Here is a 68,403-nt window from a genome sequence, read left to right on the forward strand (position 1 = left end):
AGAGCAATCCCCCTCCCATCCTGAATCAGGATGCCCATGTTCTTCCTTAGCCAAAATTATAGTTTCCATAAAACAGAGTGGCCCCATGGGGTCTGGCTTTCCGCCACCAGTAAACATAGGGAGTCTCAACAAAATTGGTTCAAAGAGGGAATAACATAAACACCGAATTGGGTATAGAATTCTGTCTTACTCTACAGGAAAGTAGGAGGAGAAGGAGATTCTTCCTGTCTGTGATCACTAAAGACAGGATACTTGGGACCAGACACTGTCTGGAAGAGTGGTATCCTATGGACATATCCTATATCTTGGTATCCTATGGACATAAGTTATATAGGGGAAACACAGATATCCTGGGACTATAATTCCAATGGACACTTTGTTACTTCTCTTGTCTTATTGTATTTACAACCTCTTCAACTAAGAAACTGCCTTTGTCATGCTATATGTTAAAAACATACAAAGGCTGTATATTTTTTTGAGTGACACAGACATCCTGAGTCAGGATTGCTCTAAGAACATAAATTGTCTATTTCAAAATGCTTAAGTCAGTTAGAGTTAAAGCTCTGGCTCCGTGTACATGTTGCTAACTTAAGAGAACAAACAATATGAATTTACTCATCATCACCAGCTTCTTGCCTCTGTAACCAACTTTCAGGTTGAGAGTAGGAAACAAGGAAACAAACAATTTTTAATTTTGTTCCAGGAACAATCACTTTACAAATATTGTCTCATCAGATCCCAACAACCCTGTTGTGTAGGCCACATTACCTCAATTTTACAGTAAAGAAAACAGAGGCAAACTAGCTAGTATCAGAGTCCAGATTTGAGTTCAGGTCTTCCTGTGAAGTATGACCACTATATCTCTTAGTAAGTGTGTGTGTGTGTGTGTGTGTGTGTATAGCTGTTTGCAAATTCTCTCCTTTCTTCTTCAATTCTTGGAATGCCAAGAGTCTACTAGTTACTTAGACCAAACCAGGTGCTTAACAAATGTTTGTTGACTTACTTGATGAAATGCTTTCAAATGTGAGCTACCTGAGGGCAGGGACTGTTTCACCTTGTTTTGCACCCCAGAACTTAGCACATAATCAATGCATGTTGAATTAAAACGAATGAGTCCCCAGATCATGGAGATTGGAGCCATTCTCTTACTTTCTGCATTCCAAGATCTGGTAATATCAACTCTACTCAACGAAGGGGTACCATTTTGAATCAAAGCTGTGGAGCCTGAGTTGGGTCAAAGGTATAACTGCTATACATATTACTCTAGGTGGAATTTCATTAGTTTCATAGAATTGATTTGTACCTGTTGGTAACTCCGACTAATCTAAGGTCATATAAGTGTTCTTCAGCCCCATGATTCAGCTTTGGTTTACAAAGGATAGCTAAATGATCATCATGTTATTAAATATTCACTAGCTGTAATTAATGAAACTATTACCAAGAAATTATGTCTCTCATACTTTTCATTGATCAGATTTGTTTGGTAAGGAGATTGTGTACGTAAAATTTTTATCACATTCCAAACACTCATAACTTTTCTCTCCAGTATGGATTCTCTGAAGTACAATAACTTTGGAGTTCAATCTGAAAGCTTTTCCACATTGAATATGTTTATACCGTTTCTCTCCAGTGTGGATTCTGTAATATGCAGCAAGATTGGAGCTCTGTGTGAAAGCCTTTCCACACTAATTACATTAATAAAGTTTCTCACCAATGTGGATTCTCTGATGTAGAGCAAGTAGGGAGCTCAGTCTGAAAGTCTTTCTACATTGATCACATTCAAAAGGTTTCTCTCCAGTGTGCATTCTCTGGTGTACAGCAAGATGGGAACTCTGTGTGAAAGCCTTTCCACATTGATGACATGTATAAGGTTTTTCTCCAGTGTGGGTTCTCTGGTGTACAACAAGACTGGAAGACTGTGTGAAAGCCTTTCCACATTGATTACATCCATAAGGCTTCTCTCCTGTGTGGATTCTCTGATGTTTAGCAAAACTGGAGCTCTCTTTGAAAGCCTTTCCACATTGATCACAGTGATAAAGTTTCGTGTGGATTTTCTGATGTATGGCAAGTAAGGAGTTCAGTCTGAAAGTCTTTCTACATTGATTACATTCAAAAGGTTTCTCTCCAGTGTGGATTCTTTGATGTAAAACAAGATAGGAGCTCCGTGTGAAAGCCTTTGCACATTGATTACATTTATAAGGTTTCTCCCCTGTGTGGATTTTCTGATGAGCAGAAAGATTGGAACTCTGTGTGAAAGCCTTTCCACATTGATCACATTCATAAGGCTTCTCCCCACTGTGGATTTTCTGATGTGTAGCAAGACTGGAACTCTGGGTGAAAGCCTTTCCACATCGATTACATTTATAAGGTTTCTCTCCAGTGTGGATTGCCTGATGTCGAGCAAGATGAAAGCTTCTTCTAAAAGTCTTTCCACAATGATCACATTCATAAGGTTTCCTACCAGTGTGAATTCTCTGATGTATAATGAAGGATGAATGTTCACTAAAAGCTTCACCACATTCTTGACACTCATTTGCTTTCTCTCTAGTATTCATTTGTTGATGGTAAATAAGGGATGACTGTTCACTAGGCTCTTTCCTACCATGATGACAATTGTAACATTTGTCTCCTGTGTGAATTCTGTTAAGTACAGCACATATTTGTCTCCCAATGAAATCACAGGAACCATCACTCATGAAGTTTTCCTGGTGAGTTTCTTTCACAGAAATGCTCAGCTTTGCAGTAGTCTCTTTCATTTCAGGTCTAATCTCTCTTTCTGCAAGAAACAAACAATAAGGCATATATAGAGACACATGTACACACACATATAATTATAATCCCTTCCCTCCATTGCCAAAAAGTAAATGATCAGATCTACATTCTACTTCACCAGGCTAAGGAAAATCTTCATAGTTCAATGGACAGAACCAATCATTTGAAAACACCTCACCTCACCCCTGAGGGATGCCGGATTTACAAAGAGCTTCACACCCAATCAGACTGGAGCCTCACAAGCACCCGTCATGCAGGTGCACCAAGTATTCTCCTTGTACACACAACTCAGGCCATGAGCTGAGAATGGCTGAGTGACCTGCCCCACACCTGGGCAGCTGAGGCGAGAAGTCCGACCCTGCAAGAGGGCATGCTCTGTCCATGGTACTAGTCGGCCTTTCTCCAGTCCACTTTCTTTTCTTTTGTTTTCTTTTTGAAGAAAAAAAAATGTTATGATTGCAAGTTGACGTATTCTCCCCCTCCTTTGGATCTTCCCATTCGCTGAGACACAACAATATTGGAATTAGGCCCATTAATACTCACACAATGGGCCTTTAAATTCAAGGGAAAAGAAGAGTCAATCAGTGTAGCAAGCTTCACTGTAGCCTGATTTTTAAGAAATTGCCACGGCCACTGCCAACCTTGAGCAACCCCCACCCTGATCAGTCAGCAGCCATCAACCCTGGTCCACCAGGAGTAAGACGAAGACTCAGTGAAGGCTTAGCAGACAGTTACCTTTTTTAATCATGAAAATATTTTCAAATTTATGTACATTTTTAAGGATATGATTGTACGCATAACAGACAACAGCATATAGTAAACATAACTTTTATATGCACTGAGAAATGAAAAATTCAGGTGACTCACTTGACTGCAGTATTCACTTTCCTGTGCTGCTCTAGAACCAAACCCATGCTGTCTCTGAGGTGTGCCTGAAATTCTTCTCATTCTTGTTTTGACTTTGACTCTTTCCTCCCCAATTCTACTCTCCTCCTTAAACTGTTACTAGCCTCACCCCTTGAGTTCCCTCATATCCCATTGAACTACATGTCTCTCCATTCCCAAACACTCTCTTTTCCCTGGATCAGCTAAGAGCAAGGCCACTGATCTGTTGCTTCTTCTCAAGCATCTCCATGTTTGTAGGCCACGTTGGCAGCTCCTTGACTGCAGGGACTGGCTTTCCCCTTCCTAAAGCTTAGCCAGTTGCATAGAAAACTGGAGGTGCTTCATCCATGCTTACTGAATAATGACTGGGCCCAGGGCTGACACCAGGCCCCAGGCTCGACGTCAAGCCCTGTATTCTGGTCTCTGCTTTAGTTGTCAAATGCAGGTTCTGTCCTCAGCCCTGTTTCTAGCTCTTTCCTGCACTTTACCTCGTACATTGAGTGGCCTTTTTGTCTAGTTCTAACCATGTTAGAACCTGACCGGATCCACAGTGAAGGTCACAGAGACTTCTTTCTAGGCTCCTGAAGCATCTCATACTGTGGGACAGCTTGAAGTTTCTACGTCCTATTTCTCCAAAGTGAGAGTGGCTGTCAAATCAAAGAATCTGGCAAACGATCATCCAAGAATGGGCCAAAGATTGAGCCTCAGAGACCAGGGGAGGGACACAGGTGGATGATTTATGTAAAGCACAGCCTTGGATTAATTCTAAGGAAAGCCCTAACCTTTGCTACTACATAGATGCTGCTGAATGGAGAGAGAGAAAATCATAAAATCAGACTGCTGGGTCCACGTCACATTCAGCCTACATAATCTCAGTGTGACCCTCACTGTGGCAAGGCCATCCTAAGACATCTCCCTAACTGACTCCCTTGGGGCAGCTAGGTGGTACAGTGGATGGAGTACTGGTCAAGAAGACTTGAGTTCAAATCCAGCCTCAAGACACTTCCTATCTGTGTGACCCTGGGCAAGTCACTTGGGACTCTTGGCCTCAGTTTCCTCACTTGTAAAAGTGAAAAGGAAACAGCAAACCATTCCAGTATCTTTGGCAAGAAAACCCCAAATTGGATTGTGAAGAGTCAGAAACAACAGAAATGAGTGAAGAACCACCTGAGTGATTCCGTATCACATTCACCACAGCAGCTTTTCCAATCCTTTTCAGTCTTCCCCAACCCTCCCTTATTGTTTGCTCCCACTCTCCACCAACCACTCACCTTCTCACCAGAGAAATTTGCCTTATATTTAATTGAAAAAAAATGGGTACTTAACAGGAGCTGCCTTATCCTCCTCATCTCCCACAAATGAAGTGCCCTTTGTTTCCTTTTTGACCTCAGTATCAGATGAAATGGTCCTCTCTCTGCTTGCTAAAGCAAACTCCTTTCAATGTGTAAACCATCCCATTCCAGTATGCCATTTTCCTCAGTATACTGCCTCTCCAGCATTCCCATTATTTCTTTACTTTTCAGTCTCCCGCATTAATGTCTCCTTCCCTATTGCCACAAATAAAACCATTTCTTTCCAATCCTCAAAATACAGTCATTTGATCATGCAATCCAAGAGATATTTTCCAATTTCTTTCTTCCACGTCATGACTAAACAGCTGGATATGCTCATTTACAACTGGTGTCTCCAACTTCTTCCTTTTGCTTTCTCTGAAATCCTCTGCAGTCTAGCTCCCAGTTTCATTCTTCAATAGAAACTCCTCTCCAAAATTGCCAAAACTCTCAAAGTTGCTAAATTCACTGGCCATTTATTTATTCTCATCCTTCTTGACTTCTCTCTCTCTCTCTCTCTGATACTCCTATCCTTGTTCTCCAAACTGAACTTATTCTCTTTTCCCCAACCCTCCCATCTCCCTCCTTTCCTAATGGTCTCCAAGGCATCCTCCCAATAGCACTGACTCACAAATGAGGTGTCATGCACCCCTCACTGACTCTCACACATTCACACTTCTGACCCCCATCTTCAATCAGCCAAGTCCTGTGATTCCACCAAGCAAACATCTCTCCCATTCACCCCCCTTCTCTCCCAACATTGCCACTGTCTTGGTTCAGGTTCCAAACACCTCACACACCTGAGGTATTGCAAGAATCTGCTGCTTGGCCAAGTTGCCTCAAGTCTCCCCCCACCCAGTCATTCCTGCACCCACTTGTCAAAGTTCATCTTCCTAAAGTTTTGACTATGTCACCATGTTCTCAACAACCTGCTATGGCTCCCTAGGAAATAGATCAAATATAAAATCCCCTCTAGGGCTCTTAATCACCTGCTGCTTCTTTACCTACCCCTCTCCTACTCTTCTAATTTTCATTTACCTTATAGCCCCTCCCCAGCATGTTATAATGCAGTGCTATGGGCCTCCCTTCTCTTCTGTGAACAGGACACTCCGTCACCTGACTCCACAGGCTTTCCTCACCATCCCAAGCCTAGAATGCTCACCCTGGCTTCCCTGAAGCCCCAGCTGGAGCCCCCCTTCCACAATAAGCCTTTCTAGTCCTCCTTCACTATAGAGCCTTCCCTCTCAATGAGCTCCAATTTGTCCTGTCCTTAACAGTGTTCTACACTGATGTTGGCATGTTGTCTGTCCCACCAGTCTGTGAGCTGCAGGAGAGCAGGGGATGCTCCTTGTATCTCTTTAGGTCCCTGGTGCTTAGCAGAGGGTGTGGCAGATAGCAGACACTTTTTAAATGTTCATTGACTTGAAGAAGGTCTAAGAAAGAGCCCATATTGGAAAGCCCAACCCTTTTTGCACTTTCAGGGGAGGTCCTGCCTACAAATTCTAAACAATGCCTCTTTACAGGATCACAGATTTAGTACTGGAAGACAGCTTAAGGGTCATGGTGTCTAATTCCCTCATTCTACCCATGGGAAGACTGAGACTCAGAGATTCCTTAACTTGTCCAGGATCCCACTTGCTTCACCACCACACCTAGAAGCTTCTTGTCATCACAGCTCTCATTACCTGCTTTCACCTCACTCACCTGCACAGCAGCTCCTCAGGCCTTCTTGCTCCAGCAGCCATGGTGCTTCCCTTTCCTCAAAATAAGAGAACAAATCTTCTCTGGGAACTGGCAGCCCTGGGCAGGGAGAATCATGGATGAGGATTGAGAAAAACTTGTAATTTAGGTTCCTTTAGGGAAAAGAGTGTGCATACAAAGCCACTGCATTTGGAGGATCACTCCATCATGTTCACACGTATCTGGCTCCTTCTCCTATCAATGCTTGTAATGCCAGTAACCCAAAATAAGATGTGCCAGATTAGCCTTTAGCTCCAGCAAAAGGGACCTTGATGAACCAGCTTTGGCCCTGTCCCTTACCCTGCTCCTCACTCCCCAAAACCTATAAATACCTTGTTACTGTTCATTCATGGAGTCTTTGCCTTTTCTGATGAGACTGTCCTGCTGGGGAAGTCAATGAATCTTAGCCCAAATTCTGACTCTTGGCCAGTCTGTTATTCCGGCCATTGACAGCAGCTTGCAAGCAAGGAATGCAGGATGGTTCCCAGGACTCCTTAAGCAAGGTTTCCATAGCAGTTATTTTTGGGAGCTTTGAGGAGAGGTGGGGGGAAGAAGATCATGGAGCCAATTAGGAATCAGAGAATTTGGTCCTGGCACACCTTCTTCATAGAAGGATGGACTCATTGCAAAGTCCTCATTATCTAGAAATTGGAGGCAGCTGGCAGTGCAGCGCAGAGAGCCCTGGGCCTGGAGTCAGGGATGCCAGGGTTTAAATCCAGCCTCAGGCAGTTACTAGCTGTGCCTCTGGAAAAGTCACTTAACCTTTACTTGCTTCACTTTACTCAACTGTCAAATGGGGATAATAACGTCACCTAATGACAGACTATTGTAAAGGAATCACTTAGCACAACAGCTGGTGAACAGCAGGTGAATAGAAATGCTTATTCCCTTCCTGTCTTTCCCACCACCTGTGCTGGAATGGGGGCACTGTCAAGGAAGATTTAGGACAAACCTGCCATTGCAGGCACATGTAGGAGCTGTGAGCTATAAATTGAGGCTTCTTAAGAAGAATGTTCCATACAGTAGGGCTATCCCAAAGGGGAAGGGGTCACAAAGAAACACTGCCTGAGAAGTTTTCAGACTTGGCAGACAAAATTCATGTCCAGGAAGAGGCTGGAGTACATAATGTGGAATTACTTCCATATCTGAGAGGTTACAACACTGATCTGATCTTTGACCTCATGCTACCTAGAATTGGCAAGAGACAGCTTCAGGAACAACCAGGAAACCTCTAGGTTCTCTTCACACAGTGTACTGACCTTTTGTAGGAAAACTAGGCAGCAGGGGACCCTGTCTCTTGGACCAAGAGACCGGCACTTTTCCCTTTCAGTAATTGATAAATGCTTTAAACCCAGCCCACTCAGGAATGAAGATATTCCCTTGGATTGCAGACTCAGAGTGGCCAGGGGAAGCATCCTTACCCAGGGAGAGCATGTTCTGGGCATTCTCCAGCATGACCTCCTTGTACAACTCCTTCTGAGGATTGTTCAAGAGGCCCCACTCCTCCTGGGTGAAGTCCACAGCCACATCCTTGAATGTCACCAACTCCTAAACCATCAGAAGTCACAAGGTTTAGAGCTGAAAGAGACTCCAGAATTCCTGTAGTCTAACCCTCATCATGTGAGAGGAGGAAACTGAAGCACAGGCAGGGGGTTTACCCAAAGGTAATACCCTTGAGGAGTGTCAGAGTCAACACTTGAAAGCATAGTCATCGAGAGCCCAATGGGCTTAATACTGAGAAAAGCATTTGATATGATGAGTTGGAATGAAGTTGAGAAAAGTCTTACTATGGAGTATGTCTCCGTATGGAATGTGGGCAAAAGTTTGTATTCTACCTGTGAGGGAGGAGGTTCTATGGTAGAGACAGACAGAAGATGATCTGCAATTTCTATCTTCTCAGAAATGATAGATGTGATACGTTACAAAGAAAATTCTGTGGGAAGGGTCTAAGGAACTGGCAAGTACAGTGTATTTGGGGGGGTTCATGAATTTATGTGTGATTACTGAAGAGAGGAAAGAAAAAGAAAAGATCTAGTTTATTTCCTGAGAGGCTGAAAGAATGTCTTATGTAGATAAAACATGAAAAAAATTCTAGAGACATACTAATTACAATCTGGACTGAACTAAGGGCTATGAGACTTTCCAGCCAAGGGAAGAAGAGTTAGTTATCTGTCGTTACAAGGGGGCTTGAGGCTGCCCTGGGTATGATGTGTCATGGCCAAAACACCTTATGCCTTCACTTTATGATTGCTTTCATTTGTCAATAACATATTTCTTTATTATAATATTTAGTTACACACTTGGTCATTTATGTTGTTCATTCTGCTCCAAGTGAACCAAAATGACATCTCTATGTCAGGGTCAAGGTACAGTGTCTCTGACCATGGATGACCAGACTAATAAAGCCCAGAAGGCTGCACCAGAGATTGGGCACAAATACTCCATGTGAACATTTGGGGTAGAGATGGCTCTGAATTTGCACATCTCACCGTTCTTTTGAGCTACTTCCATTGTGCTTTGCTCACATGGCACAGCACATTCTTTCATGCGGGCACACCATGCTGAGTGGTCCTTTGCCATGTCTCCCATGACTCACAATTGATTACAAAGTTCTTCAGAGAGACCTTGGGAATGTCCTTGTATCACTTCTTCTGACCACCTTGTGAGTGCCTTCTTTGCATGAGTTCTCTGTAAAATAGTCTTTTAGGCAAACATTCTTTTGGCATTTGAACAGCGCAGCCAGCACATCAGAGATGTGCTCTCTGCAGTACAGTGTGAATGCTTGGAAGTCTAATTTGAGGGAAGGACCTCAGTGCTCAGTACTTTATCCTGCCAGGTGATCTTCAGAATCTTCCTAAGACAATTCACATTGAAGATATTCAGTTTCCTGGCATGGCACTAGTATACTGTCTAGGTTTCACAGGCATACAACAATGAGGTCAGCACAAGAAACTCTGTAGGCCTTCAGTGTGGTATGTACTTTAACACCTCTTGTCTCCCACACTTGTCTTGGCAGCCTCGTAAGCAATGAGCTACCTCTGGCAAAGCAGGTGGTCAACTCTTAAAATTAGTAATCTCCCATGGGAAATAATCTGAAGTACAAAATTTGCTAGTAAATAATGATCTAATTGTAACAGTTTACAGGTTACCTTTAAGTAAGGTCAACTAACTCCTCAGTAATTTTTGACAAAGGTGTAATTTACAGAGCTTATTTTTATTACAGAAGAGAAAGAAAAAACTACAACAACCTTAGAAACATGTTTTGAACAAAATTCAACTGGACAAGGCTGGTCATCTGACTATTTAACCCTCCTGGATTTTCTTGATCCAGTTTTCATCCCTTGTCTATCAACCTGTCCATCAAAGTAAGAAAACCTTGCTCTGCAGCTGATGAGTTTTCCAAAGAGAAGTATTACTTTAAAGAAGCATGTAGTCTGAAGAAAGACTGGAAAAGAGGAACTTGTGGTTTGTAGGTAGCAGTCACATCCCAACCACCAGCTGCCAGAAAGGGAAACCCAACCTTCGAACATCCCACTGCTCAAGGTAGACTTAGCCTCCAGCTGAAGAAAAAATTAGAAGGAGCTAATCCACCAAGACTGGAAAGAGGAACTTAGAGTATTGTTAACCTCTTTGCTGCAGCAGCCAGAAAGGGGAATTTAGCCTTTGACAAGTCTTACAGTCCCATGATTAATTTAGTCCTAAAACAATACGTGTCTTACTCCAAATTATCTATAACTAAATCATAAAGTCTTATCAATCCATGTATTCACTAAATCTACAGGTAACCAAGACTTAGGAGAATATTTATGTTAATCTGGCTTTGTGCTGTGAAGGCTAGCTTTTCCCAAAGAAAGGAACCTAATGCTACAATCAAACTAAAAATAAACCAATGTAATTAAACAGTAACTCATTTAAAGGTCGTTTCTTTTCATGACCTCATCACCTCTGTGTACATGCTAGAAAGTGTACTGTCAAAATAAGTGAACTTATTCAGAGGACTCAAAATTTCTACATTTGCTGTAATCAATAGATGGTGCCATACTGAATGATGAAGAACCTCTGCTTTTTTTTTCATCTTTAACAATATATTTTGTCCCAGGGACATGTTAAATTTTTTAAATGTTTCTTAAAGTTTTGAGTTCCAAATTCTATCCCTCTTTCCCTCCCATCTCCTTTAAGACAGTAAGCAATCAGATATAAGTTATACATGTGCAAGCATGTAGAATATTTCCATGTTAGTCATTTTGTAAAAGAAGCTCTGAAAAAAAAAAAGAAAAATAATGAATGAGAGAAAGTGAAAAATAGCATGCTTCAGTCTGCATGAAAACAACATCAGTTCTTTCTCTGAAGGTGGATAGCATGCTTCATCATTAGTCCTTTGGGATTTTCTTGGATCATTGTATTGCTGAGAATAACTAAATGATTCATAGTTCTTCACTGAATGTTATTGCTTTTACTGTATATGAAGTTTTCCTGGTTCTGTTCACTTCATTTTGTATCAGTTCACGTAAGTCTTTCCAGACTTTTCTGAAATCATCCTGCTTTTCGTTTCTGAAAGCACAGTAATATTTCATTACCATCACAGACCACAGCTTGTTAAGCCATTCCCAATTGATGGAAATCCCTTCAATTTCTGATTCTTAGCCACCACAAAAAGAGCTGCCGTAAATATATTTGTACAAATAGGCACTTTCCACTTTGTTTTGATGTCTTTGGGTTATAGACCTAGCAGGCATACTGCTGGATCAAAAATCACGTACAGTATTATAACTGTTTAGGTATAGCTCCAAATTGCTCTCCAGAATGGTTGGATCAGTTCATAACTCCACCAACAATGCAGTAATGCATTAATAAAGTTTTCCCACATCCCCTCCAACACCCATCATCTCCTTTTTTTGCCACATGATCCAATCTCATGGGTGTGAGGTAGTACCTCAGAGTTGTTTTAATTTGCATTTCTTCCATCAATTGTGATTGAGAGGTAAGAGGAAGGAAACAGGTAGAGATTTGGGAACTCAAAACTTAGGAACAAAAAATGTTTGTATATGTCATTGGGGAAAAAATGAAATATTATGTAAAAAAGACTAATAGCCAAGGGCAGTTAGGTGGCATAGTAGCTAGAGCACCAGGCCTGGAATCAGGAGGATCAGAGCTCACATTTACCCTCAGACACTAGCAATGTGCCCCTGGGCAAGTCACTTAAGCCTGTTTGCCTCAGATCCTCCTTTGTAAAATGATCTAGGGAAGGAAATGGAAAACCACTCTAGTACTTCTGCCAAGAAAACCCCAAAGTGTGGCAGGAAGAGTAAGACATGACTGAAAGAACTGAAAAAAAAAACAATAGCCATTCCCCAAAACATAAATGGTCAAAAAATATGAACAAAGAATTCTTAAAAGAACTGCCAAGTATTCCCAACCACATAAAAAAATGCTCCAAACCCCTAGTGAGAGAAATGTAAACCAAAACAACATTGAGGCTTCATCTCACACTCTGCAAAACTGACAAAAATGGCACCAGTCAATGTTGGAGGGGTTTGGGAAGATGGGCACACTAATACAACTTTGGGGGAGCTAGGAAATGGTTAAAGATCACAAAGATGTGAGTTCAAATCCAGCATTTGACACTTATTATCTATGTGACCCTGGTTGGTCTGTTTGCCTCAGTTTCCTGAACTGTGAAGTAAAGATAATAAGAACATCTACATATAGGTTGTTGTGAAGATGGTCAAAAGTGGATTTTGGAGAAAGTAAGTCACTCCATTGCATCTTTGCCTTTGAGCCTGATGCCTCTTTGACAAGAGCTATGTGTCTCCTTCAATACCCTCCCCTCCCCCATTGGAAAAGAAAACTCTGAATAATTCCCCAAACTCAGCCCTTTCCCTATATCCTCTCTAACAAAGGAAGTACTAGGCCCTTCACAAATGCTAATTAACAGCCAAAGAAGGTACTCTTTCCTTTGGCCTGCTCCAAACAGCTTTACTAAGGGCCTTTAAACATGTGAATGTGACCCAGAAGCCAACTTAACCTGTTTTCCGGAGTTGCCATATTTTCCAGAAACACTGGGCCAGAGTATGCAGGAGGCCAGAACACCCCCCAGCCCCAGCTCATAGTATTTGGTCCTTTCAACCCTCACTGCCCTCTCAGTGTGCCCTTGAGGGTCAAACCAGCTACAAGACAGGACCAGTCAGTGTGCACCAGAGGGATAAACTGTGCGGCTGGGACCCTGGAGGTTAGGCAGGGCATCCTGTCTTCAAGATCTGGAAGGGAGAACTTGGCCAAAGAAGCAAAGAGGAGGGGGGAGCAGTTCTATCAATGAGTGGGGGAGGGGTGCTAGGCATGCATAAAGGGAGCAAAGACAAGACCCCTGCAGAAGAGAGAGGAATGAGTGAAGTGGTCATCCTTGTGACTCAGGGATCAGGAGGGAAAACTTTAAAACTGAACAGGGGAGGGCAGCAACTGGGATGGGGGGAGGGTAGTAGTTAGTGCTTGTGATGCCAAAGTGCTGAGAATCAGTTCAAAACACAGAAGGGGAGAGCAGGCCAGTGTTGTTACTACTGTTTTCAATTCCCTGCCTATTTTTGTAAAGAAATAATCCATAGGTAGGGAATGGCCAGCCTCCTAGACAATCCTCTGTCTCTGGAAATGGGCTGATGTGGGTCAAGTCTGAGGGCAGAGTGCACTCACCTGGATTGGGGGTCTGCGGCTTCCAGGGGCCATTCCCTCTGACTCCAGGGTCCCTGCTGGGTCAGGCCTTGATCCTCTGCACACTGAGCTGGGGAGGAAGAAGGATCCCAGGGCAGGAGGCTGGCCTGCAGGGATTTACAGGGGTGAGGCACTGCCCTCAGGGAGAGAGTACCGCCTACAGGAAGTGTCAGGCTTGGAAATGAGATGATCCCACCCTCTCCTACTCCTTCTTTCTGCCCCCTTTCTCTCCCCCATTCTCCTACAGAGACTCAGGAGGCAGAAGGGGCTTGGGATCCCAGATGGGATGGGACCAGGCAGAGCTTCAATGGCTCCTGAATCAGACCTCTCCCTCCAGTTGGTCTTCTGCCCTCCCTGCCTCCCCTCTCCCCAACTAAAACCCACATAATCTAGGAAACAGACTGACTGCTTGACCTAGGTAGGAGGGAAGCTTAGAAAAGGTGACCCAATGGTAAGTCTGGGGAGGGTGACCCCAGGCATTTGGGAACTGATTGGGAGTCTGGAAAGGGTTAGGGATGCAGAGACTGTCTAGTAGCCAGGCCTGGGCAGGAGGACTGCTCCAGGCGGACCTGGAGGACATGTACCACAGGGTCAGAGGAGGAGGATGTGACCCAATGGCCTGAACAGGCAGCAGGTCTGTGAGGGGCTGGCTCAAACCTACCTTGGGTCTGCACCCACAGTGATGGCATCCTAAGGCAGAGATCTCAGGTCCAAGAGAAGGCAGCAGTGATCTAAGCTGTGAGGGAGGAAGGCAGAGAAATCTCAATTCAGAGGGAAGAAGGCAGCCCAGTCTCAGCACAAGTTCCAGTTTTCAGCCAGCCCACTTTGGGAAGGTCCTCCCAGGCTCTGCCCAGACTCTGAGGCCCCCAGGAAGGGCTCTTTCCTCCAATCACATCCAGGGCCAGCAGTTCAAGACCCAGTCTGCCTTTCCTGCCTAAGCCCTGCCCTCCATCACATGGAATGCCTTGGCCACTGGGATGAGCCCTCTCCTGCCCTAGGCCCCTCCTAGGCCTCCAAACTCCACCCCAGGGCTCTTATTCCACCTGGGCTACCACCCACCACGCTGGTCATCTCTGAGAGCTCCTCCTCTCTTATCACTCTACCACCTGATTCCTTACTGGAGGAAAGATTCGGGACTTTAGGAGGTGGGAGGGGGAGAGCAAGGAAGTGGCAACCTGGAGATTTCCAGGCAAGCACGTGATTCACAGCAAAACAGTTTATTTTCAAAATGGAGGTTGTTCACAAAATGCAGATGGCTGGGTTAGCTTGTTTCTCCTGACTTAAATTAGAATGGGGCTCATTTAAAGTCAGATCCCAGGAGGATAATTGAGATGTTTGACCCTAAGGGCAGATCCACTCTTAATGTAAAATACACCTAAAACTTGGCATTTAAAAAGGTGATGTGTTTAGGAGCTGAAAGAATGAGAATTAAATGTAATTAGATGAAAATTACTCTATTGTACTCTGTGAATGCAATCAGTCTGTAGGGTATATAGGGTCAAAGGGATAAATGGATAAAGTGGTTTTTATATCTAAGATAATTCTAAAACAACCGAACTGATGTTATGTGACTGGCAACTTTGTTTCACGTATTAAAACTGTAACATTGTTTATGTTATTATGTTTAAAATTTTTCTTATTTGGGGTTATGGAGGAAACTATCATATAAGTTATGCTTTTATTTGAAAAAATGATTTCTAGAAGAACATGCAATTGTAACCTTAGAAAATGAACTTTTCTTCTGATCAGAATGCTGTGAAATTATGAATTAAGCTGTAAGAGTGCTTAGAGTGTTAAAAAAAATCTTACATATGTCATCAGACATATTTGGCTTTAAGATGAATAATAATAATTTACTCTTTGACAACAGTACAAAGGACCTTGTAAATTCTCCATTCATTCTTTCACCCTGATTAAGGAGGCAAAACACAGGACAAAGAGAATTAAAAGGAGTTTATTATCCTATGTCAAGCTAGCAGAACACTGAGGGGTTGATCACCTTAGGTCATCAAGGGATTCAAGAAGGAACCAGCTTTTACTGATGTCTGGGTCTAAAGTAGTAAAATGGGATGGGCCTTTGCATCTGAGCTCCTCACCTATTGCCAGGACATGAGGGCTACCAGGAGCACACAGGCAGGGGGTGACTGGCTAGGGGATAAGGAGCAGACTGCCTGATGCCTCCCCCAACACTGACTGACAAGCAGGTCTGGGAACAATGGGCCACTGAGTCAGTATGAAGTACAATATTATTGCTGAAGTTCTTTGGGAACTGACCAAGTGAAGGCCTTGGGACCTTCTCTTTGGCAAGGTCACAAAATTTTAGGAGCCCTGGGGAAGAAGGTGCTGAGAAAAGGGTATCCAATTCTAAAGGGATGAAGTGGTTCACTGAGTAACCAAGACCTCCCACAGGTGAAGGGGGGTGCAGAGAGTGGGAAGACAGACCAGGTGGAAAGGGCAGTGAGCAAAAGCCAGAAACTCTGTGTAGCCATGATCCGACCTTCCTGGGACCCGCACCAGCAGAGCTAGCTTCCAGAAGGCAGAGATATCACAGCTCCAAGGGAAGGCAGAGTGAGCTACACTCCTGGGGAAGAAGGCAGAGACATACCAACTCCAGGGGAAGAAGGCTTTACAAGTTTGCTTCTAATAGAGGAGCCATTTTCATCTGATGGACTGTCTGACCTCTGATTATGAAAAGTATAAAATCTCACCTGGAACAATATGTATGGAAGTGACATCTTTGAGCCATCTTAGTCTCAAGAAACCCTAGCCTTGATTCCCAAAGGGCCTCCTTCCTTGACTGGAGCTGACGTTGAAGATCTTGGGGTGCAGAAAAGAAGAGAATGCCTCAGATTCTCTTGAGCTGGGGACTCGATGACGTTAATTCAAGAATCATTTATGCATTAATCAATAAACATTTGTTAAGCACCTACTATGTGCCAGGTGGTATGCTAACTGCTGAGGATACAAAGAAAGATTAAACAGTCCCTCACAGTTGTTTTTTCTTTATGATATTGCTGTCTTCATTGTTCTCCTGGTTCTGCTCACTTCACTTTGCATCAGTTCATATAGGTCCTCTCAGATATCTTTTAAACATTCCCTTCATCATTTGTTACAGCATAATTATATATCATCATGTTCTCATACCATAACTTCTTCAGCCATCCACCAATTGTCATCTTCTCCATTTCTAATTCTTCTGTCACCACAAGAAGAACTGCTAGAAACATTTTTGTATGGATGGATCCTTTTCCTTTTCCTGTTATCTCCTTTGAGAAAAGACCATGTAACAGCATAGCTGGGTCAAAAGGCATGCAAAGTTACATAGCCCTTTGGGCATACATCCACATTTTTCTCCAGACTGGATGGACTAGTTCACAACTTCAGCAATGAGGCATTACTGTAGTTACTTTCCCACATCTCCACCAGCATTTGTTATTTTCCTTTTCTCCCATCTTACCCTATTTCATGGAGGTGAGGTGGAACCTCACTTGTTTTTTTATTTACATTTCCCTAATTGTTAGTGATTTAGATAATTTCTTTATATGACTATTAATATCTCAGATTTCTTCCTCTAAAAATTCCTGTTCATATACCTTCACCATTTATCAACTAGAGAATGTACAAATTTGACTCCGTTCTCTATATATTTGAGAAATCAAACCTTCATCAGAGAAACTTTATCCAAGTAAAAATGCCAGCCTGCCAGTTTCCTGACTTTAGCTTAATTTTGGCTGCATTTTGTTTTGTTGCCTTAAACCTTTTACATTTTATGTAATCCAAATTACCTGATATATCTTCTGCAAACCTCAGTCTCTTGTTTGATCAAGGTTAATTTCTGGTTAATTTCCTTCAGTTTGGAAACATGAAGAGATTTCTTAAGAAACATTAATCACAATCTCGACTAAATTGAATGGTATGAACCTGTTTCCATGCAAGTGAAGAAGAGATTTGTTGTGGTTGAGCTGTTTCAGTCAGAGGCAACTCTTCATTATCCCATTTAGGGTTTCCTTCAAAAAGATACTGAAGTGAAAAAACAAAAACAAAAAATGGGCACCTAGGTGGCAGGGTAGATTCAGGAGGACCTGAGTTCAAATCCGACCTCAGACACATAACACTAGCTGTGTGACCCTGGGCAAGTCATTTAATCCCATTGCCTAGCCCCCCCCAAAAAAAACATACTGAAGTGGTTTGTCATTCCCCTTGTCAGCTCACTTTACAGATGAGGAAATTGAGGAAAACAGAGTTAAATGACTAGCCCAGGGTCACACAGCTGGGAAATGACCGAGGCTGCATTTGAACTCTGATCTTCTTGCATCCAGGCCTGGGGCTCTTCCCACCACACCATCTAACTGCCACTGAGGCAGGAATATCTACTGTCATACTGAGGGCTTCAAGAAGCTGTGGGTGTGATGTGTTAGAGACAAAACATCTTATGTCTTGGCTAACGATTGCTTTCATTTGGTAGTGGTATATTTTCATTAATTTTGATGTTCGTATAGAAAAAAGAGTAATTTCAATGGGGAAAGGAGAGTTTTTTCACGTATCAAAAATGTAATATTTTATGAGGTGGGGTTGGAATTGGAACTAATTCAGGAGATGCATTGCCAGGTTCTTTATGAGAAAAAATGATCTAAACATGCCCTTCAGAACTCTAGAACACTGGAGAACGAAAGTCAAGAGAATGAGTTTCAGAACACGGTTGATGGAAGACGTTCTGCTGGAGAACTTAGCCAGGTCTGAAAGTCTCTTGATCCTTCCCAGGGGTCATCTGTTTGTCCAGTCTGCAACCTGCAGAACACGTTTGGTCAGGGCAATTGTTCTCTGCTGTGCTTCTATTTCATTTTCTACCATTTCCTTAATAATGACATGATGGACCATGTTTCCCCCATTATGTTGTGAGGTCCTTGAGAGCGCAGTCTGGTATTTACTTATTTTTTATCCTCAGCCCTAAACATAATGCCTGGCACATAAGAAATGTTATTGAATGAATAAATACTCCCCCTCTCCATATCAAAACCACTTCATGTAATCTTCTAGCAGCTTCTTTCCTCCAGGCTCTCTCTCATAAAGAGATTGTCTTTGTCTTTGCCAAGGCCAGCCTTCTACAAAGACATTTGATCCCAGCCAATACTGTCTTCTCTAACAGCTCGCAGGCTTACTCATCTTCCCCATCTCTCAAATTTTCAACCTTGCGCTACCAGCTGGTTCCTTTCCTGCTGCCTTCAAATACACTTGCCTCCTCCATCCACAAGGGACCCTTTGCCAGACCCTCTCCAGCCCTTGAGCTATCTTTCTCTCTTACTTCCTTTTCTTAGCCAAACTCCTTGGAAAACCACTCTGAACCCAGTGAACTCTCTCCTCTCTGCCTCACTCCTCCAAAATTGTTCTCTCTAAAGTTATCAGTGAACTTTTAAGTGGCCCAGCCTGAAGGACTTTTCTTTGTACTGGACATTGTTACCCACTCTCTTCTCCTGGATTCTCACTTCTCTGGGGGTTTTCTCTACTACTTCACTGCCTACCTGTCTGATCACACCTTTTCATTCTTCTTTGACAGCCCATGGACCACATGCAACCCAACAGGGGATGCTCCCCAAGGCTCTGTCCTGGGTCCTTCGCTCTTCTCCCCTCTTGGGTTAATTTAATTATTATCTCTATACAAATGACTCTGTGATCTGGAAACCTCAATCCCTCCTCTGTACGTCAGTCCCATCACCCATTCCTTTTTGGAAATTTCCAACTCACTGTCTCACACACCATTTAACCCCAACCTGCTCAACCTAAACACATTTTTTTTTGCCCTGCACTTTCCCTCTCTTACAAACTTCCCTCTTTCTATGGAAGGCACCACCATCTTTCAGCCTCCCAGCCCCACAGGGTTGTCATTATCCTGCACATCTCTCCTTCATAGCATGTATACAATTAGCTGCCAAATCTCACCTTGGCTACCTTCACTCCATCTCTCATTATGATAGTTTTGGGATTTATTTATGATCCTTAAAGACAATTTATACTAGTTTCAATAAATTCCAATTTTTAGGATTTATTTTTGCTTTAAGGTTGAATAAGAGATATCTGTAACTTTAGATGAGGCCTGCACAACATATGGCCCACAGAATGCCAAAGAGGCCTGGAGCCCAGGTGTCCTCCCTCTGTTTATTTTCTATAATTGCCACAGGGATTTTTGGTTTCTTTAGCAGAGATCAATAGAACCACCTGGCAGCCACCCCAGATTGCCCGTTTTGTAAGTATTCATAATGATTGACTAAACTACTATCTATAATCAGTGTGGAGCCCCCTCGCCTCTTCTTTTCATATCAAAAGAACACCCCATGGTTACAGGGAAGTTATCGGGTTTCCCAGCCAGGGGAATTCCAAAAATTACGATCAGCATAGTTGGGCAGGACACCAAAGGAATGCCAAAGCAGTAAGGGATAATCTGGGGAGGGGGGAATCCCTGGATGGCCTCCATGTAGCCTGTGTTGGACCACAGTGTAAGCAGGGGGATGTCCAGCACATGCCAAAAGGCCTAGTGTCCCTTCTGATGGAATTATGTTCCATCACGTTGGGACAAGAAGGGAAGAAAATAGTGGCAGTAGATTAGCCCCTCCTCACACCATTAAAAAAAAAAGCCATTACCAAGTTCCTAGACTCAGGGGCTGAGAACAGAAAGAAATTCCAGTTAGAAGAAACATGTAGAAATGCTGGTTTGCTGGTGAGCTAGGTTGAAGGGAATTAAGCATGTAGACAAGGGCATGTAATGGTGAGAGAGTCTCTTTCTCTTTCTCTCCTTCCATCCCTGGCTGACTCCAGCAGCCTGCATGGGTGAAGAGAAGAGAGAGAGAGAAATAAAATATATGTTTACTGAAATGAAGACTGTTTGAGTAGGATCAGAATCTGAAAGAAACAAAACATGTTTTTGATTTGATTTGATTTATTTGGTATTTTATTTTTCCCCTGTAACATGTAAAAACAACTTTAACATTTGTTTTCAAAACTTTGAGTTCCAAATTCTCTCCCTTCCTTCCTCCCCACCCACCCTCATTGAGAAGGCAAGCAATTCAATAAAGGTTATACATGTGTAGCCATGTAAAACATATGCATAGTAGTCATGTCATGAAAGAAAACAGGCAAAAAAAACCTCAACAAAAATAAAGAAAAATTTTTTTAAAAAAACATATGCTTCACTGGGTATTCAGACACCATCAGTTCCTTCTCTGGGGAAGGATAGCATTTTTCATCATAACTCCTTCAGAATTGTCTTGGATCAATAGAAGGGAGACGGGACTGAAGGAGGCAGTGGTCAAAAGCAAAATACTAGTGAGGGGCAGAAAGGACAAAGGAGAAATCAAAGCATAAACAGGGGAAAAAAGGATGGAGAAAAAGACACAGATAGTAATCATAACTATGAATGTGAATGGGATGGACTCTCCCATAAAATGGAAATGGACAGCAGAATGGATTAAAAACCATAATCCTACAATATATTATTTACAGGAAACACATTTGAAGAAGAGTGACACATACAGGGTAAAGGTAAAAGGCTGGAGCAGAATATATTATGCTTCAGCTGAAGTAAAAAAAGCAGGGGTAGCAATCCTGATCTCAGACAAAGCAAAAGCAAAAATAAATCTTATCAAAAGAGATAAGGAAGGAAACTACATCTTGCTAAAAGGTACCATAGACAATGAAGAAATACCATCACTCAACATATATGCACCGAATGGTATAGCATCCAAATTCTTAGAGGAGAAGTTCAGGGAGTTACAGGAAGAAATAGACAGCAAAACTATACTAGTGGGGGACCTCAACCTCCCCCTCTCTGAACTAGATAGATCTAACCACAGAATAAACAAGAAAGAAGTTAAGGAGGTAAATAGAACATTAGAAAAGTTAGGTATGATAGACCTCTGGAGAAAACTGAATGGGGATAGCAAGGAATATACGTTTTGCGCAGCAGTACATGGCAAGTAAATTGAAGGTATTAGAATAGTCAAGGAAGAAACAAAGCTATTACTCTTTGCAGATGACATGATATACTGAGAGAATCCTAGAGAACCAAGTAAAAAACTACTTGAAATAACAAACAACTTTAGCAAAGTTGTAGCCTATAAAATAAACCCACATGAATCATCAGCATTTCTGTATTTTACCAGCAAAGCCTAACAGGAAGAGATAGGAAAAGAAATTCCATTTAAACTTACTGTAGACATTATAAAATATTTGGGAGTCAGCCTCCTGAAACAAACCCAGGAAGTCTATGAACACAATTACAAAACACTTTTCATGCAAATAAAGTCAGATCTAAATAATTGGAAAAACATCAGTTGCTCATGTGCAGGCTGAGCTAATAAAAAAATGACAATTCTACCTAAGCTAATTTACTTATTCAGTGCCATACCAATCAAACTACCAAAAAATTATTTTATGTATTTAGAAAAAATTATAACAAGATTCATGTGGAAGAACAAAAGCTCCAGAATATCAAGGGAACTAATGAAAAGAAATGCAGGAGAAGGTAGCCTAGCAATTCCAGATCTTAAATTGTATTATAAAGCAGCAATCATCAAAACTGCTTGGTATTGGCTAAGAAATACAGTGGTGGATCAGTGGAATAGGTTAAATATGCAAGAAACAGTAGTTAATGACTATAGTCATCTATTATTTGTTACACCCAAAGATCCCAGCTTCTGGGATAAGAGCCCACTCTGAAAAAAACTGCTGGGAAAATTGGAAAAGTATGGCAGAAACTATGCATAGACCAAAATCTCACACCACATACCAAAATAAAGTCAAAATGGGTTCATGATTTAGATATAAAGGCTGATTCTATAAGTCAACTGAGAAACAAGGAGTAGTTTATTTATCAGATCTATGGAGAACAGAATTCATGACTAAACAATAGATAGAGAACATTAGGAAAAGCAAAATGGATAATTTTGATTACATTAAATTGAAAAGTTTTTGCACAAACAAAGCCAATGCAAGTAAGATTACATGGAAGGTAGAAAATTGGGAAAGAATTTTTACAACCAGTCTCTCTGATAAGGGCCTCATTTCTAAAATATACAGAGAATTAAGTCAAATTTGTAAGAATACAAGCCATTCCCCAATTGATAAATGATCAAAGGATATGAATACACAGTTCTCAGATGAAGAAATTAAAGCTATCTATAGTCATATGAAAAAATGCTCTAAATCATGATTGATTAGAGAAATGCAAATCAAAACAACTCTGAGGTGCCACATCACACCTATCAGATTGGCCAACATGACAAAACAGGACAATGATAAATGTTGAAGAAGATGTGGAAAATTGTTAGTGGAGTTGTGAAATGATCCAACCATTTTGGAGAACAATTTGGAACTATGCCCAAAGGGCTATAAAAATGTACATACCCTTTGACCCAGCAATAGCACTTCTTGGGCCATATCCCAAAAAGATCATACAAATGGGAGAAGGACCCACATGTACAAAAATATTTGTAGCAGCTCTTTTTGTGGTGGCAAAGAATTAGAAATTGAGAGGATGCCCATCACCTGGGGAATGGCTGAGCAAGTTGTGGTATACGAATGTAATGGAATACTATTGTGCTATAAGAAATGATGAACAGTCTGACTTCAGAAGACTTGTATGGTCTGATGCTGAGTGGAATGAGCAGAAGCAAGAGAACTTTGTACACAATAACAGCCACATTGTGAGATGGCTAATATTGATAAATTTAACCCTTCCCAGCAATACAAGGATCTAAGACATCTACAGAGGCCTCATGATGGAAAATGCTATCCACATCCAAAGGAAGAACTATGAAAATTGAATTGCTATATTTTTTCTCTTCTGTTGAGTTTTGCTTCCTCTTTATGATGGTTCCTCCTATTTTTTTTAATTTTTACTTACAATACCACTAATGTGAAAGTATGTTTAATAGGAATGTAAATGTATAGCTTATATCAGGTTGTGCGCCATCTTGGGAAGGGTGGTAGGGAGGAAGGGGGAGAAAAATTTTAAACTCTAAAGCCTATGGAAATGATTATTGATAAATCAAAATAAATTTATAAAATTTAAAAAAAAACAGAATTGTCTTGGATCATTTTATTACTAAAAAGAGCTAAGCATTCACAGTTGATCATCTTACAATATTGCTGCGACTTTGTACATAGTACATTTCACTTTGCATCAGCCCATGCAAGTCTTTCTAGGTATTTCTGAGAGCATCCTGCTCATCATTTCTTACAGTATAATAGTATCCCATCATAATGCCATACTACAACTTGTTCAGCCATTCCACAGTTGATAGGCATCCTCTCAATTTCTTTTTTCCTTTTTTTTTTTAATTTAGCAATTATGATTAGGTGACTTGCCCAGGATCACACAGCTAGCTAGTAAGTGTCAAGTGTTTAGTCTGAGGCCAGATTTGAACTCAGGTCCTCCTGACTTCAGGGCCAATACTCTATCCACTGCGCCACCTACCTGCCCCAATCCCTTCAGTTTCTAATTCTTTACTCCCAGAAAAGAGCTGCTATAAATATTTTTGTACATGTAATTCTTTCTTCTTTTTGTTTTTTTATCTCTTTTAGGATACAGACCTACTACTGGTATTCCTAGGTCACTGAATATATATGATTTTATCGCCCTTTGGATATAGTTCCAAATTGTTCTAGAGAACGGTTGAATCACTTCACAACTCTGCCAACAGTGCATTAATGTCTCATTTTTCCGTCATCCCCTCCAACATTTGTCATTTACCTTTTCTGTCTTATTATCCAATCTAATAGGTATGAGATAGTACCTCAGAATTGTTTTAATTCACATTTCTTCAATCATTAGTGAGTAAGAATACTTTTTCATATGGCTATACTTTCGATTACTTCAGTTGAAAACTGATTATAGTTTTAGATCATTTATCAATTGAGGAATGGCTCTTATTTTTGTAAATTTGACTCAGTTCTCTATGTTAGAGAAACGAGGCTTTTAATTGCAAATTTGTTTTTGCGGTTACAATTGCTGTTATTTCCCTCCATCCAATTTACCCCACTCTCATTTATTCAATTTTATCTCTCCTTTCACCCTGTTCCTCCCTTCTATCACCACCACCCCCTTCTCTTATCCTCTTATCCTCCTACTTTCCTGTAGGGTAAGATAGATTTCTATACCCAATTGCATGTGTATGTTATTCCCTCTTTGAGCCAATTTTGATGAAAGTAAAGTTCACTCACTCTCCCTCCCCTCCCCTCTCTTCCCTTCCAGTATAAAAACTTCCCTGCCTCTTTTATGTGAGATAATTTACCCCATTCTACCTCTCCCTTTCTGTTTCTCCAAGCATGTTCTTCTCTCACTCCTTAATTTTATTTTTTAGATATCATCCCTTCATATTCAACTCATACCTCTGCCCTTTGTCTATATAGACTCCTAACTACCCTAATAATGGTATTATGAGTTACAAATATCATCTTCCCATGTAAGAATGTAAACAGTTTAAACTTATTAAGTCCCTTATGATTTCCTTTTCCTATTTACCTTTTTGTGCTTCTCTTGAGTCTTGTATTTGAAAGTAAATTTTCTATTCAGTTCTAGAGTTTTCATCAAGGATAAATGAAAGTCCTCTATCTCATTGAATATCTATTTTTTTCTGTTGAAGGATTATACTCAGTTTTGTTGGGTAGGTGATTCTTGGTTGTAATCCTAGCTCCCTTGCCCTCTGGAATATCACATTCCAAGCTCTCTGATTCTTTAATGTATAAGCTGCTAAATCTTGTGTTATCCTGACAGTGGCTTCTTGATACCTGAATTGTTTCTTTCTGGCTCTTTGCAATATTTTCTCCTTGACCTAGAAACTCTGGAATCTGGCTATAATATTTCTGGCAGTTTTCATTTTGGAATCTCTTTCAGGAGGGGATCAGTGGATTCTTTCAATTTTTATTTTACTCTCTGGTTCTGGAATATTAGGGCAGTTTTTCTTGTTAATATCTTGAAAGATAATGTCTAGGCTCTTTTATTTATTTATTTATTTTGATCCTGGCTTTCAAGTAGTCCAATAATTTTTGATTTCTCTCTCCTGGATCCATTTTCCAGGTCAATTGTTTTTCCAATGAGATATTTCACATTGTCTTCTTTTTTTTTCTTCATTCTTTTGGTTTTGTTTTATTGCTTCTTGATTTCTGATAAAGTCATTAGCTTCCATTTGCTCCATTCTAATTTTTTAGGACTTATTTTCTTCAGTGAACTTTTGGACCTCTTTTTCCATTTGGCCAATTTTGATTTTTAAGGCATTCTTCTCATTGGCTTTTTGAACCTCTTTTGTCATTTGGCCTAGACTTTTTTCTTTTTTTCTTCAGTACTTTTTTGAGTCTCCTTTCCCAAGCTGTTGACTCTTTTCTCATTATTTCTTGCACCACTCATTTCCCTCCCCATTTTTTCTTCTACCTCTCTTACTTCATTTTCAAAATCCTTTTTGAGCTCTTCCATGGCCTGAGACCAATTCATATTTTTCTTTGAGGCTTTGGATATAGGAGCTTTTCCTTGGTTATCTTCTTCTGAACATGTGGCCTTGGTACTACCATCCAAGACTGAGACTGGGATCTGAATATGGGCAAAGCAACAGAGTCCTGCCTTGGGGCTAGTGAAAACACGGCTGTAATCTCCTTCTGACCAGTCATTCCACCCCCATGCTGTCTGTGGGCTGAGAGCTCCAGAAGCAGCCACTGATGCTGCCACTGCTGATTCAATCACTCCCAAGACCTGCTCCTGGTTTGCTGCAGCAGGGGCTGTGCTGGTGTGGCCTGCACTGGACTGTGCTCCACTCTCACCCTGGTGCAACAGACCTTTCCTGCTGACTTTCTAAGTTGTGTTTGGCATCTGTGGACTGAGAGGTCTGGAAACTGCCACTGCTGCCAGTGATTCAGTCACACCAAAGCCTGGCCTGCTCTGGACTGTGTTCTTCTGTCACCCTGGGGCAAAAGACCATTCCTGCCAACCTTCAAATTATCTTGGGCTGGAAATTTGTTTCACTCCATCTTTTTGTGGATTCTGCTGCTCTAGAATTTGTTTAAAGTCAGTTTTTATTTTTTACTTTTTTTCTTTTATAAGCAAGATTTTGTTAGTTCATTTGGTAATCAGTACATAGACACTATGAATAAATTGTACATTTAAAAAGTGCTACAAAAGTCTAAAAATTATGTAGTTGTAATCTTTTTATTCCAGTGACTTTTTAACTTTAAGCTTGGAGGCAACTCTCCCTAAAAAGAGGTTATCAAATACCACCATCCTGAATATTGGTCTTTTACAAAGCAAAGTTCCACTAAGTCTGTATTTGATAAAACTATGCTTATTATACACATTTTCCAGTCTTTTACGGCACATTAACAAAGTTACTGGAAAAAAATTATACCACCACTACCAAAGATGACAATGTCATAGATAGCACACAATTTTGAAAGGGAGATCCAACACCAGGGAGCAGTTTTATTTAGGAAACAATTGTACCGAAAGACAAGATGGATACAGATTAATTAAAATAAGACCTTTAAAATTCATGGTCACAACTCCAAATTGCTATCTATGCTACATTTAATATGATGTAAAAACTGCCTATGGAATGTTAAGCCTATGCACAAGACACACAACACCTTCCTAATCAACATTCTATTAATTTCTGGTTGTATTAAAACAAACAAAAAACAAAATTGACAACCAGCACATGGTTTCACCTCTTTAAATAGGACTCTAAATAAAGCCACTTTAGATTGGCTTACACTTATCTAAATGTTTTAAAAAATTAATGTGATGAGGTGGGATTGTCTCCTTCTTAAAAATGTGTTTCTAGAGCTACTAAAAAACTGGAGTTTACAAAATAGTTGATAAAAATATTCCTCTGAATTGTACAAGAAGGGAGGTAACAATTGTTAAAAGACTTTGTATAAGACGTTATTCAGATTTGGTTTCTTTCTCTCCTGCTGAATCAGAGACCGGAACCTCTTCAGTTTTAGTTTCTCCATTTTCTGCAGGCAAGTCATCTTTATTTTCCTCTTGGTTAGTAGCTTCTGCTTGTTTTCCTTTTGCTCTTGTCCTCGGATTTATCCTTCCCACCTGTTTTTTTGGGGCTCAGGTTCAACCTTTGCAAGGACTGGTTTAGCGGACAGTCTGGACGACCGCCTCTTGGGCTCCTCCTTTACGTCCCCTTCTGCAGAGTTGCCCTTCCTCTTGGGCATCTTGGCTGCGAGCGGGGATCGGCTCCCTCTCCCCAGACTCGGGCGAGCGCCGGCGGGAGCGACAGGGCTCTGGGGTCGGAGGGAAAGGGCCGCGGCCGCGAGAGCTTCTGGACGAACAGGGCTCCTGGGCCGCGACGCTCCTCGTCCTCTGGCCGCTGGGCTGCGAGGAGCCGCAGCCGGAGCAGTCCCAGAGCTAGATGGAACCGGATTGGAATCCCGCCTCCTCCCCCTTCCTCCATCTCCCTCTTCCCGCCGGCCCGCGCCACTCTCCACCACAGCCAATTTTAAAGTCAGTTTTTTAAGGTATTTGTAGGGGTTTGGGAGAGAGTTCAGGCGAGTCCCTGCCCCATCTTGGCTCTGCCTCCAAGAAACAAGACGTGTGCTGGCAAATATTTCTGTTATGTGTTTTTTAAAAATCAGTCCTGCTAACCCCATCTTATAATGTTTTGTAAATGTGCTTTAGAAAACCTTTGTCTTTAGGTGAGAGGAAGTTAAAACTAAAACAATTTGCTGTAACTTATGAAAGTTGTAAGATTGTTAACTAAGTTATTTGGGGTTATTGTTTTAATACGAAAACCTAAAATTGGTAACTGACTACTGTATGAGGAAAGGAGGGGATGATGTGAAAGCCTTATCTAGACTGGTTCTGTTCATTCAGAGCAGTCCTCCTTGGGGTATGAGGCTGTGCAGCAGGGGTAGTGCATTCCACCTGGGAGGAGGGAATGTTGAAGAACATGGCCCACACCAGCTCTATACTGTAGGTGGGGTGGATACCTGAACAAACCCTCCTTTAGGAAGACAGCTAAGGTCACCTCCAATGTAAGACTATAGGGGGTGACCCCTATAGGCAGGCCCCACCTGCTAGTTACAGTATACTTGGGACCTAAACATAAACAAACCGTGTCAGGTTTGAGAGATAGTGCTACAGAATGCACGATGTTATAAGGGAACCGCAATGAGATCCTGGCAAGTGCATAGCCATAGAAGGATATGAAGGAAATGCAGTCAAGGCAAAACAAATTAAATTGAGGCTAAAACTAGGGGATTTGCCACCCAAAGAGTATGTGTTTTGCATCAGTCTGGAGGAAGAATCTATCATAGGGGTAGGTAGGCAGAGGCATCAGGGTCAGCCCCTTCTCTGAGGTCCCTCTCAATTCCCCTTATTTTGTAAACTTGCCAGGTCCCTGGGAAATATCTGTGTGGGCAAGGTCATCAGTCCTGCGGAAAGAGTTTGTTTGGGTATGGAATCACTAAACAATGAACTTGGCTTTCTGAGAATTTGCAAGTTTATGTATAATATAGAAAAAAGTTCTAGTAATTAGTCATTACACCATGGAAAATGTAAATTTGAGAAGAAAAGAAAAATAATTGGAAGATGTTAAGTGAAATTTCTTACATATGCAAGTCCTGATAAATTTTTATTGCTTCTTGCAACTCCATGAGAGTAAAAAATAATTGTATCTAGCCCTAAGCCACGATTAGTGGAACTTGCCATTTGAGCTAAAAGCTCTTGGCGTTGTAACTAATTTTATTTTGAGTTTTGAATTTAGGTATATATAGATGTCTCATGAATCAGTAATTCACCATTCTAGAGAAATGCCATAAGCTACTCAGAGAGAATGTGAACCTGAACTGTTACAGGCAGACGTTTACATCTGGAAAAAGCTGAGAGGACAACACTGGCATCAGCCAAAAGTAGGATCCTCCTGGCTCAGTTTCCCCATTGTGTTCCTTTGAACAGGAATGTTTCTCACCTGGCTATTCCTGAATCTGGCTGTGAGGTGGAACTGTTACTGCATGGTTGATTGCCAAACTGTGACTCTTACCTGAAATCAAACGGAGCTAAGGATGCTTTATCTTGTCATATATGTGCCCTTAGGTTTAAGCCTGAAGGATCAGTGTGATGCTAGTATAATTCAGAGCAAATGGTCAGTAAAAAATATAAGCATAATTCAGGTCTATGAGATCTTGCTGTTTTCAGTATGAATGTGTAGTAATTCCGTATCCTAAACAACTAGGTAAATTAGTTCTTGGGCTTGTCATAAGCCTGATAATGCATACACCATCTTATGTAAGATCGAATCCCTGAAAGAGCTCATTCTTTCAGCACAATATGGGAACAATTAGGCAAAGATAAAATAAGGTTCTTACATGTTTCAAAGCAATGTAAGACTAATTGGGTATTGGTACATCTGATTGGAGGACTCAGCTGGTATTTTATTAATTACCGAAGCTAAATCAGAAATATCTTCAGTTTGACCTGAGAAAGAGAATTTCATTGCAATCAGTTTTCTTAGAGAGATGCAACTCATGGAATATTTTGTGTTACACTAATGGAAAAGTCAATTTCATTAAAGTTTATCACTAATGGGGAAATAACACCTGTTTGTACTGTGTGTCCTTTAGCAGAAACATTTTATTATAAACAACTTATTGATATGCACTCTTTTGGAATTAAGTATCCTCCCAATTATTTTTATTATAATTGGAATAAAGTCAGCCCCTTATAAGTAAATTCATTTGTATAACTATTGAACCCAGGGGTGGAAAGCTTCTACCTGCATCAGTGTTGTTACTTATATTTCCATGTATAGGATTGAATCCTCAATAACATCTAATCCTCCTAAAGGAATTGGAATCAGAGTAGAAACTTTTGAGAAAGTAACAAGATGAGACAATCTTATATGTCAAATATAAATTATTCTAATGGGGCGTGTAAAAAAACCCTAAATTTTCTAAAGCTTCAAGCAAACTCTGTGATCTCACTTTGATGTTGCCCCTTATAGTTCTATTGTTAAGATCAGAACGCTAAGATTTCAACTGGTCTTCACAATATGAACCAGTTATTGGAGAAGTAAAACTTGAGAGGCTGTACTAACTTGTATTGAGATCTATTATGTAAAAGATTTTAGCAGGAATGTCTAAGGAGTCTCTTCAAGTAACTTGGAAGCAAAAAACAGTTCTACTAAAGACCTGCGCCGGAGGACAGATATTTTCCAGATAGCTCCAAGAAAAGATGTTTCAGACACCAGACAACTACAAAGGATATCTGGATTCCAAAACGAAATTTGCTAATTAAATGGACATTGTGGGTAGGTTTATGATTGTCATTGTACAAGTCTTCCTTGACAAAAAAAAAAGGGAAATTGAGAAAATCAAATTGTTCTGATCCCATTCTGCAATTGATTCTGTTCTCTGTCACACCCAGTATGTTCTAAAACTGCCACATTTATTTGTTTCTGCATGTAGGTCAGGTACTCAGCTGGCCTGAGCTCTAAGCCGATGGCACTTTTTTAATGGGTCTGTGGTCCCCTCTCATGAAGTGGAACTCAGATCTTCCTCATGATCTGAGATGCCCCCTTCTTTTAGGGCCTTATTTTTATAAGGCTTGATACCAGATTTGATGCCTGAATACTCTAAAGGGGATATACAAAGTATAGAATACCATTGGTTGATAGGCCTCACTTCGATAGCCAAAAATAATGCATCACCTAAAAATGGCATGTCAGCAGGGAGGTCTCAGGTTGAGCAAAGCATGGGACATCTCCACTGACTAAGTGGTCATAAGATGGTCATAAGATGGTCACCTGATCATGTTGGACAAGAGAGAATGGTCTGGAGGCACAAAAATAATTTCAAGGACTTTCTGTGTAATCGAGTCCCCTCTGACACACTGGTCAAGGAAAAACAAGGGTGGAGGGCCTCTTGTTAGCTTCCTATGATTAAGCGAGTAAACTTAAAATCTGGAGTTCATAGCTCGGGGGCCTAATATACAGAAATTATAAGCACTACCCGTATGGAATCATAGCAAACTGATTAATACTGATTAGAATAGCGTAGGGGTCCAAATGAATTATTTCTCACAGAATAGTCAAAATCACAATAATAATAATAGCTGAACATTTACATAGTACCTACTATAAGTCAAGTACTTTACCAGTATTGTCTTATTTGATCTTCACAACAATCCTGGGAGATTGGTGCTATTATTATCCTTATTTTACAGATTAAAAAAAAATCTTAGGCAAATGGAGGTATTGTGATTTCCCAGTGTCACACAGTTAGTAAACATCTTAGTCTATATTTGAACTTAAGTATTCCCATCATGATGCTGAGAACTCATATCAATCAACTGTACCACTCAGCTACCTCATAGTGGAAAATAAGTTGCCACTATAGATGTTTCAAAGTGGGGAGACTAAAAAGATAAGAGACTTTTAAGATGGTGTTACAACCAGTCATCTGTCACTGGGTTGATTGGAAGACAAGGTGGGATTAGGAGTGGGGATCATGACATTTCAATTATAGATGACTAGTGTTGATTCCATTTCCTTCTCCCACTTACTTATTTTTTCTAAAGTTAGAGGGAAGAACAAAAAAGAAAGATGATAAGAGTATATGGTGAAGAAAATATGATTAAATGTCATAGATCAATATAAAAATCATGAATTCACTAACAAAAACAATGGAGGGTAGCAGAATGCAGTAGAAGCAGAACCCAACAAAATATTGTGTGTAAGAAATATTTTTGAAACAAAAATTTCCATAGCATTGACATGGAAGAGAGATCATTCTGTAATAGTATCAGTATTAGGTTTTTTTTTTAAATTTTAAAATTCAGAACCATGAAAGAAAACAAATACTATAAATACATACATATGTATACTTTTATATTATATATATGTGCATGTCTATGTATGTATGTGTGTATGTGGGGTGTAGGGTATGTTCAAGGAAGGCTAGTGTCTGTGGTGTGAGGGCTGCTGAGCCCTCTTCAGGGCTGCATTAGGTAAATGGAAGACAGCGTGGCTCCAAGAAGCTGTAGCATGCAAAATGGCCCCACCCCAATAAACTGTTTTTGCAGACAGGCTAAACCAGGTTGAAGGTAACCAAGGAGTCTCAAACCCATTGGTGAGGTAGGGAGTTGTCTACCCCAAGCATGTGATGACTTCACCCAGTGGAATGGGCAGATGAGAACAATTTGTTCCAATGGCCATGAAGGCAGCTGAAGCAGGCGCTGTGGAGCCTTAGAGCCTGCTTTGGCATCAAGGACACCAAGGTCATCCACTGCATCCTGAGCCATCACCAGTCATCTTGACTCTGTCCTGCTACTAGACTGTGACTATTCTGGAAGAGAGAGAGAGTGAAGCTTACCACTTTGTGCAACTCTGACTCAAATCCAATTTATACATGAATCAAAGGACATCACCCATAACATTTTACCACTTTTACCTATCTCAGAGTCCTGTGGTGATGAAGCAATGAAGCAGTAGGTGTGGAGACACTGGGAGCTGTAGTTACAATCCTGAACACTGGTGGCCCAAGCCATAAGGTTGTCTTCTCACTGGAAGCAGTAGTGGGAGTCCAAAGCCTCCTGGGGTCTGAGCGGTCTTGTAAGGATAGTGCTGCTCACTTCCTGATGTGTAAAAGGGGCTAGAAATGTGCTCCAAAATTGTCTGCTTACCCAAACCTGGCCTCATTACTGTGGCTGGTGGGGATCTCACCCAGTGGTCAAAACACAAATACACACACACACAAAATATAAAAACTTCTGCAAAAATGATTCCACTCCCCATAAGTACATGGAATATGTGTACTTACAGACAACATAAAATCTAGTAGACCTGCAAGAAAAACAGCACTTGTAAGAGAACTCAGCAGGTATCACATCCAAATAGCAGTTCTGAGTGAAACAAGGCTGGCAATTAAGGCCAGCTTCCTGAAGTTGGAGCTGGATACACTTTTTTTTTCTGGAATGGGCACAGTGAAGGGGAGTGCTGTGAAGCTGGTGTAGGTTTTGCAATCAAATCTAATCTAGTCAATAAGCCTGTATGTACCTGCCAAAAGGTATGAATGACAGGTTCATGGAAAGGCAATTGCCACTTGCAGGAAAATGTCATGCCACAAACATCAATGTGTATGCTCCCACCGTGGCAAACCCTGATGAGATCAAAGAAAAATTTTATGAAGACCTGGAGACCCTTATCATCAATGGGCCAAAAGAGGACGAACTTATAATTCTGGGTGACTTTAATGGTAGAGTAGGCTCAGACTACCAGACATGGCAGGGAGTCCTGGGGAGGAATGAAGTTGGAAACAGAACAGCAATGAGTACTTACTACTGAAGACTTGTGCACCTCATGACCTTCATCACCAACACTGTCTTCCATTTACCTAAACACAAAAAAACTTCATGGATGCATCCTCGCAGCACACATTGGCATTTAATGGACTATGTGATTGTAAGAAGAGACAGACAGGAGGTGACAGTAACAAAGGCAATGTGTGGTGCAGAGTGCTGGACTGATCATAGACCTATCCCCTCCAAGCTAGATATTTGCATTCAACAAAATTGGTGGCTCCAAGACAAAATAACTACCAGAAAAATTAATGTGAACAGAGTAGAGCACTTCTCTGAGCAGGAACAGTTTCTTGCTAACTTGGAAGTTGTTGAGCCAACACAGTCAGCAGTAGTGAAGCAGCAAAGGAGTTGGCAGCTTTCAGAGGTTTGGTGTACAGCACTGCATTGTTCATCTGGGTCAGAACACTTGCAAAAATCAAGACTTGTTTGATGCAAATGATGGGGAAATTCAGAAGCTGCTAAATGAAGAAAAGAGAACTCCACAGGGTTTACCAGCAGGATAGTTCATCCATCTCTGTAAGAAGGCAGTATTTCCTTCCATTAAAAGTAAAGTACAAGCCAAGCTTAGAGAGATGCAGGATTCTTGGCTCAGTAAGAAGGCAGATGAAATTCAGTTTTTATTCTAATACTAACAATCCAAAGTGTTTTTATGATGCCCTGAAGGCTATTTATGGGCCAAAGACCCATGGTGCATCTAAAATATCCATGCTGATGGAGCAACATTGATTAGTGATAAGGACATAATTCTAGAGAGAAGTGGGCTAAACACTTCCATAATGTTCTCAACAGACCATCATCAAACAATGCTGAAGCCATTGACCATTTACCTCAGATTGAAGCCAATCCTTCCCTAGCTGAAGTTCCAACTGAAGAGGTTTTAAATGGCATTAAGCTTCTTTCATTTGGTGAAGCACCTGGTGCTGATTCTATTCCAGCTGAGAATTACAATATGGAGGGTCCATTGCTCATACAAAAGTTGACAGACATTTTCTGGATTATATGGCAAGAGGAGATTATCCCCCAGGAGTTCAAGGATGCCTCCATTGTCCATCTCCATAAAGATAAAGCAAATAGATTTTCCTGTGAAAATCACAGGGGGTTCTCTCTCTTAGTCACTGCTGGGAAGATTCTTGCTAGACTCCTCCTTAGTAGGCTAATCTTTACCTGGAAGATCATCATCTATCTGAGAGCCAGTGTGGCTTCAGAAAAGGCCAGGAGGAATGGTCAGTATGGGGCTTGCTGCTGGACAACTGTAGGAGAAATGCTAGGAGCAGAACAGAGGTCTGCTTGCAATGTTTGTAGATCTGACCAGGTCCTTTGACACTGTCAGTCATGACAGCTTATGGAAAATTATGTCAAAATTTGGTTACCCAGAGAAGTTCACCAGTATCATATGTCACTTTCATGATGGCATGCTTGTGTGGGTTTTGGATAACAGACAATGCTCTTGCACTTTCCCAGTTACTGATTGAGTGAAATAAAGCTATGTTTTGGCTCTTTTTTTTTTTAAATTTATGAATTTAAATTCTTTTTTTTCCCCTCTGACCTGATCTCCCCCAGACTTCTCTGAAGCTAATATGTGCTCAAGGAAAATAAATTCCTCCAAATATCTGTCATTTCCGTGAATGAGATGAAAGAAAGTATGCTGTAAAATATGATGGTGAGGGTTGGAAAAGAACCTGGAAAGATTTATATCAACTGCTGTAAATAAAAATGAGGAGAACTAGAACATCTTACAAATAAAAACAATAGAGCAACGAAAAATCAGTCTGAAAGTCTTAAGAACTCACATAAATGCAACGACCAATCATGTCTGCAGAGGACAGAAGATGAAATGTTACCCATGTCCTGATAGAGATGAAAGACGCACAGTGTAGGATAAGCACTTTTCCTTTGATAAAGACAATGCAGGAACACTGTTTGTCAATAAACGTTTGTGAATTCCCTCTAATATTAGTGATTGTCATTTTCCTATCACCTTTACTGACCTGAAAATCTTTCTAATTACTAGTGATGTGGATTAGCGGTTAGAGACGTGGATCATTCCCCCACCACCAGTTAATAGTATTTTATTTTTTTCCAATTACAGGTAAAGACAGTTTTCCACATTCACTTTTATAAGATTTTGAGTTCCAAATTTTTTTTCTCCTACTTTCCCTCCTCTCACCCCTCCCAAAGAGAGCAAGCAATCTAATATAGGCTATACACGTATAACCACATTAAATATATTTCCACATCAATCATGATATGAAAGAATCAGAACAAAAGATGAAAACCATGTGAAAAAAAAAAAGAAATATGCTTTTATCTGCATTCAAGACCTGGGCCATTTTATTAAATATGGTCATTGAAAATTTGGATTTTTTCCTTGGAAATCTATTCATGCCTTTTGAGATGAGATCAACTGGGGAATGCCTCATTTTTATATATTTGTATTCATTCTTTAAATACTCGGAAATGAGACCTTTATTGCAGAAATGGTGCAAATCAATCCCCCATTTAATTGCTTCCCTTTTACATTTTAGATACATTTAGTTTCTTCATGTGATAAAAAAAAATCACCATTTCATTCTGTGTACTTTCCTCCACTTCTTCTCTGGGGATGCACTTTTTTCCACTCCAAAATTACAAAATGAATCTTCATTATGGTTTCTCTGATTTATTTCAAGTGACCTTCGATATCTCAGGTATGTATCCATTTGGAGCTAATCCTATTCTGCACTATGAGATGTTGGTCTACACCTAGTTTCAGCCAGACAGCTTGCCAGTTTTGCCAGCATTTTGTACTGATTAGTAAATCCTGTTCTAGCAGGAGAGGTCTTGGCATCTGTTGAACATGAAGTTAGTATATTTTTTTTAGCGTATTACACATTTAATTAGTACAAGGTATCTATTTTTTAAGTAGCGCAGGGCAGTTTCAGTGACTACCAAACTGCTCCTCCTATGTCTCCTTCCTGAAATACCAGAGGAGCTTTGGAAAGGGACATATGAATGCACTTCTGATGAGAACTCCAACTTTGAGTTGGGAAGGAAGGCACTGAAGGCACTGAGTCCAAACTCCCATTTTCTGTTCTATTTAGTTTGGTTGTTTCAGTTTAAGTTCTGAAACCTCTGCTTTCTTTCCTCCTTCCCCACCTAATTTTTTTTTGTCAACATTCATTTTTTATAAGATTTGGGGTTTCAATTTTTTTTCTCCCTCCCTCCCTCCCTCCCATTCACCCTGTCCAAGATGGCAACAATTTGATATAGGTTATACAGGTGCAGTCATGTAAACATATTTCCACATTAACCATATTGTAAAAGGAAAAGTGGAACAAAGGGAAAAAGCCATTAAAAAAGTGAAAAGAGTATGCTTTGATCTGCATTCAAAATTTATATTTCTTTCTCTGGATGTGAACAACATTTTCCATCATGAGTCCTTTGGAATTGTCTTTGATCATTGTGTTGCTGAGAAGAGCTAAGTCTACCATAGCTAGCTATCACACAACATCATTGCTACTGCATACAACATTCTGTTGGTTCTGCTCACATCACTTTGCATCAGTTCATGTAAGTCTTTCCAGGGTTTTCTGAAGTCAGCCTGCTCATCATTTCTTACAGCACAATAGCATTCCATCACATTCATATACCACTACTTGCTCAGCTATTCCCCAACTGATAGGGTTTCCTCAATTACCACTTTACCACCACAAAAAGAGCTGCTATGTTTTTGTGTACATAGGGCCTTTCCCTTTTTTTATGATCTCTTTGGGATACAGATCTAGTAGTGGTATTGTTGGATCAAAGGGTATGCATAGTTTCATTGCCTATCAGGCATAGTTCTCCACAATGGTTGGATCAATATACAACTCCAGAGACAATGCATTAGTGTCTCAATTTATCATTTTTCTTTTCTGTCATATTGGCTAATCTGACACAACCTCCCCTTTTCAGAGATGAGTAAATGGAGGCAAAGAAAGGTTATTTCTCAACCAGAGTTACACAGTGAGAGATGATCTAAAACAAGATTTGAAGTCAAGTCTTCCAACTCTGCCTCTTCTCCCTAACCATTACAACACACTGCTTTCACCTACACTCTTCCGAATGTCAATTTGGAATAAAAGGGAAAAGTGACTAAACTATCTATAACTTTTGACATTGTTATGAGACTTATGATCCCAGGGGAAAATAATAATAATAACAGTGAGCTTACAAGTAGTTCATGTTACAAGGTGATTTAATGCTTGCAAAGTGCTTGACAAATACTGTCCCATTTGATCCCCTCATTGACCCTGGCAAGTACATGCTACTATTATCTCTCATTCTACAAATGGGGAAATTCATCCAGGAATAGGTTAAAACATAACTTGTCCTAGGTCACATAGCCAGTGAGCATCAGAGGTTGAATTTGAACTGAGGTCTTGTGGACTCACAGAGAGCCCTCTATCCATTGTGTCACCTAGCAGAGTAAAATATCGTTACAAAAATGAGCATCCTATAGATAGCAAAATATTTATGCTAGCACATTTTGTGCCAGACAACATCATGAGACAAAGTGAGTACCAATCAACTGGGGAATGGCAGAAGAATGCCGTGGAATATTTTAGGGGAGTCACAAGAAAACTCAGAATTTCAGAGAAAAATTCAATCCATTTTCAGGGCTTCATACCCAGTATAAAATATGTGATGTCTAATGAGGTCTGTGCTGTAGGAAGAGGCCTTCTCTCATCAATTAGATCCTTGACTTTTATCTCCAGCAAGGTTTTTCCAATGAAGATGCATGTATGAGCTCCACTTGAAGGACTTCCCACAATTGCTGCTTTTGTAAAGCTTCTGTCCATAGTGAATATTGTGATGTCAAGTGAGTTCCACCATCCAGGGAAAGACAGGATCTCATTGAGCACATTCATAAGTTTTCTCTCCAGTATGAATCCTTGATGTAAAGGAAGAGATGATCTCTGGTTGAAGGCCTTCCAACACTGAATCCTTAGAGGGCTTGTTTCCAAGGTGATTTTGTGATGTCTACCAGGATCTGTACTCCATTTGGATGAATTTCCACATTCACAACAGAGATATGATTTCTATCTCCTGTAAAATCTCTGATGAGAAATAAGTGAAGACTTTAGCCTAAATGATTTTCCATGTTGATTATATTAATGAGGTTTATCCTCTAGTATGGATTCTCTGATGTTTAGTCAGGGAAGAGCATGCATTAAAAGGTTTACGACATACTACACACTCCTAAGATTTCTCTCCAGTGTGGATTCTCTGATGTACGGCAAGATCACAGCAATGTTTGAAAGCCTTTCCACTCTTATTACAATCATAAGGTTTCTCTCCGGTATGGATTCTCTGATGTGCAGCAAGACTGGAGCTACAACTGAAAGCCTTTCCACAATGATGACGTTCATAAGGTTTCTCTCCAGTATGGACATTCTGATGTAAAGAATAATGGCCCCTCTTTTTAAAGAAATTTCCACACTGATTACATTCATAAGGTTTCTCTCCAGTGTGGACTCTCTGATGTACAGCAAGATTGCAACTCTGTATGAAAGCCTTTCCACATTTATCACATTCACAAGTTTTTTCTCCAGTGTGGATTCTCTGATGTAGAGTAAGGTTGGAGCTGCAACTGAAAGCCTTTCCACAGTGATTACATTCATAAGATTTCTCTCCAGTGTGGATTCTTTGATGTCCAGCAATATCACAATAATGTTTGAAAGTCTTTCCACACTGATCACATTCATAAAGTTTCTTTCCAGTGTGACATCTCTAACGTACAACAAGATCAGAGCTTCTTCGAAAAGCCTTTCCACACTGATTACATTCATGAGGTTTCTCTCCAGTGTGGACTTTCTGATGTACAGTAAGATTGCAACTCTGTGTGAAAGCCTTTCCACGTTTATCACATTCATAAGTTTTCTCTCCACTGTGGATTCTTTGATGTAGAGCATAATGGGCCTTCTTTCTGAAGGCATTTCCACACTGATTACATTCATAAGGTTTCTCTCCAGAATGGATTCTCTGATGTAGAACAAGTTTGGAATTCTCTCTGAAAACTTTTACACATTGATCACATCTATAAGATTTCCTGCCAGTGTGCTGCTCTGATGTATAATGAAGGACGAGTCTTCACTAAAAGCTTTACCACATTCATGATACTCACGTGGTTTCTCCCCAGTATTAATTTTTTGATGGTAAATAAAGGATGACTGTTGACTCAAGTCTTTCCCACAACGATGAAAATTATAATCTTTTTCTCCTGTGTGGATTCTGTGAAATACAGCACAGATCTGTCTCTTAGTGAAGTTACAGGGACCATTCCTCATGAAACTTTCCTGGTGAGTTTCGTTCACAGAAATGCTTAGCTTTGCAGTAATCTCTTTCATTTCAGATCTAATCTCTCTTTCTGTAAGCAACAAACAAAGAGACATACAGACGGACAAATGAATACACATATGTAACTTCATCCTCTTCCTTCCATTGGGAGAAAGTAAACTTTTTTTTTTTTGCGAAGCAATTGGGGTTAAGTGATTTGCACAGGGTCACACAGCTAGTAAGTGTCAAGTTTGGAGACTGGATTTGAACTCAGGTCCTCCTGACTCCAGGGCCAGTGCTCTATCCATGATAGATAGCTTTTATTAGCAATGAAATATTTTAAAATTAAAGTATGTACATTTTTAAGACGTAATAGGATTGCACATGTAACAGACAACAGTATATTGAAAAAAATAACTTTTATATACACAGAGAAATAAAAAATTCAGGTGAGACTTATTTTCTTGCAATATTAACTTTACTGCGGAGCTCTGGAACTGAACCCACAATATCTCAGTTGTGACTGAAATTTTTCTCATTCTTGTTTTGATTTTGACTCTTTCCTCCCCAATTCTACTCTTCTTCTTAAACTGTTACTAGCCTCACCCCTTGAGTTCCCTCATATCCTATTGAACTACATGTCTCTCCATTCCCAAACACTCTCCTTTCCCTGGACCAGCTAAGATCAAGGCTCCTGATCTGTTGCTTCTTCTCAACCATCTCCATGTTTGTAGGCCATGTTGACAGTTCCTTGACAGCAGGGACTGGCTTTCCCTGTCTTAAAGCTTAGCGAGGTGCCTAGAGAACTGGAGGCACTTCATCCATGCTCACTGATAATGACTGGGCCCAGAGCTGACACCAGCCCCAGGCTCAACCCCAAGCCCTGTATTCTGGTCTCTGTCTTAGTTGGGCAATGCAGGTTCTGGCCCCAGCCTCATTTCTGGTCCTTTTTTGCACCTTATCCACTATGTTGAGTGACTTCTGTTTGATTCTAACCCTGCTGGAACCTGACCATACCCATAGTGAAGACCACAAACAGTTCTTTCTAGGCTCCTGAAGCATCTCATACTATTGGACACCTGGGACTTTCTGCCTCCCATTTCCCCAAACTGAGAGTGTCTGTCAACTCAATGAATCTGGCCAATGATTGTCCAAGAATGGGCCAAAGATTGAGCCTCAGAGATCAGGGGAGGGACACAGGTTGATAATTTCTGTAAAGCACAGCTTTGAATTAATTCTAAGGCAGCAACCTTTGCAACTACTTACATGCTGCTGAATGGACAGAAAGAAAATCATAAAACCAGGCTGCCTGGTCCACTTCACATTCAGGCTACATAATCTCAGTGTGGCCCTCACTGTGGAAAGGCCATCCTTTCACACCTCCCTAACTGACTCCCTTGGGGCAGCTAGGTGCTGAAGGGAATAGAGTACTCAGACACTTACTAGCTGTGTGACCCTGGACAAGTCACTTAGGCCTGCTGACTTTAGTTTCCTCATCTGCAAAATAGGCTGGAAAAGTAAATGGCAAACCACTCCAGTACCTTTGCAAAGAAAGGCCCAAATTGGGTCATGAAGAGTCAGAAACAAAATGACTTAATAATCACAATTGACTCCCTATTACATTTACCAGAGCAGCTTTTTCAATTTTTTTTATTCTTCCCCAACCCTCCCTTATTTCTTGCTCTCACTGTCTCCACTCGCCACTCACCTTCGCAGCAGAGAAATTTGCCCCGTATTTCATTAAAAAAAAATGGATACTTAACAAGAGCTATCTTATCCTCCTCATCTCCAATAAATCAAGGGCCTTTTTTTCCTCTAAAATACCAGTAATAGATGAAAACAGTCCTCCCTCTGCTGGCTAAAGCAAACTCCTTTCCATGTGTAAATCATCCCATTCCAGCACATCTTCCTCAGTATACTGCCTCTCCGGCGTCGCCTTCTTTCACTACTTTTCAGTCTCTCCCACACTAATGACTCCTTTCCCATTGTCACAAATAAAGTCCTTTCTCTCTAATCCTCAAAAATACTGTCACTTGAGTCATTCAATCTAGGAGACATTTTCCGATATCTTTCTTCCATTTCTTGGCTAAACAAGTGGAGAAGCCCATTTACAACTGGTGTCTCCAACTCTTTTCCTTTGCTTTCTCTGAAATTCTCTGCAGTCTAGCTCCCAGTGTCATTGTCCAATGGAAACTCCTTTCTCCAAAAGGGCCCCAAATCTCAAAGTTGCTAAGTCCACTGGCCATTTCTTCATCCTCATCCTTCTTGACCTCTCTGTAGCCTTTCCCAGTCAATCACCCATTCCTCTCTCTCTGGGTTTTAAGTGACCCTCCTCTCCTGGTTCTCCAAACTAAATACATTTTTTCCCCCAATGGTCCCATCTCCCTACTCTTCTAAAGCTCTCCAAGGCATCTTCCCAATAGTGCAGACTCACAAATGAAGTGTCATGCACTCCTCACTGACTCGCACAATTCACACTCCTGACCCCCATATTCAATGTGCTGCAAAGTCCTGTGATTCCACTTAGGTAACATTTCTCCCATATGCCCCCTTCTCTCCCAACACTGCCATTACACACCCTTTTATCACCAACCCCTCTCCTGCTCTTCCAGTCTTCTTTTACCTTATATCTCCACCAAATATGCTATACTCCAGTGCTATGGGCTCCCTTTTCTTCTGTGAACAAGACACTCCACTTCCTGACTGCACAGGCTTTCCTCACCATTCCTATGCCTAGAATGCTCACCTTGGCTTCCCTCAAGCCCCAGCTAAAGCCCCCCTTCCACAATAAGCATTTCTCAGTCCTTCACTTTAGTACCTTCCTTCTCTCAATGAACTCCAATCTGTCCTATCCATAACAGATTTCTATATTGTTGTTGGCGTGTTGTCTGCCCACCAGTCTGTGAGGTCCAGGAGAGCAGGGGATGTTCTTTATATCTCTTTAGATCACTGGTGCTTAGCACAACACATAGCAGACCCTTAAAAAATGTTCATTGAAATGAAGAAGATCTAAGAGCCCATGGAAAGCCTAACCCCTTTTTGCATTTTCAGGGGAGTTCCATGCCCCCAATTTCAAAACAGTAACATTTTATAGGATCGAGATTTATCACTGGAAGACAGCTTAAAGGCCATGGTCTTCAACTCCTTCATTTCACACATGAGGAAACTAAGGCTCAGTGGTTCAGTGACTTCTCCAGGGACCCACTGATAAAAAGTGTCTAAAAAAAGAATTCCAAGTCAGGTCTTCCTACCCCCCAAACTAGCACTTGCTTCACCTCCACACCTAGAAGCCTCTTGTAATCCCAGCTGTCATCCACCTGCTTTCACTTCACTCACCTGGGCAGCAGCTCCTCAGGCCTTCTTGCTCCAGTAGCCATGGTGCTTCCCTTTCTTCAAAATAAGAGATCAAATCTTCTCTGGGAACAGGCAGCCCTGGGCATGGGGAATCAGGGGTGAACACAGAGAAAACTTGTAATTGAGCTTCCTTTAGGGAAAAGAGTGTGCATACAAAGCCCTGCATTTGAAGGATCATTCCATCATATTCATACATGTCTGGCTTCTTCTCCTATCAATGCTTGTAATGCCAGTAACCCAAAATAGGATGTGCCTAATCAGCCTTTAGCTCCAGCAAAAGGGACCTTGATGAACCAGCTTTGGACCTGTCCCCTACCCTGTTCCTCACTCCCTAAAACCTATAAACACCTTGTTACTGTTCATTCATGTAGTCTTTGCCTCTTCTGGTGAGATTCTCCTGCTGGGGAAGTCAATGAATCTTCGTCCAAATTCTGACTCTTGGCCAGTCTGTTATTCCTGCTGTTGATAGGGGCTGGCAAGCAAGGACTGCAGGATGATTCCCAGGACTCCTTGAGCAAGGATTCCCCAGCATTTATTTTTGGGAACTTTGGGGAGAGGTGGGTGAGAAGATCACAGGGCCAATTAGGAATCAGAAAATTTGGTCCTGGTGCACCTTCCTTATAGAAGGATGGGCTCACTGCATAGTTTCCATTATCTAGAAATTAGAGGCAGCTGGTAGTGCAGTGGAGTGAGCCCTGGGCCTGGAGTCAGGGAAGCCAGGGTTTAAATCCAGCCTCAGGCAGTTACTAGCTATGTGCCTTTCACTTAACCTTTACTTGCTTCAGTTTTCTCAAATGTCAAATGGGGATAATAATATCACCTGAAGACATAATATTGTAAAGAAAGCACTTAGCACAACAGCTGGTGGACAGCAGGTGAATAGAAATGCTTATTCCCTTCCTGTCTTTCCCACCACCTGTGCTGGAATGGGGGCACTGTCAAGGAAGATTTAGGACAAACCTGCCATTGCAGGCACATGTAGGAGCTGTGAGCTATAAATTGAGGCTCCTGAAGAAGAATGTTCCATACAGTAGGGCCATCCCAAAGAGGAAGGGGTCACAAGGAAAAGTCACCAGAGCAGTTTCCAGAGACTTGGCAGACAAAATTCACATCCAGGGGGAGACTGGACTTCATAATGTGGGATTACTTCCACATCTGAGATGCTTCAACAGTGATCTGATCTTTGACCTCAAGCTACCTAGAATTGGCAAAAGACAGCTTCAGGAATAACCAGGAAACCTCCAGGTTCTCTTCACACAGTGTACTGACCTTTTCTAGGAAAACCAGGCAGCAGGAGGACCATGTCTCTTGGACACAGGAGACCAGCACTTTTCCCTTCTAGTAATTGATAAATGCTTTAAACTCAGTACACTCGGGAATGCAGACTCAGAGTGGCCAGGGGAAATGTCCTTACCCAGGGAGACCAGGTTCCAGGCATTCTCCAGCATGACCTCCTTATGTAACTCCTTCTGAAGATGGTCCAAGAGGCTTCATTCCTCTGGGGTGAAGGCCACAGCCACATCCTGGAATATCACTGTTAGAGTTAGACTGGCTTGCATTTCCACAGGTGTAATAGTGCAGAGAGTTATAAAAACAAGTCAAGAAAGCAGTTACACTGCCTGGGCTTAGCCTAAAGCTGATGGTTCCAAGAAGACCCCAAAATCAAAATGAGAGTGTACCTCAGGCATAGTGACTTCTCCACCCAGGGCAGGGGTGGGGGACGATGGCACAATTGTCGGCACAATAGGGCCAGAACAGGGGGCATTCCAGAACAAATGTAACCTGGAAGGAAAGGACCAATCCAGGCCTGGGAGGTTTCCTGCTGAATTTAACTGCATAAAAGTGCACTTGCCCTTGCACTTAGGGCCCTCCCCGCTTGAAGAGGGGTGGAGCCTGCTTCTGGCCAGAAACATCTAAATACTCTGGACTTTTCTCTGGCCTGATCTCAGACTCCTGAGGGGGCAAGGTAAGACATCCTGGGAAAAGTGTTCCCGCTGGATTTCAGTGGTCTGGGGGAGTTCAGCCTTTCCCAATCGAACTCCTGATCTTGGACCACGTGAGAGAAGTCCAGGGGATTGGGGAAACCGCAGGCAGACCAGGAGAGCCAATATATTGGGCAAAGGTAAGAAACAATCTTTGCTGGTATCAAACTCCTGAGGTCCGGGGATCTGATCACTTAGCCTTGAACTAGGAACAGATTCAGAGATGGGAGGGGCAAATTCGAAGGTACCTGGGAAAGGGGGAGAAATCCCCAGGACGACTTTCCTTCAGATAGCCAGCCCTCTGGGAAGGATGTCAGAAAGTTGGGAGGACACTCCCAGGACTAGAGGGAAGAAAATGACTAAATATTGTTGCCAGGAGTGAACTAAGGAACCTATCCTGGCACCATCAGTGTTTTGGCTTAAATTTGGATCAGATGAGGATTGGATTTGTCAACTGCTAAATCTGTATGTAAATGATGAGAGGCCTCTCAAGAAGAAAAAGGTTATGCTGGTTGCTGGGACCCAGGGGCTATAGCCCCAACAGGGGAGGGTATATTCTTAAGTCAAGTAAGAAGAAAAGAAAAGGAGAAAAAAAAGAAAAGCCTCGGAACCCATGCAAAGGGGATCCTGGAACAAAATGAGTTTCTTTTGACTGGTCAAGGTTAGAAGTAGAATCATGCACACCTTGTCTGTCTGTCTGTCTATGAATGTTTTGTGTCAGCCAGAAAAATTTTTGGGTAATTTTTGAGGTCTGAGATTGGAACAGGAACAGTGGGAAAGAGCTCCCCTCTCAGGCTTTCTGGGGGAGATCGAGATTAGAATGAAAAAGGCAGAGAGAGAATCTCCCAGGAGAGGAATTTGACTGAGTAAAAGCACACTTGCCCTTGCACTCAGGGGTGGAGCCCCCTTCTGGCCAGAAACATCGAAATCCTCTGGACTTTCTCTGTAATAAACTTTATTGATACTAAATTTTTGGTGTCAAGCATACTTCTAACAGTGGGAAAGGGGGTGCTCCCTGCCCCTGCTACTTGTCCAGGCTCTCCATCACATCCAGAGATCCAGGGGTGCCACCCCCAACTTTACATTTGGGTCACAGGTGCCCGACCTTCATATCTCACCTCTGAGTCAGGGGTCATTGAGCTTTGCCTGGTCTCATCCCATGTGGGATCCCGAGCCCCTTTTGCCTTTTGGGTGCCTTTATGAGCATGGGGAAAGGCAATGAGGCCAAAGACCCTGAGTTTGAGAGAGTGGGGAATAGTTTTCTTTTTCAGACCTTCTTTTCCTAAACAGTTTTCCTTCTCTGGTGGTGGAGTCTCTCCCCTGAGGGCAAGGCCAGGGGCTTTATAATTCCTCTGAGACCTCCCCTTCTATAATTCCTGGTAGGCCAGAGACCTGCCTAGGAAGAGAAGGACTAGACAAAGTCTAGGGAAGAGAGAGGACCCTCTTTCATCCTTGACTTCCTCCACCCCAGCTCAGCCTGTAAAGCCAGAAGACCTGGACCTAGGAGAGAACTTGGAGGCAGAGAGAATAGCCCCTGAGACCCAGAGCCCCTCATCCCAGGTGAGTGCAGTCCATCCATGGACCTGAGCAGCACCAGCGAACCTGGACGCCAAGACAGCCAGGGAAGCTTTATCCCATTAGAGCCAGGTTGTCCTTTGCAGTGCTGTCAGCAGAGCCGAAATTGTCCTGGTTCTGCTCATTTCTTTCTGCCTCCCACATAACACATCTCAGGTCTCTCTGAATCTGTCTTATTTGCCACTTCTGAGGTAAAGTCCAAGAAAGTGAGATTTTAGCTGAGATGTGAAGGAAGCCAGGAGGCCCAAGTGATGGGGGAGGACATTCCAAGCATGAGAGACAGCCATCGGGAAGGCACAGCATCAGGGGATGGAGGGTCTGGTCAAGGATCAGCCAGCAGGCCAGTGTCCCTGGGTCAGAGAGGAGGAGACAAGGAGTATGGTGTAAGAAGACTGGAAAGGGTTGAGGGGTTGGTCACATGGTGTCTGCCGTGTGCCAGGAGCCATCTCAATATTATTTCATTGCATCCCGTTGCCAGAATTGACTGGGTCCTTGCTCAGGAAGGCCAGAGTAAGGCAGCAGAAGATGCAGCCAGACAGGTGCATGACAGGGTTTTTATCCACCCTGGGGTGGCACCCACATTGTCAGCGGGTGATGGGTATGGTCCTTCAGTTTTAGAGGTGACAGGTATATGCATTCATGTGTGTGTGTCTGTCCTTTTCTCCCAGGCTCCTCTGTCCAGAGAGGACAGAGGACTTTTGGGCACCGTCAGGTAGGACCCTTAGGCAAGAAGAAGGATAGAAAGGTGACCATTTCTTTTAAGCACTGAGGATGCAAAGGCCCTTGGCGTGGAGGTGGGGCACTGACCCTTCCTGACCCTGTTTGGGGTTTTCTTGACAAAAAGATACTGGAGAGCTTGGCCACTTCCTTCTCCAGCTGGTCTGACAGTTGAGGAAACTGAGGCAACGAGGTGAAGTGACTTGCCTAGGGTCAGCCACATCCTAAGTGTCTCAGACCTTCCCATTCCAGGCCCAGACTCTGTCCCCTGAGTCACCAGACTCCTCTAACTGGGGAGAGGCTCCCCCAAAGTGGGGGGAGTCCCCCTGCTCCCCAAAAAGAAAAGTCATTGGAGTGTTTTCCAAAGGGCCCAGGAGGAAAGAACTGATCCTATGCCTTCCACCAGTCAGCTGTTAGCCACTGCCTCAGTTTCCTTCTCTATAAGAATGGGATAACAGCCCCACTTCTCAGGGTTCTTTGGAGCTCACTGGGGCAAGAAGGTCACATTAGGCACCTACTGGATGCAGGACGGCCCACCCTCCAGGCCCTTACAATCTAAAGGGGGACTGCCCAGAACAGGAAGCAGAAAAAGGGGTGGGGAGAGAATGCCTGGGACCCAGGGCCTGGTGGTGAATAATGTCACAAACCCCACAGCCAATTGTCTGATACTGGAGAGAGGAGAGGGGGCTCCCTCTCCTGCTCCCCATCCCCCTCCTCACCCCTGCCTGTTGAGCCCCAGGGCATGCTGGGAATCTGGAGGCATAAGGGCAAAACCTTCCTGGGTGGTTGTTTCTGCTCTTGGTTCTTGGGCTCCGAGATATTCACTGTGTAGGCACTGCCCCGGGCCCCCCCCCCCACAGATCCATGGGAACCTGGGGTGCCCCTGCAAGGAGTGCCCTTGTGGAGGAGTGTAGGATTGCATGTGCATGGCTGTATGCATGCATCTTCAAAGAGGGCTGGGCCAGGGCAGGTGCAAATGTGTATTATGGGGGAGGGTGGGACAGGGGGTGTGTGCACATGTCTGAGAGTATGATTGCATGTGCCTGTGCAAATCCCTGTGACTTGGGAGGTGTTGGGTGGCAAGGAGGGGGGGATGCATACGTCTGAGAGTATGATTGCATGTGCCAGTGTGTGGCAGCTGGGGCTGGGGAGTGTGTGCATACAACTGAATGTCCCTAGCTGTGGTGGAGGAGGGACTGGTGCTTGGGCACCTGTGTCTGACCTAAGGGCCGCTGGGGTTCCAGATGTGCAGAGCTGGCAGCCGGACACTGAGCTCCCAGCTTTGGGTGAGCTCCTCACTGGTCCCCAGGCTGCCCTGTGTGTGTATGGGGGGAGAACTCGGCTGCCAGAGGTTGAAGCATAGTCTTCTATCGCTGTGTTGTCAACAATTTGCCTTGGACTCCAACAGATACCATTGGACCCCAGAACTGCTTTTCTCACCCTGCTTCTCGCTTCCTAAGGGCTTCCTGCCCACAGAAGGCCACTAATGATCACCTGAATTCCGCGCACCCATTCCCATCCACTTAAGTTCACTGACTCCCTCGATGGCCCCCTTGATCTCTCCAGCTCTTGTCTGACCAAATCCAGTTGACTTGGTTCCTAGATCTTCCACTCCAGGCTCCTGGGCAATACTGATCTTTGCAACACCAGCCTTTGATCTCATCACCCGAGGCATCCAGGTCGACCTTCCTTTTGGCTTAGGCCCAGTGCTTAGTTCTTTCTGGAGCTCCTTGGCCTTGTCTTCTCTTCTTCCCCAGGAGCACGCTGGGCGCCTTTGGGCCTGAGGGGCTCATCTTCCAGTGTCATCTCTTAACACTCTAATGCCATACTTGGGTTTTCTTGTTAAAGATACTGGAGTGGTTTGCCATTTCCTTCCCCAGTGGGTCAGCCTTTGTCAGAACGCTGCACTGTGGCCTGTCCATCTCAGTAACCATGGCCATGGCTCCTAGTTTCATTGAGCCATGCAGGCTTCTCCACCTCAACAAGGCAGAGAACCAGGAGGAGGACATAGAGTAGGCACTTAATACATGTTTGCTTGTTTCCTACATACATCAGAACTCTGGGGAAGTGTCCTCTAGGTATGCTAGGAGCAGGCCTCCCTCCCAGGCCTGGCTCCAGGGCGGTTCCCTGCCGATGCTACTTGTCCAGGCTCCCCATCACATCTGGAAGGTCCTGGGGCACCATCCCCACCCTTACCATTGAACAGCTGCTCCACCTTCATATCTCACCCATAGGATCAGAGGGAGGCAGAGCTCTGGGTCTGGAGTCATTGAGGCTCTGACTGGTCTCCTCCCATTTGGGTTCCCAAGCCTCTTCTGCCTCTTGGGTCTCTGTAGGACAAAGGGGAGGGGAATGAGGTGAAACAGAAGGAGTCACAGGGAGTGGCAAATAGTCTCTGTTTGCAGACCCAGTTTTCCTAATCTGGCACAGGTGCCCTCCTCTGTTGGTTGGGGTCTCTCCTCTGTGGGCAGGAACAGGGCCTCTGTAACTCCTCAGACACCTCACCCTCTGTAAATTCTTGTAGGCCAGCCTTCTGCCTGGAAGAGAAGGAAAAGACATCTACCCCTCTGGGATCCTTGTTCCTTCCCAGCTCAGTCTGCAGAAGATCAAGGCCTGACCAAGCAGGGAGACTGGAGCCAGAGGGAATGGCCCCTGGGAGCTGCAGACCCCCAGCCCAGGTGAGTGTACTCTGTCCTCAGACTTCACCAACATCAGCCCATGTGGCCAGTTCCATCAACACGGAGGATCATCTCTGAGGCTGGCTGTTTCTCTTACCTATGGATCATTTCTTTACAAAAATTGATATAAACTGAATTCAGTAGTAACCACACTGCCCTGCTCTCTTCTTCTCTGTTTTGAAGTGTACCAGTGGCACTTTTTAATCTTGAGCACCAACCCCCCCCCCCAATTGCTGCTCTTTGTGTTTGTTTTCAGGTTCCTCCTCATTAGGAGTAACTGACAAGGGTGACCACTTCACTCAGTACCTATCCCTAGGCCTCATGGCTTTGCTCACTTCTTTTTGTTTTTTTAAATATGAATTTATTCATTTTTAGTTTTCAGCATTTACTTCCACAAGATTTTGAGTTTCAAATTTTCACCCCATCTCACCCCTCCCCCCACCCCAAGATGGCATGCATTCTGAATACCCCTTCTCCTAGTCTGGCCTCTCTTCTGTCTCTCCCCCCCGCTTCTCTTAATCCCTTCCCCTTCTATTTTCCTGTAGGGCAGAGTAGATTTCTGTACCCCATTTCCTGTGTTTCTTATTTCCCAGTTGCATGTGAAAACATTTTTTTAAACATGTGTTTTTAAAACTTTGGGTTCCAAATTTTCTCCCTTCCTCCCTCCCCACCCACCCTCATTGAAAAGGCAAGCAACTCAATATAGGTTATACATGTGCAGTTATGCAAAACACTTCCATAGTAGACATGTTGTGAAAAACTAAGTATGTTTCCCTTCATCCTGTCCCCCCCATTTATTCTATTCTTTCTTTTGACCCTGTCCCTCCTCAGAAGTATTTGCTTCTGATTACCCCTTTTCCCAATCTGCCCTCCCCTCTATCATCTCCCTGCTCTCTTGTCCCCTTCTCTCCCTATTTTCCTGTAAGGTAAGACAGATTTCCATACCCAATTGAGTGTATATGTTATTCCCTCCTAAAGCCAAATCCTATGAGAATAATATTCACACCTTCCCCCATTTCCCCTCCACTGTAAGATCCCATTCTTTTCTGTGTTTTGTGAGATAATTTATTCCATTCTCCCTCCCTCTTTCTTCTTCTCCTAGTATAATCCTCCCTCATCCCTTAATTCTATTCTCCAGATATGACCCCTTAATCTTCAACTCACCCTGTGCCCTCTATCTATCTATCTATCTATCTATCTATCTATCTATCTATCTATCTACATATAATTTTTTCCCTCCAACTACCCTAATACTGACAAATGTCTCATGAGTTATAAATATCATCTTTCCATGCAGGAATGTAAACGGTTCAACCTTAATAATTCTCTTATAATTTCTCTTTCCTGTTTACCTCTTCACGTTACACTTGAGTCCTGTATTTGAAAGTCAAATTTTCTATTCAGCTATGCTCTTTTCATCAAGAATGCTTGAAATTCCTCTATTTCACTGAATGACCATTTTTCCCCCTGAAGGATTATACTCAGTTTTGCTGGGTAGGTGATTCTTGGTTGTAATCCTATCTCCTTTGCCCTCGGAATATTATATTCCATGCCCTGAGTCCTTTAATGTAGAAGCTGCTAAATCTTGTGTTATCCTGATTGTGTTTCCAGAATACTTGAATTGTTTCTTCTGGCTTGTAATATTTTCTCCTTGACTGGGAACTCTGGAATTTGGCTACAATATTTCTAGGAGTTTTCCTTTGGGGATCTCTTTCAGGAGGAGATCTGTGGATTCTTTCAATTTCTATTTTGCCCTCTGGTTCTAATATATCAGGGCAGTTTTCCTGGATAATTTCTTGAAAGATGATGTCTAGGCTCTTTTTTTGATCATGGCTTTCAGATGGTCCAATAGTTTTTAAATTCTCTCTCCTGGATTTATTTTCCAGGTCAGTTGTTTTTCCAATGAGATATTTCACATTGTTTTCTAATTTTTCATTCTTTTGGATTTGTTCTACCGTGTCATGATTTCTCATAAAGTCACTAGCTTCCAATTGCTCTATTCTAGTTTTTAAGGAAGTGTTTTCTTGAGTAATCTTTTGAACTTCCTTTTCCATCTGGCCAATTTTGCTTTTTAGGGCATGCTTCTCCTCATTGGCTTTTTAGACCTCTTTTACCATTTGGGTTAGATTATTGTAAGTGTTTTTGGGGTCTCCTTTAGCAAGCTATTGACTTGTTTTTCATGATTTTCTTCCATCACTCATTTCTCTTCCCCGTTTTTCCTCTACTTCTCTTACTTGCTTCTCAAGATCCCTTTTGAGCTCTTCCAAGGCCTGGGACTGATTCATATTTTTCTTGGAAGCTTTGGATGTAGAAGCTTTGACTTTGTTATCTTCTGGTTGTCTGTTTTGATCTTCTTTGTCACCAAAGCAAGATGATATAGTCTGACTCTGTTTGCGAGGTTTGCTCGTGATCCCAGCCAATTATTTGAGTTTTAGATTCTTTGTTAAGGTAAGAATCTGCTTCCAATGTGGAGAATGTGCTGTCCCAAGCTTCAGGTGTTTGTATAGCTGTTTTCACAGATACTTGTAAGGACCTGTAAATTTTCAGTACTTCCAAGGTGGTATGATAAGGGGCAAGGTGTTTACTCCTTTCTTGGCCTATGCTCTGGTCTATGAGTAACCACAAGCAATCTTTTCTGTCTCGGAACTGTGAGGAGAATTTCCTTTCCACAGCCACTATAAGCTCCACCATGCCAGCGCTCCTCCTAACCCCAGGATTGCCACCCAGAAGTGTGACCCAGATCCAAGCACGGGCAAGGCAAGATATTCCTGCCTCACCACTGGCAAAGAGATCCCTGCAATCCCCCTCTGATCAACCACATGATTCCCCCTCAGTCTGTGGGCCTGAAGCTCAGGAGGCAGCGGCTGCCCTGGGGGCCATCCTCTCCTGAACTGACACTGAGACCTAGCTCCTCTCTTATCACAGAAACAGACTTTTCCCACTCACCTTCTAAGTTTTCTTTGGAGTTCCTGCGTTGAGAAGTCTGGAAACTGCCACAGCTGCCCGCCATTCAATCTTCTGAGGCCTGCTCCAGGTTCACTGTGGCCTGACCACCCACATCAAACTGCACTCCTCTACCAGTCCGGTGCGATAGACCTTTTTGATCAACTATCCAGGTTGTCTTGGGTAGAAATTTGCTTCACTCTGTCTTTTTTTGGGTTCTGCTGCTTTAGAATTTGTTTAGAGCCATTTTTTATAGGTATTTGGAGGGGTTTGGGGGGAGAGCTCAAGCAAGTCACTGTTTTCACTCTGCCATCTTGGCTCCATCCCCCGGCTTTGCTCTCTTCTTGCTTGCTTAGCCCACCTCCATCTACACACAAGTCTGTGTTTTCTGCAGAGCAGAAATTGTCCTCCTGGTCCTGTGCACTCACTCTGCCTCAGTTCATACACATCTTCCCAGGTCTCAATTCAGTCAATTCAAGATGGAGACAAGCAGAGGTCCTCAGGACCCTGGGGACCCTGGGGAATATGTACCAGTCCGAGTTGTCATGTGGTCGCTGGATCATAGAAGGAGACTGGAAAAGTGTGGTCAGAAATGGAGGAGGTAAAGAAGACACTGTGAGATTACATGGAATGGTTTTGAGATGAAGAGAATGCAAGCAGGTATTCCATAAGCATTTATTAAGTGTCGACTGTATGCCAGGCACTGTGCTAAGGTTTAAGGTTTCAAATACAAAAAACATAAGACTATGCTCAGGGAGTTTACATTTTCAAGGGAGACTGCAGACGAACTGGGGGGGGGGACAGTGTAGAAGACACCAGTCACTGGTATGTGGTGGAAAACTCCCAAGTGGTGGAGCTAAGAAATTAGAAGACAGGAGCTGAGATCTCCCCTTAAGTGGAGGTCTGGAGTTCATGGCGCACCCCATGTCGGTGAAGGATTAATGAGGCACAGTGGAAAAGGAAGAAGGCTGGGAAGTGCTTCAGTGGGAGCAAGTTCAAGATTTCAGTTATAGATTAATTATCAGACATTTAAAGTACAGCCTTCCTGTCTGCAGAATAATGATTCAGAAGACCCCAGGGGAAAACCAAGTTCCATAAATGCTTGGGAATCTAAAACATTAAGGAACAACTAATATTCTTTGATTGTTAAGAAGTTCAATATTAGAAATAAAGGAAGTTAAAAGTGAAATATAGATTACAAAGAGAACAGAAATCATGGTTGAAAGAAGAAATCAAAATGATGAAAAAGTGGAGAGAGTTTTGTCCACAGGAAAGAGAATTGCTCTAAAGTAACAGAACTTCTGGAAAAGTGAATCATGTAGTTGTGCTAGAAATGGAACAGAATGAAATGCCAAGTGCCTTGGCCAAACTTGGGGTCTACTTGTAGCAGACTGGAACAAGAGATGACTCCTCCCCAAGGCTTTACAGATGTAGCCATTCTCTTGTATCTGAACTCATTCTCTTAACTGTTCATTGCCAGTGATCGAGTTCTAGAGATAATTTTTTCCTAATAGATGTTCTGTCAATGTTGTTCTTGCAAATTAGGTCCATCTCCAGCCCCAGTTAATAAAATAATACATGTCCCCATCATAGTTACTCGTTTCTATATGACTAAACATGAGAATTAAGGAATGGCGCCACGAACAAGTGAAAGCAATCATAAAGCAAAGACGGCAACTGCTTTAGCTATGACACGTTGTACCTAGGGTCACCTCATGCTTTCAGTAAAACAGTGGCTCTTCACTTGGCTGGCAACAGTCCCATACCACTCAGTGCAGTCCAGCTAGTCAGTACGATCTCTCTTTTTTTTCCTCTGCCAGCCAATCATCCGATCAATATACATTTATTAAGCACCTACTCTGTGTGCCAGGCGCAGTACTAAGCACTGTAAATTCAGAGGAAGCAAAAGGCCGCCCCTGTTAACAAGCTCATATTCTAATGGGGAAGACAATGACGCAGACAAGCTATATGCAGTGAGCCAGTAAAGTCTTGAGAACGGCTGCAACCGCTTTGAGCAGAAAACTACCTTACCTCAAGTGGAGGCAGGGGTTAGGATATTTCTCTCACCATGCTACGGCGTCAGCATCCACTTTGGTGGGAACATCGTGATAGGGAGCTCAGAAGGATGCATCTGCAGTATTTCAATTCTCTTTTCTCTGAGGAACATCTCTTGTGAGTCCTCTTCATGCCTTCATCTAGACAAGACCATTTCAGCCTTTCAGGAAATTGCCTACAACCTTAGTTTTCTTTGTTGTTTCCTCGGTGATGTTGGGTAATGTTTTGTTCATCCTAGAATACGTAGTGCTTGCCAGCTTCCCACAAACTCTTCATAGAATTTTCTCAACCTACCTCTTACGACACTTTTGATGAGGAGGAATTTCATGTCACCTTCTCTCTTTCTCCTCCACAGACTCCATACCTCACTGGTAGAGCACATACCTTTTCCTTGATTCTGTAGGAAAAGCATTTCATAGTAAGACATTTCTCCCACGTTTATTAATCCAACATGATTCTCACTTCAAATATAAAATGCTTTCCTCAACATTCCATTGGACTCTTAATGGCTATGGTTTCAAGTGTTGGCTGTCACACTCACAAAGGTTATATAAGTTTTGGGAAAATCCCTTCTGTGTTTCAATTTCCTCCTTGAATCTCCCCTCTGACAATCATAAAGGTTATGAGTTTTGGCCAAATCTCTCTTGTGCTTCAGTTTCTTCATGCAAGTTGATGAATTGGGCTAGATGAATTCTGGAGTCTCAGCTCTAAATGATGTGACTTTTGATGGTTTAGGAGTTGGTGACATTCCAGGATGTGGCTGTGGACTTCACTGAGGAGGAGTGGGGCCTCCTGGACCATTCTCAGAAAGAGCTGTACAAGGAGGTCATGCTGGAGAATGCCCAGAACCTGCTGTCTCTGGGTAAGGACCATGTCCTCTGCTAGCTCTGAATCTGCCATCAAAGCCATGTCTTCATTCCCTCCCTTAGTGTGCAGGGTTTGAGCCTTGTCAATGATTCCCAAGACAAAAGTGCTGGTCTCTCCACAGGGTCCTCCTGCTGCTGGTTTTCCTATGAAAGGTCTTTGAATTATGTGATGGCAATCAGTACATTCCCTTGTTGCTCCTGAAGTTGTCTCCCTTTTATTTTATGTAGCTTCAGGTCAAAAGTCAATCCAGTATTAGAGAATCTCAGACTTAGAGCTAATCTTAGAGGTTATATCTAGTCTAACCTCTAAGTGGAGCTAGTTTTTGCCTGAGAAATCTCTGAAAACCACTCATGCAGCTTTTCCTTGAAGATGGGCAGCAAAGGAACCCCCTAGCTGCCAGGGCAACCCTTCCTTTTTGGGAAGGGTCTAGGGTTTAGAAAGGTCTTCTTGTTAACAAGCATTATTTGGTAGCTCAGTGCTCCTAATCCTGGCTAGTGTTGGGTGTGAAATTCAACAATAAGGTGAACTGAGGCAATTTTCTGAGCAAGATTTCCTTTCTTAGCAGGGGCACACTGCCTGCTACTAAAAGGGTCCTGGCTCTGCCTCTGGCCAAAGATCCCAAGCAGACAGTCAGCTCCCCTTTTATAGGTTTTGGGGAATAGAGGACAAGGAGCAGAACGGGAAGATAGTGTCATGGGAGTGAAACCAACATAACTGGGTTCAAAGCTGTGGCACAGGGACCAATGGGGTGGGTTGGAAGTTTGGGAGTGAAGGGCTGGCAAAAAGCCACTCCTTCTTCCCCATGACTAAGGAATGTTTCTTGTCTTGAAGCACCTGCAAGATCTTAGAGATAACACAGCAGACATGTTGGACATCCTGGAAGGAGGGTCTGGTGCCCTAAAGAGATTAGGCCCCAAAGCCTGGTATTCACAGAGGTCCCTCAAGGACAGTTAAATTCCTGGAGGCAAGAATGGATCTGTGATGAGCTGGAGAGCTGGATGTTTAAAGTTAACTCATTAGAGACCTGCTGAATTCTGAACTAAGTTCAGAGAAAGAACCATGACTTAGCAATTACAGGACAAAATAAAGGAATTGTAGATGGGATCAATAAATGATGCTGAATCGATTTAATCTTCTCACTAGTGTAGCAAGTTTATCTTTCTTCTCCTTCCTTGATCCCTCAAATTCCAGCACTGGTGGTGGGAAAAGAAGGGAAGGCAATAACCTTTTGCATAAATCTACTGTGCATCAGGCACTGTGCTCAGTAACTTCTAAGTATTTTCTCATTTGATCCTCACAACGTCTCTGCGAGTTTGGTACGATCATCATCCCTATTTTTTAGCTGAGGAAACTGAGGCACACAGAAGTGATGTAATTTGCCCAGGGACACACAGCTACTACCATCTGAGGCGGGATTTGGAATCAAGCCTTCCTGACTCATCCCAGGGCTCTTATCATTGCACTACCAGTGCCTCTAATTTCTAAATAATGGAAGCTATGGAGTGTATCCATTCTTCTATGAAAGGGGTGAACAGAGATGACATTTTCTGATTCCCAATTGGCTGCATCACCCCACAGTCCCTCCTCCAAAGATCCCAACCATCAATATCATGGAAACCATCCTTGAAGAATTCTGGGAACCATCCTGTGGTCCTTGCTTACATGTCCCCTTTCCCTAAAGAGGACCAAATTATAAATTTCTCTCCATTCTCATCCTTTCTATGTTCCCAATGCCTAGGGCTTCCAGTTACCAGAGAAGATCTGATCTCCTTCTTTCAGAAAGGGGAAGCACCATGGATTCTGGAACCAAAAGGCCCATGGAACTTTTGTCCAGGTGAGTGAGATGAAAGCAAGTGTGTGAGGGTTGTTAACAAGTGATTTATATTGTAATAAAGGGAGTGCCAGCCTAGGGGACAGAAGACCTGACTTGGAATTGTTTTTTAAATACTTTTTAACAAAGTGATCCTGGGCAAGTCACTGAACCTCTGAGCTTCAGTTTCCCCACGTGTAAAATGAGGTGCTTGGACATCATGGCCTTTCAGTTGCCTTCCAGCCAAGCAGGAGGATTTTATATTTGGCTCTCATGGTAAAGAGTTTATATTTGATCCTGGTAATAGTTGGCTATGGAGTTTATCGAATAGTCAATGAAATAAAGAGAGGTGTGTTTTAGGAAGATGAGTTTGACAGCTCCATGGTGGACTGAGTGGGTGAGTCCAGCCAGAAGACTCTTCGAATTATAATCCAGGCATGAGGCAATTCAGGCCTGAACAAAGAAAGTGGCAAAGTTGGCAGACAAGGGGAGGTATGGGAGAGATATTACAAAGGCATAATCAATAATACTTCACGTAAGGTTGAATTGGGGGTGTGAAGTGTGAGTATGTGAGAGATGATGAAGAACAGAAAAAATCTAGGTTATGAGGCCAGATAATTGGGAGGGTGAGAGTAATAGGGAAGTAAGAAGAGGGAAATGTTGGGGGAAAGATAATGACTTTAGTTTTGGAATTCCTAGAATCAAGAGAAAGGGTTCTCACCAGGTCAGCTAGGTGGCACAGTGTTTCAGGAGGACCTGAATTGAAATCCAGCCTCAGGCAAGCCAGTTAACCTGAATTGCTTCAGGAGGAAAAGTGTTGTTACCAGAACCCAGAGAGAAGAGAAAATCCAGGAAAGGGGGATGATTGTGGCATTGACTGCAAAGAGGTCAAGAAGGATGAGCATTGAGAAAAACCAGTGCAGTAGCAATCAGGAGATGTTTGGTAGCTCTGCAGAGAGTGGTTTCAGCTGAGCAATGACATTGGAAGCTGGGGAGCAGAGTCTGGAAGAGAATGGAGGAAAAAGGTTGGAAACTCCACTTAGAGCCAGTAAACAAACAGAGATGGAAAATTAGAGAAAAACTGGGGATGACAGTGAAGGGAGTAAGCTGGGAGAGAAGATGGCATGAACTGGGTCCATTTCTGCATGTAAAGGCATTTGCCTTGGCAACCAGAGGGGCCACTTCTTCATGTGAGAGCAGGGAAAAGGGGAAAAGAAGGCATCTGATTTATGCAAGATGAGGAGGAGATGAGAAAACTCTTGGACATGTCCAATATTTTTAGAAAAATATGAGGCCATGTGTTGAGCTGAGAGTGTTGGGGAAGCAAGTCAAATAAGTGGTTTGGGAAGGAATGAAGAGATGTGGAAAAGCTACTCTAGTGACTGGGAGAGGGAGGCAGTTAGGGAGATGTAAAAAAAAGAAAAACTCCTTTGCACAGTAAGCACACAGCTGAGTAAACTAAATTTGTAGTGAGCCAGGCAGCCCTGTTTCATGATTTTCTCTATCTCCATTCAGCTCGCTGTGGGTAGGAATGAAGTCCACTGCCATACTGGAAGTTGTAAGCCTGGGTTGAGCTTTAACAGATGTCTCAGACACAGGTACTGTGACTGCCCCAGTAGTCACCCAGGTAGAAAATGTCTGAGTCTAGCTCTCTGTCCATTGTGCCCCCCAGCTGCCTCATGGTGGAAAATAACTTTGCACCACAGAGGCAGCTTCCAACAGGGAGAAAAATGGATAAGAGACATTTAAGGGAGTGTTCCTGCTGGGACTGGGATGGATGGAAGACAAGGTGGGGTGAGAAGTGGGGTCACACCATCTCAATGCTCCATTACTAGTGTTCATTCCATCCCTTTCTCCCACTTCATTTTTCTTTCTAAGCACTGAGGAAGGGATAAAGAGGAAAGATCAGAGGATATCATGGAAAAAACGAATTAATTCTTACAATAAAATGTACATGGGATGAATGCCCCTATAAAAACAGAGGAGAGTAGCAGAATGCATTAAAAAGCAGAACCAGACAACACGTTGTATGTATAAAAGAACCTTGATTCAAAGAATCACAAAGTATTGAAAATGAAAGAACGGCGTTCTGTGATATCTTTTGGAACCCTGCCCCTAAGCTCAGTCAATTCTGTGCCCTTTGATCCCATGACAACCACTAGACTCTAGATGTATATGTTAAAGGGATCATAGAAAGAGGAAAACTTTGTTTAAATGTGTATTTACACAACACAAAAATACAGCTGCTGTTTTTTGGTTTTGTTTTTATTTTTTTGGTAAGACAATTGGGGTTAAGTGATTTGCCCAGAGTCACACAGCTAGTGAGTGTTCTGTGTCTGAGGCCAGATTTTGAACTCAGGTCCTCCTGACTCCAGTGCCAGGGCTCTATCCACTGCACCACCTATCTGCCCCAGCTTCTGTTGTTGTTGTAAAGATCTGGAAATGAAGATAACGCCAATGATTGGGAAATGGCTGAAGAAATGATGATGTAAGAATATAATGGAAAATTATTGAGCCATAAGAATGGTGAAAGGCAGTGTCAGAGAAACCCCTGAAGAACTCTTTGAACTGATGTAGGCAGAAGTGAGTAGAACCAAAAGAATTTAATCTTTAGGAACATTGATCCAGGCAATGAACAAAGATAGTCTAGAGTAGTAGTTCCCCCAATCTTTTGTTTTTAGAACTCCTTTCAGGAACAAATTATGTTGTGAAGCTCCCTAGTGATTTAATATACTATTCATAATATTTTAAATTTATGCTTTTTTATTTTGAATTTGGAATTTATTTAATGAGAATAACCTGGAAAACTTTTACCACTAAAGTTACAAATTAATACTTTCATTTCATTGTACAATTATAAAATATATAATTTTATTCTACTTTCTATTATATAATTTTAATATGATGCTTTCTAGAAGATTCTTTTTTTTAGAAAGAGACCTCATGTTTACTGTTACCTCCAAGACTTCAATGTTAATTTATTTATTTTAATGATTTTTGTTCAATAGGCATGGAATTTTTAATTATAAACTACCATTTGGAAGATGTTCAACATAATATAATATACAAATTTCATTTCAAAGTTGGACTTCATTCTCTGAACAAAGGCCGCAGTATTTGGTTCATAACTCAGAAACCCATCTTTAATTTGGATCTGCATCAAGTTGATTTAATAATTAATAACAAAAATAATAATAACCAGCAATTATATAATGCCTGCTATGTGCCAGTTACTGGGCCAACTGCTTTATAGACATAATATTATTTCATCCTCACAAAAATGCCTAAGGGTAGGTAGAGTTGTCTCCAGTTTACAACTGAGGAAACAGGCAAAGGTTGTGACTTGCTCAGGATCACAGTGCTAGCAAGTGTCTGAGTTGGAAATTGAACTCAGGTTTTCCTGACTGCTAAGTTCAATTTTCTATTCAATGTGCTACTACCAGTCTTTTGATTTTTTTTTTACCAGATTACAATAAAAATGCTCCCTCATATATGGACAAAGTAGAAAATGGGGGGGTAGAATTTTATAAGCTTTCTTGTTGAGAGATGGAAATTCATATTTTGTTTTTAGCCCCCAAACTGGTCAAAAAAATGAATGACTAGTAGCTATGTAAAAGATGTATTTTTCTATTGGCTAATGACAAGTAGTGTATTATGTGAATAAAAACAACCTTTATAAGGAAAGACCTCTTCAGACCTAACTTTCTTCTTTCTACCACTGGCAGATGGGCTATACTCTTTTAGAAATTCTGTAGAATGACTGACCTGTGCTGCTCAGCAGTTTTCTTGAAAATCCAAGAGGTGGAAGAGTAGTAGCATAAACAGAAAATAAGTTCAAATCAGAAAGTAACCCTAACATTGCAATGAGAAGAAATGTAATGTTTGTTTTTGTAGAATATGTGTAAAGGTTCATGATATTTTCAAAGATATTTTCAAAGAGCCTGCCATCTGCACTGGAAAAACACAAACATTTATAAAATCTTGATGTAGCAATTATAGCGCTATTGAGATAAGATTACAAGGTAACCTTGGAATGAGGCAATTACTCTGGTACAGTGTACAAAAAGCAAATGAGGGCCTGTGCATTTCTCTGACCATCCACTGCCAATCGATTTGCACTTATATGTGAAACCTTTCTAATCGTTTGGAAACAATTTGATGTCAGCTTGAGAAATTGAAAGAATGTTTTGTACTTTGTCAGGAGGGCACAGTTTGATAAGATAACTGCATGAACACCAAAACAATTATAGGCCTGATCATGTAAGTTTTGTAATCAATGAAAGAAATTTTAGAAAATACATGAATAATGGCTATCCTATAGAACTGATGTGCCGAAACAGAATGTATTATAATTCAGGAGAATTAAAAAATGTTTGGAAGTCATGTTATGGTCCCATACAAGGCAACAGAAAAAAATATTTTGAAGGATTCACTAAGGAAATCATTACGCTTAATAATTTAATGGGTAAATATTATGGATGTTCATTATATGTGCAGCAAATAGGAAAATATTGTTTTTAATCTAATATAAGAAAAGTTGTATGTAACATTGAATATTATTACGTGACAGTTAAAAAGAAGAAACTTATTTCTCAACAGTGTATGGAATTTATAAAGAATGACCCTGTGGTAGCAAATGAAAACTGATTGGTACAAAAAAGCAAGAAGACGACCTGAAATTGAAAAAATAAGTAACAGAAAAGGCATTTGGAGAAAATATAGAAAGTGCGATGAAGAAAAGCCATCTAGTGCTGTGGAAGGAGTATAAATAGCCATAGTGTTTGAGTTCTAGTCTCAGGTACAGGGACATGGGTCAGGTCACTCAGCCATTCTGAGCTGTGAAGGCAGGACATGCAAGTCATGAGGACCTCAGAGACTTTCCAAGGGATCTGTTGATTGCTGCTAGGTAGATAAGGAATTTCCTCCTACTTTGTTTGTCTGAATAACTTTGAGTCTTTCACTCAGCCATCCAAAGCTCATGGACTGAGTTGTGAAGTGTAATGAGAACCCTACCCTGATGGCATCCTAGGTCTGTTCTGGAGATCCAGCGTTATTGTAGATGAAGCTCCTTGTAAATTAAATCGTATGGTGGATGTGAGGTAATGGCATTTTCAAGTGATTGAATCTGCCCCTTAAGGGTTGAAAATTCTTTTTGACTGGGGAAATAGAACATAAATCAGTTTCCTTCCTGCCACTGGAGGGAAGATGATATATTGATCAGTGTGCGTGTTTGTAATATATGTGGTTGTCTGTTCAGATGCAGTGACCAGGTCTGAAGTGAAGGTGACTTCTAGAAACCCAAGTATTTCTGTGGAAGAATCTGGCCGGCTACGATGCATGAGTGATGGTTCTTTTGACTTTAATTTGAAAGACAGCTGTGCCGCTGGTATCGGGGCTAATAAAAATCCAAAGAATCCTTGTGAATTCAATGAAGTTGGAAAGGGCTTCTTCACACAGTATTCAGTCCAGAATCACTGCAAGAAAATGACCCCAAGGAACGAATGTTTTCAGTACAGTAGATATGGGGAATGCTCTCCTGAACAGGGAGAGCTCGTTCAGTCCCATGAGAAGCCTCCTAAAATACAAAGACATCAAAGTCATCAACAAAAACTGGCTTTCAGCTTGAGTTCAGACCTCACTGGGCATCAGAAAAGTTATACTGACAGAAAGCTTTATATATGTAATGAAGGAAGAAAGGCCTTCAGCTGGAAATCTAAGATCATTAACCACCACAAAATTCACACTGGAAGAAAACCTCATGAATGGAATCCAAGTGGAACAAGCTTAACCCATCAATCTTCTCTTCCTTACCATCCTAGATTTCATACTAGAAGGAAAACACATGCATACAATCAACGTGGGAGGGCCTTTCATTTGAACTCAGATCCTGTTAGACATCAGAAGATTCATACTGGAGAGAAGCCTTATAAATGTAACGAATGTGAGAAGGCCTTTTGCTACAGATCACAGCTTATTGGCCATGAGAGAATGCATACTGGAGAGAAACCTTACGAATGTAATGAATGTGGGAAGGCCTTCTGCTACAAATCAGTCCTTATTGGCCATCAGAGAATTCACAGTGGAGAGAAACCTTATGAATGTAATCAGTGTGGAAAGGCTTTTACACAGAAGTCCTATCTTGATGCACATCAGAGAACCCACACTGGAGAGAAACCTCATGAATGTAATGAATGTGGGAAGGCCTTCTTCTACAAATCAGTCCTTATTGGCCATCAGAGAATTCACAGTGGAGAGAAACCTTATGAATGTGGTCAATGTGGAAAGACCTTCCGAAGGAACTCCCATCTTGCTGCCCATCAGAGAACCCACACTGGAGAGAAACCTTATGAATGTAATCAGTGTGGAAAGGCTTTTACACAGAAGTCCATTCTTGATACACATCAGAGAACCCACACTGGAGAGAAACCTTATGAATGTGGTCAATGTGGAAAGACTTTCCGAAGGAACTCCCATCTTGTTGCCCATCAGAGAACCCATACTGGAGAGAAACCTTATGAATGTAATCAGTGTGGAAAGGCTTTTACAAAGAAGTCCATTCTTGATACACATCAGAGAACCCACACTGGAGAGAAACCTTATGAATGTAATCAGTGTGGAAAGGCTTTTACAAAGAAGTCCGTTCTTGATACACATCATAGAACCCACACTGGAGAGAAACCATATCAATGTAATCAGTGTGGAAAAGCTTTCACTACTTCCTTCTATCTTTCTGTACATCACAGAATCCACACAAAAGAGATTCCTTATGAGTGTAATCAATGTGGAAAGGTTTTCCAGTGGAACTCCAATCTTTCTGCCCATCAGAGAATCCACACTGGAGAGAAACCTTAGGTATGTATTAAGTGTGGAAAAGCTTTCACTTATTGCTCCAGTCTTTCTGTATATCAGAGAATCCACACAAAAGAGAATCTTTATGGATGTAATCAGTATGAAAATGCTTCCCCATAGAGGATTCTGGGACAATGGCAAAGTAGGTCAGAAACTTCCAGGCTCTGGAGATCCCCCCCCCCACAAAACAGATGAAATAGTGCCTCAGGGTGAATATTGAGCAGTAAAAATAAATAAGAGTAGGGGCAGAACAGCAGGTCCTCCTGGGACAATTGAAGAAGATCTGAAGAAAAGTCCCAGGTTGAGGTTTGGTCCCTGTGAAGAGTAAGCACCTCCAGGCTAGGTCGTAGATCTGCTTAAACTACAAGAGGCAAGCCCTGGGGTTAGCTGGTTTAGGAGGCTTGCTCAGCCCCAGCCTGTAGGAATTTGTACACCCTCCATCCCCCCCCACACACACACAGTGAGTGGAGTCAGGCTCTGAGCCAGAAGATGGAGGGAACCTCTGCTGACCAGGAACACCAGACCCAGTGCTGCAGAGATGAAGTGTGAAGGAGAAAGTGAGAAGGAACCAGCTCTCTCCTGGTGAATGAAGAAGCAGTGGGTTGGGGAGGCTGCTGGCTGTGGGCACTTAGAGGAGGTTGGGGGTCTTGGTTCCAGTTCCAGGCCAAAGGGAAGAGGTGAAGCAGGATCTGAGGTTAGAGGCACCATCCCCATACCCCAGGACTAGAAGTGATTATAAAAACTAAGCTACTAGGGCAGCAAGGGGGCGCAGTGGATAGAGCACTGGTCCTGAAGTCAGGAGGACCTGAGTTCAAATCTGCCCTCAGACCAAACACTTGACACTTACTAGCTGTGTGACCCTGGGCAAGTCATTTAACCCCAATTGCCTAAAGTAAAGACTTAAAAAAAAACCTAAGGTACTGCATAAGGCTAACATCTCACAGTATAGACCAAGATTAGTTCCTAATGAATTCATTAGTTAGCTATGAAAGAACACCTCAGTAAATTAAAGGAACCATGAAGAAACATTTCTGAATAGTGAAAGAGTTCATCACCAAACAAGGGACAAAGATCATAGAAAATGGTCGATTTTATCACAAAAACACCCAAAGCTTCTAAAATTTGAGGGGAAACAATTAACTGGGAAAAGATTTGCAGCAAGCTTCCCTCCTAAAGGCCTCCTGTCCAAGATACAAAAAAAGGAAATCCTGATTATAGGCAGCTGTGTAAAGAATGGCTGAACAAATTTTGGCACGTGGATGGTGGAACATGAATGTGCTGTGAAAAGACGTGGACACTTCACTGAAGCCTTGGAAGAGTTGTCTGAACTTCTGTAGACTGACTGCAGGGTGTAATTGGTGATACTCACAGAATCGTGAAGGCCAACAGCTTTGGAAGATGCCACACTTGTGATTATTATAATGATCAACCACTACAGCAGGGCAGTTACAAAGCCTCTCTCGTGGTCAGAGCTGATGGATACAAAATGGACACTGAAAAGTACACTTTGGGAAAGGGACAGTGTGGGAATTGATTTTGCTTGCTGCTGCTTTCTTTACCACTTTCTTTTTCAATTTTGGGTAGGAGAGAATTGTAGTTTGAAGGGGACTAGTAATAGGACTTTTCTCTCCCCTGTCTTCACCCTCCAAAAAATAATAAAGGCAATTGATGGATTTTAATAATATATGCAGCAGAACAGAAGGAAATCAGAGGGAGTGAGGATAGCTTTGCAAGTGCCATGTTGAATGTTTTAATTACTGAAAAGGAAAATCAAGCTGTGCACATTAGAACTTGTTTCATGTGCAATCCTCTTTCAGTTTTATGGTGTTTATAAAATATTCCTTTTTTCATATTTGTCGGTTTCAAAATAAAAATTTAAATATTGATGGCACTTTTTTTTTGCCAGTTTTGAAGCATGCCGAGAAATGACAAAATTCTCTGAATCTGACTTTATCTTTTTAACACCACTTGGATCATTTTCGGGGGCAGGACATGGCAGGGCTTCCCATCCTTTTAGCTCTCATCTGTTGGCAGTGGCCCCTGGTGCACATGAGCAGGGGATCTCTCCATATTTTGCATATAAATGGCTTTTCCAGGTAATATTTGGTATATTTTCCTCTCCGCAATTTCTCTTCTAATTTGACCTTCCTTTATTCTTTGATTTTGCTGGTGCTCACTTTCAGGCCCTACGTGGGGTTTCCTGGGCAGATACTGGACTGGTTTGCCATTTCCTTCCTTGGCTCATTTGACAGATGAGGAAACTGAGGCCCAAGGTGCTGTGGTTCACCCAGGGTTCCAGGCTGGATTGGAATTCTCCACGGCCCTGCTCCCTGGTTCCAAGTGTTGCTCCTTCCACCGCCCCCTAGCGGCCCTTTATTTCACTCAAACATTTGAATATTACTTAGAATTCTGTGCCACCTTAGGTGGGGTGGGGTTCTTACACAGCCTGGCTGTGCCTGAGCATTGACACCTTCTATGCCTGCACAACCTGAGATTCCCTGCATGCCCTGGGGCTCTATAGAGGCCCCCTGAGGTGAGAGTGATGTCACAGCACAAGCATTCTGGGAAATGGAGTCCTTACAGGGGCACTCCAGTCTGGATGCTGAGCTATGAGGCCCCTGAGCGCATTGGGTTTTTTCAGCTCTTTCCTTTCGAAGAGCACCAAAGGATGCAAGGACAGCCTGGGGAGCTGGGTGCAGGAATGCCAGCTCTCACTGTCACTGGTGGCACACACCTCTCCTCTCTAATGGCCTGGCAGCCCCTGGGCAGGCTCTCTTCATCCCTCCTGGGCACTATGGCAGCAGCCTCCTTTGGGGTCTCCCTGCCTCCAGTCTCTCCCCTAGTCCCGTCCAGACTCCATCCAATCCATCCTGGCAACATGATGGGGATGCTCCCTCCCCTCCCACACCACTGTCCACCCAGGGTACAGTGTGTCAGCCGGACTCCCAGAGTCCTCACCTTGCCACAGCGTGATGCCGAGTTGCTGGGGATTGTCCTCTGTTAAGTCCATAGTTGGCTCTCTTCTCTGCTGCCAGAGGTCCTTCTCCCTGAAGCTCAGTAATTACAGTCCTGGTGGTAACACTAACAATTGGGAAAAATCAGGAAATGACAGTTGATTTGGGCTTTGATGGATCTTGGAGTTCTAAGCAGGGGAGGTGAGGAAGAAATGCATTTCATTTCAAGAAAGCTTATCTAATAAATGCTATGCATTGTGTTAAAAGCTGTCCATCTTTGCTTCCTTGTAAGTTTCTTTTGTTCTCTGCTGTGCACTTTTTATTTTGTTCTTTCCCCCCCTTCCTCCCCCACAAAGAAGGCTACTATTAATCAAGGAGATACACAGAAATACATTCATACATACATACATACATACACACAAATACATACATACATACCTCTTCCTTCATAAGTCCAAGTCTTTCCATATTTTCCCAAGTCTACCAAGTTATCATTTCCTACACTGCAGCAGTATTCCAAGTGTATACTGTCTAGTTATTTCAAA

The 68,403-nt window shown here is 42.2% G+C and overlaps 2 protein-coding genes and 1 pseudogene across 2 annotated transcripts; 1 reads left to right on the forward strand and 2 right to left on the reverse strand.

Annotated features, from left to right (window-relative positions):
* Window positions 1–663: 663 nt before the first annotated feature.
* On the reverse strand, window positions 664–14,362 carry LOC110203785 (uncharacterized). The gene is made up of 5 exons (XM_020980232.2): window positions 14,092–14,362; window positions 13,413–13,537; window positions 8,150–8,276; window positions 6,693–6,788; window positions 664–2,776 (listed from the first exon to the last, which is right to left on the reverse strand). Exons 1-5 carry the CDS (start codon window positions 14,117–14,119, stop codon window positions 1,695–1,697), a joined length of 1,458 nt encoding a protein of 485 aa, XP_020835891.1. The 5' UTR covers window positions 14,120–14,362; the 3' UTR covers window positions 664–1,694.
* A 12,690-nt stretch (window positions 14,363–27,052) lies between these two features.
* LOC110203788 (non-histone chromosomal protein HMG-14 pseudogene) lies at window positions 27,053–27,775 on the reverse strand (annotated as a pseudogene).
* Window positions 27,776–50,249: 22,474 nt separating this feature from the next.
* Window positions 50,250–66,795, forward strand: LOC110203784 (uncharacterized). The gene is given in 4 exon segments (XM_020980231.2): window positions 50,250–50,380; window positions 56,114–56,240; window positions 57,984–58,079; window positions 63,313–66,795. Coding segments are annotated over 4 exon segments (1,968 nt in total). The 5' UTR covers window positions 50,250–50,347; the 3' UTR covers window positions 65,025–66,795.
* The last annotated feature ends 1,608 nt before the right edge of the window (window positions 66,796–68,403 follow it).

The sequence above is a fragment of the Phascolarctos cinereus genome, unplaced genomic scaffold (genome assembly GCF_003287225.1).
Source record: "Phascolarctos cinereus isolate Bilbo 61053 unplaced genomic scaffold, phaCin_HiC Scaffold_726;HRSCAF=1367, whole genome shotgun sequence".
Lineage (NCBI taxonomy): Eukaryota > Metazoa > Chordata > Mammalia > Diprotodontia > Phascolarctidae > Phascolarctos > Phascolarctos cinereus.

Bases quoted from the DNA above. Each gene is read 5' to 3' on its own strand.
- LOC110203785 (XM_020980232.2), bottom strand. From the start codon at position 14,119: ATGCCATCACTGTGGGTGCAGACCCAAG. The intron at 8,277-13,412 runs GTGAGTGCACTC...CTGATGGTTTAG, and splicing joins GCCGCAGACCCCCAATCCAG to GAGTTGGTGACATTCAAGGA. The intron at 2,777-6,692 runs GTGAGTGAGGTG...TGTTTCTTGCAG, and splicing joins CCTGAGGAGCTGCTGTGCAG to AAAGAGAGATTAGACCTGAA.